This window comes from Aegilops tauschii, chromosome 1, assembly GCF_002575655.3.
Source record: "Aegilops tauschii subsp. strangulata cultivar AL8/78 chromosome 1, Aet v6.0, whole genome shotgun sequence".
Classification (NCBI taxonomy): domain Eukaryota; kingdom Viridiplantae; phylum Streptophyta; class Magnoliopsida; order Poales; family Poaceae; genus Aegilops; species Aegilops tauschii.
The window spans coordinates 344751937-344823305 of record NC_053035.3 but is presented as its reverse complement, the minus strand read 5'-3'; the positions used below and the strand labels follow the sequence as shown (position 1 = coordinate 344823305).

The 71369-nt window shown below is 47.8% G+C and overlaps 2 protein-coding genes and 1 long non-coding RNA gene across 4 annotated transcripts; 2 read left to right on the top strand and 1 right to left on the bottom strand.

Annotated features, from left to right (window-relative positions):
• Window positions 1-28139: 28139 nt before the first annotated feature.
• LOC109738227 (carbon catabolite repressor protein 4 homolog 4) lies at window positions 28140-41411 on the top strand. Of its 2 annotated transcripts, XM_020297330.4 has the most exons (10): window positions 28140-28372; window positions 28450-28529; window positions 28654-28703; window positions 28798-28847; window positions 32196-32265; window positions 32744-32865; window positions 39436-39545; window positions 39850-40000; window positions 40179-40326; window positions 40820-41411. In XM_020297330.4, exons 1-10 carry the CDS (start codon window positions 28254-28256, stop codon window positions 41108-41110), a joined length of 1191 nt encoding a protein of 396 aa, XP_020152919.3. In that variant the 5' UTR covers window positions 28140-28253; the 3' UTR covers window positions 41111-41411. The 2 variants fall into 2 exon arrangements, with proteins under 2 accessions (XP_020152919.3, XP_073353947.1); XM_073497846.1 differs by lacking the exons at window positions 32196-32265; window positions 32744-32865.
• Window positions 41412-41720: 309 nt separating this feature from the next.
• LOC141021978 (uncharacterized) lies at window positions 41721-42383 on the top strand. The gene is made up of 2 exons (XR_012182933.1): window positions 41721-41825; window positions 41959-42383. It is a non-coding gene; the product is annotated as an uncharacterized lncRNA (long non-coding RNA).
• A 1386-nt stretch (window positions 42384-43769) lies between these two features.
• LOC109738226 (probable folate-biopterin transporter 7) lies at window positions 43770-46909 on the bottom strand. Its single transcript, XM_020297329.4, has 2 exons — window positions 46433-46909; window positions 43770-45172 (listed from the first exon to the last, which is right to left on the bottom strand). The coding sequence occupies exons 1-2, from the start codon at window positions 46713-46715 to the stop codon at window positions 44133-44135; spliced, it is 1323 nt and encodes a 440-aa protein (XP_020152918.1). The 5' UTR covers window positions 46716-46909; the 3' UTR covers window positions 43770-44132.
• Window positions 46910-71369: the final 24460 nt, after the last annotated feature.

The window sequence follows — 71369 nt, the reverse complement described above, 5'->3', positions numbered from 1 at the left end:
TGGCCCGGGCCAAGGAGCAGGCCCGGACTGGTAATGCGGCTGCCGAGAAGGCATCTGCCGAGTTAAAGGCCGAACAGGCTGCTCGGCGCCAATGCGAGGAGAGAATATCCACGATGGCGCGTGAGCTAAAGGATGCCGCTAGCCGGTGTGAATTCCCCGGGAAGGATAATAAAGCAAAAACGGTTGATCTTGACAAGGCCTTACGAGAGGCGAAAGAAGCGTGGTCCGAATCTAGAGCGGCGCGGGAGGAGATCCGACAAGCTGGGAGATCGCGGCTAGTAAGCCCTTTTTATTGCAAACTAAGTTCGGCGATCCAAATTATGCTCCGCTTAATCAAGTGTGAAGTTCTCCAGACGCGTTATTGTACTTGCCGAAGAGTGCTTCCGATGCGGCGCAGTTTTACCAAGCGCAAGAAGGGTATGCAACGGAGAAGCTTTTCTAGTCACAATTCGGTGCGTCAAGGCGCCCACTGTTGCTGAACGAACAGATGACCCAATGGGCCGAGCTCCACAGACTATCCGGTTCTGCCATGAAGGACGCCGTGATCGGGCTGTGGCCGAACAAGCCAATTCCGAATAGTTATTTTGGTTTGGTGCGGCGAATTGCTGATGCGGTGCCGCGTATCGACGTCGTTAAGCGGTCAGCGTGCATTGAAGGTGCATGGATGGCCTTTGCCCGTGTCAGGACATACTGGGCAAAGATGAAGGCCACTGATGTTGCAGCGAAGGGTCCACCCGAGGGCAAGGACCATCACGCACCAGAGCATTATTTTGAGGATGTCCTGGAGGGTGCCCGCTTGATAGAGGGTCAATGCTCGAAAAACATGATATTCGAGTGAAATGTATGGAAATTTGTAAAAGACAATATTATGAGGCTATTTTTTGTAGTTTCGCCTAAAACTTTTGTTCCTCCTGTGCGGCCGTTTTTGTATTAATCTGAAAGTTTTGTGGTCGTTGGCTTCAGCCCCCTCGTATAAAGTACGGGGGTGTTCGGAAAAGCATTTGATCACTCTTAACCCAACGTCTTGGTCCATTAAGGAAGTGTCAATACGGTGAACTAGGCAATCGGACTATAGGGCATTAACACTTTCACTTAGCCATAGGAGTTTTATGGTGGGACTACGATATAGCCCCTGGTATGTACACGGCTTATTCCAATACGGTGCGTTACATATATGACCTGAAGAAAAAGGTCCTTCGTATAATACGGAGGGAATCGCGAAAGATTCTGATAAGTCATCGAGTGGTTGACCAGCTCTCGTCGCATCATGACAGTCAGTTTTCGGCTTTCTCTACTGAGGTGCTTGACCAGATGAACCGGAAGCACAATCGCAGTAGTTCTCCCTTTACTACCCTAGCCGATAGAGCGGAACGTAAGGTAGCAAGCACAGGAGCCGGTCAACCCAACTATTTACCCAAGACATGATTCGGAGCTGATGCATATAAGGCCAAACTCCCGATGCCGAAGTACGCTATAAAGCTGTTCGGACTTGTCGGCAACTCATTTGTTCCCATACCGAGCCCCTGGCAAGTTATGCCGAGGTGTGTGAAACAACCACAGGAGCCAGATTCAGTTCTTTTAGAAAAAAGCAAATGCTGGATGCGGATTATGTTTACTGGGACCTGAGTGATATGCCAATCGTTATTTTATAGATGACAAAGCCGCAACCCCGGCTATTTGACATGCGAGGGGTCGAAGGCGGAGGAAAAAAGGCACTTTACAGGCTCGAAATAGAGAGTGCGGTCTACAAAAAGTTATTTTGGACCTCCTGTCGCACGTCTGCGCCGCCTGTCCTCGGTGAAGGGACTCCTTGACGGAAATAGCCCTTAGGTGAGTGTACGAACCCGAACTCTGATAGAGTCCGCGGCCAGCCATTGGGCCACATGTGGAGAGGATAATGGAAAAAAAGTAGTTAGAAAAAAGGGAAGGTTATGGGAGTACTTGCAGGACCGTCCGTATTGTGCTTCCGCTGGTGCCTAGGGTATTTTAAGTGCATAATTATGTATGCGTGGTACAGACTTTGCAGGTATATTAGGCGAGCGGCGGAAGCCGAACTGCTAGTCCTGCATGGCCATTGAACGGTCATGTTGAATGGAGACCGGCGGCTTAATGGCCAACGAGGTATGCGGTGTGATAAGGCCGCTATGTAGTTCGGCTGAGGTAGCCGTAGTATGATCCTCTGTACGGAGGGGTGTTCCATGCGTTCCCCTGTAGGGGAGTGTGTCATGTATACCATGTTCACTATTTTTACTTCGGGGGGAAACAGTTTCTGACCCCCGGTGTTTGGTTGGCGAGTCTCTTCATTGTCACTGTCGCTGGGTGGCCTCTTTCCCTTGTGTTCGGCATTTAACTTGCCGGCCTGTTTGAAGACCCAACAACTTCTGTTGGTGTGATTAGTTGGTTTATTGGGGTTGCCATGAATCTGGCAGGGCCTATCCAATATCTTATCTAAATTGGATGGTCTGTCTCTATTTGCCGTAAATGGCTTTTTCTGTTGACCGGGTTTGGGGCCGCTAAATCCAGCGTTGACCGATGTGTCGTGCGTTCCCTCATTACTATTGCCACGTTTGTGTTTGTTGCATCGTGGTTCCTGTTGCCGTCTCGAACTTCAGAAGTGCCCGGGTCGCTGACGCTGTTGCTTCTACGAGCGAGCCAGCTGCCTTCTCCCGCGCAAAAGCGGGTCATCAGAGCGGTAAGGGCTGACATGGATCTTGGTTTTTCCTGACCGAGGTGGCGGGCGAGCCACTCGTCCCGGACACTGTGTTTGAAGGCCGCTAGGGCTTCCGCGTCCGGACAGTCTACAATTTGGTTCTTTTTAACTAAGAACCTAGTCCAGAGCTTCCTGGCTGACTCTTCGGGTTGCTGGACGATGTGACTTAAGTCATCGGCATCTGGTGGCCGGACATATGTACCTTGGAAGTTGTCGCAGAAGGCGTCTTCCAGATCCTCCCAGTTGCCGATAGAGTTTTCAGGCAGACTGTTTAACCAGTACCTTGCTGATCCTTTGAGTATTAGTGGGAGGTATTTGATGGCATGAAGGTCATCTCCACGAGCCATATGAATATGGAGAAGAAAATCCTCGATCCATACCGTGGGATCAGTTGTTCCATCATATGATTCGATATTCACGGGTTTAAACCCTTCTGGGAATTCATGCTCCATTACTTCGTCAGTGAAGCAGAGTGGGTGTGCGGCGCCTCTATATTGGGCCATGTCGCGACGTAGCTCAGATGGAGTCCGTCTGCGGTTTTTGGCCCGGGCGTGACTAGACTTGTCACGTCCGAATAGGTAGCCGACGTCGCGTGTCGAGGCATGTCCTCGCGATCCGTAGATCGATCTGGTATGTCCTGTTCTACTGTCCAGGTCCTGCCGAAGGTCGTATGTATATCCCCAAGCTGTTTTATCTCTGTTTTTACGTTGGGGTGGGGCGGGCTGCTGTTCGGCTTGAGCTGCCGCTTTACCCCGACCGCGTGGTGGTCGGTCAGCCGCATTGTCCCGTCCACATTGCGCAAGGGGGGTACAGGCTCCAGCGTCTCCTCATCGAACTGAGGTAGCAATTTGCGCTTCGGGTAACTCTTGGCTGGGCGCTTGAGGCTGTATTCTTCGGCTGCCAGGACATCAGTCCATCTATTGTTGAGCAGGTCTTGGTCAGCTTGAAGCTGCTGCTGCTAGGGGTGGGCATAAAAACCGATGAACCGAAGACCGAACCGATGCCGAAACCGAATAACCCGAAATTTTGGTTTTTTTGGTTAGTACAGAAAAAACGGTTTTCACACTTGCTAACCGAACTAAACTTTCTCGGTTCGGTAGTACCCAGGTTAACCGAATAAAAAACCGAGCGTATGTGAATGTGAAGGTGCTGAACGAATAGTCAAATCACCTTGCTCTCCCGCGCAACAGAAACGCATGCAACTTTTACTTTCGAGACAAGGAGCGCATGCAGCTGGATTGAATCAGTCCACGGGGATGATATTTTATTGTGGAAAAATAGTGCATACCTGGCCCAAGGAGAGAAGCCGTTGTGGGCTTCTTTTTCTCGTGTGATGAGGCCGTTGTATGGCCGTTGTGCTTGTACATGTGCGTACCTACAGAACCATGAGGCGCTGCCCGTTGTTGTTTAGTCCCACCTCGGCTGGCCACACACAAGCAGTTGGACAGATTGGCTATATAAGAGTGCACGAGGATGGGTGCCAAGCACGCGGCTCAAATTCTTTTAGCATATTCGGTAAATATGGTATAAACCGAATACCAAACTGAAAACTCGGTTAACCGAATTTTCGATTAGCTATTTTAAGATGTATTTTTCGGTTTTTAACTTTGGAAACCGAATTTACAAAAACACCGAACGGTAGAAACCGATATTTCGGTTTATACCGAATGCCCAGGCCTAGCTGCTGCTTCTTTTTCAGGTTCCTTGCAGTGGCTATTAGCCGGCGTTTAAAGCGCTCCTGCTCGAGAGGTTCCTCAGGCATGATGAAACCCTCGTTGCCGAGGCTCTCCTCATCCTCGGAGAGCAGAAGATAATTACTATCCCCCGAGTCTTCGTGTATGGCATGTTCATCACGGCTAACATGCCCGTCTTCCCGTTCATCCTATTCGGAGGTTGCCCCAATAGGGTCTTCATTGTCTTCGGCATCGTCCGGAGTATTGTTTTCTCCAGTGCTGGTATTGCTGTCTTTTGCACGATGTGACTTAGAGCGGCGCCGCTGATGCCGGCGTCTAGGCTGTGTCTTAGGAGGTTTATCCTCAACTGGGTCTTCTTTGTCATCGTCGTTAGTTTCTTTAGGTGTATCCACCATGTATACGTCGTACGAAGAAGTGGCCGTCCAGCGTCCGGTAAACGGCGGGTTTTGGCCCTACTTCTCATCGGCATCGTCGTCCATACCGTCGATTTCTTCGGAGCCGTAATCAAGCATGTCGGTTAAGTCCTCGACAGTGGCTATGAAGTGGGTGGCGGGTGGGAAGCGAAATTCCCCGTCATCAGCCTCCAGTTCAAACCGGATATAATTCGGCTGTGAGACCTCCGCTAAGGATAGATTTTTTAATGAGTTTAGCACATCGCCTAAAGGCGAGTGTCGGAAGATGTCCGTGGCGCTGAATTCGATGATCGATGACTGATCCAACTCGACGTGCGCGGACACACATGGTTCGAAACTTATGGCCGGAAACGATTCCAAGGTTCCGGAGACATAGATATCACCCGAGGTTAGGTCTGTGTGCGGCTCCAACACCGTGGAGTCTGCGGCTTCCGTGGCGGGGTTGATCTTCCCGTCCTCGAATGGCGTGATCTGCTTCGGATCTAAGGCCAGAGCGGTTACAGGTGCAATTTCCTGAGTATGGTCAGATGACAGATTTAAGTCATGTTCATCATAGGGATAGGGAGCGGCTGCCGTGGTCTCGAATCCGTCGAAGATCAAGTCTCCACGGATGTCCCGACATAGTTCAAGCTCCGAAATCTGACCTGATGGCCAGGGGCGTAGCTGTCGATCTGCTCCAGATGGCCAAGCGAGTTGGCCCGCAGTACGAAGCCGCCGAACACGAAGATTTGTCCGGGGAGGAAGGTTTCCCCTTGGACAGCATCGTTGTTGATGATTGAAGGAGCAAACCTTTTGGGGACGGAATAGTGGAACTCTCAATGAAAGCACCAATGTCGGTGTCAAAACCGGCGGATCTCGGGTAGGGGGTCCCCAACTGTGCGTCTAAGGTCGATGGTAACAGGAGACAGGGGACACAATGTTTACCCAGGTTCGGGCCCTCTCTATGGAGGTAATACCCTACTTCCTGCTTGATTGATCTTGATGAATATGAGTATTACAAGAGTTGATCTACCACGAGATTGTAATGGCTAAAAACCCTAGAAGTCTAGCCTGTATGACTATATATGTTTCCGGACTAAGCCCTCCGGTTTATATAGACACCGGAGGGAACTAGGGTTACACAGAGTCGGTTACAGAGAAGGGAATCTTCATATTTGGTCGCCAAGCTTGCCTTCCACGCCAAGGAGAGTCCCATCCGGACACGGGAGAGAGTCTTTGGTCTTGTATCTTCACAGCCCATTAGTCCGGCCCATGTCCAACAGGTCGGACGCCCGAGGACCCCTTAGTCCAGGACTCCCTCACTCATCGGACCGCATCAATGCCGATTCAGCAATTTTGATGTTGGAGAACAATTGTCATTTCATGCCCCTAAAGCAGAAATTAGGGTGGCTCAAACGCCACTGCAATGACATGGGGACACTCATGGCGGCTCTGGTTAAGTATGCTGACTCTGATGGTACCAAGGACCCCGAGTTTGATGACGAAAATCCGGGAAAGGGAAAGAAGAGCAGCAACACCAGAGGGCAGCAGCATAACCCGGCGAACCATGGAGGCAACTGTAAGCGCAAGGCTGATAATAGTTTGGACTTTGTGGCTAACACCAATGCGCAGAATAATGGTTAGTGTCGTAAAGGTAAACCGCCCCCACGAACCGGAGGATCCGGCTTCAATCTCGAACAGATGCTAAATTAGCCCTGCCCAAGACATGGTACGCGAGAAAGACCGTCCAGGCACCTCTGGAAGGATTGTTACATTATGAAGGAGTACAAGAATTCCAATCTTTTTCAAGACAGTCATGGGCCAGGTGGCGGCTCAGGATCTGGCTCTCATGGACCGGGTTACGGTGGTGGCGGCTCTAACTCTGGATTCCAAGGAAATCAAGGCAATCACGGCAACCGGGGTGGTTACAATCAGCAGAGTAATCAGGGGAGTCAACAGCAACAACAGTCTGGTTATCAGAGCAACCTGAAGCAGTTGAATAGTGGACAGTATCATGTCTTCACCACTACCTTATGTAAGCGTGACCAGAAGCTTCATAAGATGGCAGTCAATGCTGTTGAGCCGGCGGTTCCCCATTACTTGCGCTGGTCTGAGCAGCCCATTGTGTGGAGTCGGGAAGATCACCCGCCCCGGTTGATAATCCGGGTCACTTGGCTTTGGTGGTCGCACCTCAGGTCGGAGGGTATAAGTCCAGCAAGGTACTCATGGACGGAGGGAGCAGCATCAATATAATTTATTATGAAACTTTCCGTCACATGGGGTTGACTGATAAAAATCTTAAGCCGTCAAACACTGTTTTCCATGGCGTGGTACCAGGTAAGTCGGCCTACCCAGTTGGTAAGATAGCTCTGGCAGTTGCTTTTGGAGATGATCATGACTCTAGGTCGGAGACATTGACCTTTGAAGTGGTCAAGATCCACATCCCATATCATGCTCTGTTTGGACGACTGACTTATGCCAAGTTCATGGCGCGGCCTTGTTATGTCTATCTGCAGCTCAAGATGCCGGGTTACAAGAGAACCATCATGGTGCATGGAAGCCGGAAGATAGCCTTGGAGTGTGAGGAAGGAGATGCTTCTTATGCTGAGTCTGTTTGTGCAACTGAGGAGCTGAAGTTTTATAAGGATAATGTTGACCCGGCGGACATGACGTCTCTAAAGAAGCCAACCACAGAGCAGGACCCTTCACTCAAATTTAAGTCGGCAGATGACACTAAGATGGTTGATTTCGTCCTGACGATTCATCGAAGCAGTTCAATATCAGTGCCAATCTGGATCCGAAATAGGAAAGCGCGCTCATCGAGTTCATCCGTGAGAACCGGGACATCTTTGCATGGAAGCCTTCAGACATGCCGGGTGTACTGAGAGAACTCACTGAGCACACTCTTAATATTGATCCAAAATTTAAGCCGGTTAAGCAGTTTCTTCGCCGATTTAACGAGGAGAGGCGGAAGGCCATTGGAGAGGAAGGGGCCCGGCTCTTGGCAGTCGGGTTTATCGTCGAAGTTTTCCATCCTGAGTGGTTGGCTAACCCGGTGCTGGTACTCAAGAAGAATGGTACTTGGCAGATGTGTGTGGATTACACGGACTTGAACAAGGCTTGTCCGGCTGATCCGTTTGCTCTCCCTCGTATTGATCAAATCATTGATGTTACGGCGGGTTGTGAGCGCCTGAGTTTTTGGATGCTTATTCTGGTTATCATCAGATCAAGATGGCAGTTAAGGACCAGGAGAAGACAGCTTTCATTACTCCGTTTGGAGCCTTCTGCTATGTATCTATGCCTTTTGGGCTCAAAAGTGCCCAGGCGACTTATCAGCGGTGTGTGCAAAATTGCCTTCACAATCAAATTGGGCGCAATGTTCATGCTTATGTCGATGACATTGTGGTGAAATCAAGAAAGAAGGAGACCTTGATTGATGATGAAGGAGACGTTTGACAATCTCCGGGTTTACAAGATGATGCTTAATCCGGCTAAATGTGTCTTTGGTGTGCCCACAGGAAGCTCTTAGGTTTCTTGGTTTCTAACAGAGGCATTGAAGCTAACCCGGAGAAAATCAAAGCCATTACTTCGTTGGCTAAACCGGCGTGCGTTAATGATGTTCAGCGCCTGGCGGGTCGTATTGCGGCTCTGAGCCGGTTCATAAGCCGGCTGGGTGAGAAGTCTACCCCCTCTATCAAATGATGAAGAAGACAGATCATTTTGTTTAAAGTGACGCTGCTAACCAAGCATTTGAGGATCTGAAGAAACAATTGGCTGAGCCGCCCGTGCTTGCTGCCCCTGTTGATAAAGAGCCCCTGTTGTTATATGTGGCTGGTAATAGCCGGGCCGTCAGTGTGGCCATCGTGGTGGAAAGGAAGGAGGCAGGCAAGGAATATCCAGTTCAACGGCCGGTTTATTATATCAGTGAGGTGCTTATTGAGTCCAAGCAGAGATACCCACATTGGCAGAAGCTTGTGTGTGGGGTTTTCATGGCAAGCCGGAAGCTTAAGCAATATTTTCAGGGTCATCCTATCACCATGGTTAGCTCTGCTCCTTTGGGAGATATCATCCAAAATAGGGAAGCAAGTGGCCGGGTTGCTAAGTGGGCCATTGAGCTTGGACCTCACGGGTTAAAATATATGCCTCGTATGGCTATCAAGTCCCAAGCGCTTGTGGATTTCATCAATGATTGGACAGAGTTGCAGGCACCAAAGGGAAAGCCGGATAACACATATTGGACCATTCACATTGATGGATCTAGACAGCTGGAGGGCTCGGGGGCTGGAGTTGTCTTGACTTCCCCACGAGGTGATAAATTTTCTTATGTCCTTCGGTTAATGTTCCCTTGTACTAACAATGCAGCTGAGTATGAGGCCCTGCTCCATGGTCTTCGGATGGCTAAGGAGATGAATTTAAGCCGGGTGAGATGCTTTGGTGATTCAGATTTGGTGGCCCAACAGGTTTCTGGTACTTGGGATTCCAAGAATCCGCTTATGGCGGCTTATCATCGAGAGGTCGATGCCATTGCAGGTCATTTCAAAGGTTACCAAGTTGAACATATTGATCTAAGGAAGAATGAGGCGGCTGATAACCTAAGCCGGCTAGGCTCTCAGCGTAAGCCGGTGCCACTGAATACATTCCTGGATGTTCTACTCAATCCTTCGGTGAAGTTGCCTACGGAGGAGGACCTTGCTATTCCTGACCCGGAAGCACAATTGGTGGCGGCTCTTCATGCTATTCCTGATTGGACAGTTCCCTATTTGGCTTACATGACCCGGGGTGGGTTACTTGAGGATGAGACCTTGGCCAGGAAGATAACCTGACGGTCTAAGTCAATGACAATTGTCAATGGGGACCTGCACCATTGCAGTGTTACAGGGGCGTTTCAGCGTTGCGTTTCTCCTGAACAAGGGTGTGAGATTCTGTGTGAGATCCACGAAGGAGATTGTGGTCATCATGCCGGCTCTAAATCTCTGGTAGCCAAGGCTTTTCGTCATGGTTTCTATTGGCTGACAGCTCATGCTGATGCTGAGGACTTGGTCAGAAAATGTGACGGTTGTCAGAAGTTTTCACGTCGAGCTCATGTTCCGGCTCAGGAGCTGAGGATGATCCCAATCACTTGGCCGTTTGCAACTTGGGGGCTTGATATGGTTGGACCTTTTAAGAGGTCCAATGATAAGAAGACCCACCTTTTGGTGGCGGTTGATAAGTTCACTAAGTGGGTAGAAGCAGAGCCGGTTAGTAAGTGTGATGCAGCCACGGTGGTTCAATTCATGAAGAAGGTGATCTTTCGTTTTGGCTTTCCACACAGCATTATAACAGATAATGGCACTAATCTCTCCAAGGGTGCTATGAAAGAATTTTGTCAACGTGAGCATACCCGGCTTGATGTATCATCAGTGGCTCACCCCCAATCCAATGGCCAAGCTGAGAGAGCCAATCAAGAGATCCTAAGAGGCATCAAGCCCCGGCTTATGGTTCCCTTACAGAGGACGCCGGGTTGTTGGGTGGAGGAATTACCTTCCGTGTTATGGAGCATTAATACCACCCCCAACAGGTCTACGGGTTACACACCTTTCTTCATGGTTTACGGAGCAGAGGCGGTTCTCCCGAGTGACATCCGTTACGACTCACCTCGTGTGGCGGCTTATGTTGAAGCTGACAATGAAAAAGCATGTCAGGAAGCACTTGACCTGTTAGATGAGGAGCGTGACATCGCGGCGGCCCGTTCGGGGATTTACCAGCAAGATCTGCGCCGATACCACAGCCTACGGGTTAAAACCAGGACTTTTCAAGAAGGCGATCTGGTGCTCCGGCTCATCCAGGATCAGACTAATATGCACAAATTGTCCCCACCTTGGGAAGGACCCTTTGTGGTCAGTAAGAATCTCAACAATGGGTCATACTACCTTATCAATGTTCGAGAGCACAAAGACTCACGTAAGTCGGAGGAGGAGACCCACCGGCCGTGGAATATTGCTCATCTTCGGCCTTACTACACTTGAGCCAATGGCTCTTCTGATGTACATATTTTTGACAATGTATATATTATGATCAATATAATAAGCCGGCATCTCTGTTAAAGCAGGGCCTCTGTCGTTTTTTCCTTATTGAGTCTTTGGTTACTTGGGGGCTTCCGGCTTATGGGCGAAGTTATGATTACCCTTTGAACCGGCTTATAAGCCACTGAAAAAAAAACTTGGGGGCTTGCTACCCAGGTTAAAGGGACCAAAGAGAGTCTGTTGCAAAAGCACAACTCAAACATAGGTGCCCCTTGAGCACAGCTCAAAAATATTGCTTGGGGGCTCCTTGTTCTAAAGAACAAAGAGTTTTTATAACCCTTGTAATAGGCTTAAAATCCAGGCTTGGAAGCTAGGTGTATTCACCTAAAACCCCGGGTTATCCTGCCTTTTTAAGTAATCTACTCCGCCCAGGTAAACCTAGAATGACCCGCCGTACGTTTGACAAGTCAATCTTATACAGACCCTGAACTTGTCAAAGTTAAAACGACGATTGGTTATGTGAGGTCCATCTTATAAGGTTTGTATATAGATTTAACTCAGTGGCTGTGCGGCCCGTGAAAGCAGTCGATTTTCGGCCTGGCAGCCCATGAAAAGCCTCATTTTTCGTTTGTTTCTATTCGACGGATCTTTTGAGGTTTATTTGATGAGGCTTATAATGCTTTGTGATTATAATTCACCGGTGTTTATTAACCCGGCCTGGCTTTTGACTATAAGTCGCCAGTATGAGATAAGATAATATCCGGTGTTTATTAACCCGGCCTGGCTTTTGACTATAAGTCGCCAGTATGAGATACGATAATATCCGGAGTTTATTAACCCGGCCTGATTTTGTTCATAAACCAGCAATCTATGATAATCACCAGTGCTCAAATTTTGGGTTATCACCCTTATTACACTAGCTTGGTAAACCAACAGTGTGGTCAAATATCACAGGAACAAACTCAAAAGGCTGATATTATAAGCATCAGTGGATCAACAGTTTCATGCAAAGCAGAACGCGCACGATGGCACGACAGACTCAAAGTTTTACTACCCTATTACATGCCTCCATTGGCCGAATGAGATCAAAGTGTTTTTCAAACGATCAAGTGTTTAGAACCGCCCGGCGGTTCATTCTTCTTGACCTTGCTGCTCGGAGTGTTCTGCATCATCCTTTGCCGGCTCTTCATCTTCCTCCGCCGTCTGAAAAGTTGGTGATGACCAAACGATGCCAGATAAAGCTTCAAATTCAGCCTCATCATCTATAAGCTCAGACGGATCGACTTCTGGAGCAAAGGTGTGCTGACAAATTGGCGGGATTAAGTCCATCACTTTGTAAGCCGGGGTTGGCATCTTTTGATTCTCCTGGTTATAAGCCGGATGGTACTTGGAAAGGTCCCACTCATTAGCGATCAGAGTGGCCATTGGACGAATTTCCTTTACGCAAGCTAAGAAGTCTTTCTGATCAAAAGGTGTACCATCTTATTTCAAGCTTGGGTAACCAGTAGCTACCTTAGACGAGTCAAGCTCTGCTACCCATGCCTTGGCCCGGCTCAAAGCCGTCACAACGCCGACTCTTGCAGATGATCGCTTTATCTCATCAAATCTTACAGGAAGCACAGAGAGTTTCTTCAAAACATCTATCAGCATAGTTGGTGCTTGACCTATTGGCAAAATGGCGGCTAATGCACGTTGAGTCCTGGTGCACAGTTGCTCGACAAGTGTGTAGACAGCTTTAAGCTTCACAAGCATGTCTTGATTGAGCTTGCTGCTCCTGGGACCTAGATATATCGCAGAATGATTAAATGGCGGGTTATGTGATCAAAATAATGATTCATTTTTTATGATTGGCAAGGCGGCTCACCAAAGATAGCTGAAACCATCTAAGTTATACGGTGTTTTAAACCGGTGAGCTCAGTGGTCACCTCTTGAAGCGTTGCTTCTACCTTCTCAGCACGTTGCGTTAAAACCGTCTCTTCATCCGCCCAAGTCTTTTTCTCTGCCTCAAAGCTGGTCTTCAGTTTTTCGACTCAGCCATGCTAAACTGGAATTTTGACTCAGCCTTCCGGGTCTCAGTTTCCTGAGTCGCCAGCCGGGTCTTGGCATCATTCAATTGGGACTCCAGTTCAGCAGTGGCAGCCTGTATAAAGTATAGAGTTATGAACATTTATATCAAGATTACAAGAATACAAGTCCCAAGTCTTTTGCCAGCAACAACACTTGACACTTGGGGGATAATGTCTATCGAAGAAATTTTTCAAGACAACGGCTCTTATGAGTAAAATCCCAAGTACTTTGCAAGCAAGACTACTTGGCACTTGGGGGCTAATGCATATCGTTTGTATTTTCTTCATCATGAGCCGGAAGTGATTTAACAGTCCCAGCCGACTCATGGGGGCTATGCAGTCAAGCTCTCTTTTCTTATGCAAAGACAAATAGGACCGGCTCATTCCTACAGATTAAACCGGCCCTTGGGGGCTACGGATGCAAAACTCAACTTGTGCAAACATCCGGTTTACATTTAAACCGGACAAGGAGGGATTCTAGGACAGAAGTTTATGGATTCTTATAAAAGTCTACAACCTATTCAATCTTGTCATAACCAGTAGACTTGGGGGCTGGCAGGATGTGTATATACATTATTTAATGCTGGAAGTCATACCTCATATTTTTGGTGCATCTGTTTCACCATATCAATTTCAAGGTCGCGGCTGGAATGGACCTGGCTGAGGTAGCCGGAGAGGATCTCATTGCTGCTCAATTGCACATAATGGGAGATGTCAAACTTCAGTTTCCGTCTCTCAATAACCTCTTGCTTGGTAGTGTGTTTGGCTAAAGCTATTGGATTTCCCGGTTCAACAAAGCCGATGCCAGTAATCAACACCTCATCATTATGAGTCTCTGACGGCTTAGGTGAGCCCGAGGGGGCAGGAGTTGAAGGATTAATAGCTATGCCATCAACACTGAGATCCGGAATCTCAGGCGGAGTGACAGTAACGGTTTCATCCGACTGTTTGTCAGAAGCTTCAGGAACGGAGACTTGTGGCTCTGGCTCAGCAGTTTTCGGTGCTTCAGTTGGTTTGTTCACCTTCGCCTTCTTGTTGGCTTTGCTTGTCCACTACGCGGATTATGACAAGTTAGTATAAATATAAGGGTATGAAGAATTACAGAGTAAAATCAATTGCTATTACCCAGGGGCAGTTTTGAAAGCCGGCAACTCAGTTTGTGATGAGTCACCAGAGGAAGAACGGGCAAGTTCCTGATTAAGGGTTATCAACAGAGTTAGAAGGTAAACAGATAAGATCCGCCAAACAGATAAAAAGAGTAATTAGAAAAAGAACCTCATTTCGATGTTTTTGAGGGGCAGGAGTGTTCGGTAAGCCAGAAGATAACTCGTCACCTCCACTGGTCCGAGTCTGGCGGTGGTTCTCGTGTTGCTGTTGCTTCAAAAGAAAGTGAGGATCCAAATAAGCCAAGGGGTGTGAAAACCTTACTTTCCGGGTTACTTGTCGAAGTTTCTGTTTTGGCAAAGGGTCTGAGCCGGAGGAAATAATAGTTACCTCTTCTTCAGCTGCTTGGCTGGCTCCCGTGTCAGCCTGATAATAATCAGTGTCAATAAGATGATTGAAAAATGAGCTAAGGGAGTCAAGGGCTACCTCCGACTCAGAGGTGTCATCCAGTTTGAGCAGGTTAGAGGCGCTCGGTTTTTCTTCTTCTTGGTGGTCTTCTTGGCGGCTTTCCTAGCGGCCTTTTTGGCAGCCCTGGCCTTCTTAACAGCCTCGTGACCATACTCCACTTTCCAAAAATCAGATTTAGCCTACAAAGGTTATTAAGGGTTGAGTTAATAAAGTATTCAAATGATGAGATGAAGATAAGTAAAGTTCAGAGGCTTACATCTGGTGGTGGATTGAGCTTGCAGAAAGGGGCCAGACCCACTTTAACACAATCTTCCGGGTCTTCATTCAGAAGAGACTTAACCATTTCATTTGTTGCTTCATCAGTTAATGGTGCGGAGCTGTGGCGCAATGAATCTTTTTCGTCACCAGTGTAAGTACACATTAAGCCGGTCCGGCGGCTTAACGGAATGATCCGCCAAGAAACCCAGCACCTGACTAAATCAACGCCAGTTAGCCCATTTCCTAGCAGAGCTTTGACCTTCACAATGGTAGGTGCAATCTTCTTCCGTTCAGCAGCGGTAAGCTTTTCAGGAAGGTTATGTTTTGGATCCGGGCGCTCAACACGATAACCCGGCAGTGGATTCTCGTCAGCCGGAGAAGTATCTTTACAGTAAAACCATGTCTTATTCCAATCCTTTGGGTGACTCGGCAAGCAGGCATAAGGAAAGACGGCATCTCTTTTGCGTTGAATTGATATTCCGCCGAGCTCCAAGCTAGGACCATTTGTGAACTCAGTCTGGCGATTTAACTAAAAATACTCTCTAAAGAGGTCAACACTAGGCTCCTCTTGAAGGTATACTTCACAGAAGACTTGAAAGTTGTAGATATTTGACACGGAATTGGGTCCAATGTCTTGAGGGTGCAGCTGAAAAAAGTGTAGAACTTCTCGGAAGAATTTTGAGCCGGGCGGTGAAAAGCCCCGGTTCATGTGGTCCGTAAAAATGATGACTTCGACGTCTTTCGGCTGAGGTCTTTCTTCACCTGGTTAGGAGCATGGTAATGCATCACACTCTTGGCGGGCAGATACCCGACTTTGAAAAAGTCTTTAAAATTGCCCTCGGTGACGATGGAGGGGACCCAGTTGCATGTGTAGACTGTTTTCGGCGGCATGGTGAAAGAAAGAAAGCCTAAAGGAAATAAAATTTGTTGATTCAAGTTAATTGGTGAAATCACAGGTTAAGCGCTGATAGTATACATTCAGAATGGTGGCTTAAGTGAGGACTAATGGTATATGAGTAATTGTAAGCCGGACGTGTAAGCCGCCATGAAAGGTACATGTGTTCAAAATCTGACAAAGAGCAAAATTCTACTAAGTGTTGGACAAACAGGTTTCACAGATTAAAGTTATAGTTTTGGATATGAAAATGTTCAGAAGAAGGGAATAAATTCGAAACCTATAGAGGCGACAATGGAAAAGCAGAGGTGCTCTAGAGGGGATCTGTAGCGATGAGGGTATATTCTAGTATCAAAAACAGGTGCTAAAACTACTACCGCGCAAGATTTATGTGGTTTTTGGATCTAATCCATGGATCTAAACAAGGATAAAGAAGGGCGGCGACGAACACCGATGAACACTGATGAACACCGAAACCCTAATGCGAGATCTATGGCGAAAGAAAGGAGGGCTTACTGATGCTGATGGGATGGCGGAGAGGCGCCGCGGTTCTCTGGTCCATTCAGGGTGATGCAGCGGCCGGAGTTGAGGTCGGAGACGAAGGTTGACGGCGGCGAAGCTCGTGCGGGTTGGTGTGTCGCGAGGAGGAAGAAGAAAGTGAGAAGGAAAGGGGGGAGAATGAGAGGAGAGTCCGGGGTCTTATTTATAAGACTGGAAGGACGAACGACAAGTGTGAGAATCGAGGAGGCAGAAAATGGATAAGCGACGATGCGGGCGCCTCGATTTTCGGAGGGTCGGTAAAGAAAGAGATTCATTAAGATTTGGATTTTGTGTAGCATTAATCACAGGTGACGTCATGGCGGGTTATCACAATTTTTGGAGATGACGTCATGGCGGGTTACAATATTTCATAGTAAGAGGAGGAGGATTTTTCTAAGTATTGAAGATTGACATGAACAAGTTCAAATCAACCTGGGGCCTAATGTTGGGGATATGACTATCAGGTATGACCCGCCCAGGAGGGGCCGGGTCATCCCTGTGGCGGTTCATCTCAATGAATCCCAAGAGTATAATAACAATGGTGGTTCATAAATAGGCTTAGTAGAGGGCCCAGACCTGAAGGCGACTCAAGGCCCACGAATATAAACCGCCATGTATATGTAGACTTGTATTGTAAGGCATGTAAGAAAGGTCACCGAGACGGACACGTTGTATGAGCCGGCCGGGACTCTTTAGGCCGCAGGGCGTCAACCCGTGTATATAAGGGGACGACCCAGCGGCGGCTTAGGACAAGAAACAACAGATCGAGAGCCAGGTTAAGCATATTCGCTCCCTGGTCATCGAAACCCTAGCAATACCACCTCAAACTGGATTAGGCTTTTACCTTCACCGCAAGGGGCCGAACCAGTATAACTCCCTGTGTCCTTTGTCCGGTTTAACCCCTTTAAGCTAACCTCGTTCCGATGGCTCCACGGCTAAGTCCTCATACTAGGACATCTGCCGTGACAAACCCACGACACCTACGTTCCGATTTGGCCCTTCGTTACGACTCACATCATGGATTAACAACGGGCTGGACTGGGGATCAATTGATGAAGTGCAGACGCTACAAAGCCGTATCCGGAGCCTCCTTGAAAAGGACACCGGACTCATCGACGTGATTCAGGTAATGCTAGTCCGCCGGGTCCTACCGTGCCAGCGACGGCCTCTCCGCCTGTGGGAGTTCAATCCGGAAGGACCACGGACCCTTCAGCACTTCTTCGGCACAACACACAGAGGGATGTGGAAGTTATTCTTTGGGACCCGAAAACAGTGGCCGGATACAACCGAGAACATCGGCCTCGACTGCAACCATCCGGATACCTCGGTAAGCACTCGACTCCTGAACACAACTTAGCTAATTATCCCGTAACAATATACTGAGAAACCTGTCTCCGATCAGGGCTGGATAAAGAAGGCGGAACGAATTAGGTGTTCGGCTCCACTCCCTGAAGACTTAGCTGATCCTGTGTTGACAAGGATGTTGGCCCTGGCACCGTATCAAGTGCCGGTGAAGGAGGTCAAGGAGAGCAGAAAGGCCAACAGTGGCCTCCACTTGAAAGGTACGCCAGACGTTATGTCCCGGGAGACCGGAACTCCCTCTTCTGAAGACGAAGGGGAAGAAGAAGCTAATATCTCTTCTCCTCATGGGAAGAAAAGGACTGCCTCCGAAGATTTGGAGGTGGAGGATCCCAAGAGAGGGAAGGTGTCCCTGTCAGCCGGTTCGGAAGACAATGCTGCACAGTTCCTCCGTAAGGACAAGCCCTTACCCGAATCGTAAGTGAACAAGGGTGTTTTAGACATATCCCGTTCTTTTCAGGTCACAAGGGTAACATCTTAAATATATGTTTGCAGTCCGGCCCGCAGTCTTCCTCAACAGTCCTCCTCCTTGGGTCACCTGCTTCCGAAGATGATGGAAAGCGAGACGCCTCCGCATGCTTCCTCGCCCCTTAGGGCGGACGACTTCGAGGTGTCATCCCGGAGGGTCTCCCCCGATCACCAAGTGGCGCGGGGGGCAATAAAGGCAGTGCCCGAAGGTGAGACTTCGGTCTTCAAGGGTCCGGGGTGTGCAGCCCCTACGGGGAACAACAATAAAGGCCCCGGACTATCCGGTTTATAGCCGGAGGCGACTCTAGGGTCGAGTAAACATATCCCTTTCAAGGGAGCTCATACTCCTGCAGCCGCTTCCAGGAGTCCAGCGGCGCCGGATACATTAATGGGCATGTTACAGAATGTGTCCATCTCGGAGGAACATCGTACCTTAATGGGTATGGTAGTTGAGAGGATTCTCTCTGCAAGAAGCGGATTGAATGAAGCCTTCACGGGCCTACTAAGAGGCTTTGAGGTAGGCAATGTAAAATCTTGAATACTCTTTACATGCAAAATGTTCCTGTGTATAGATAGTAGCCCCTGAGACTCTGGCCGGCTTCCACAGGGAGGCGATCAGGGGATCCAAAGATATGCTCAGGAAATAACATGAATAATTAAAAAAATAGGCTGTTACGTCAATGGCGACTGCCCCTGCTGCGGAAGTTGCAGATTTAAAGCAAAAACTTGAGTCAGCGGATGAGGACAATACTCTTATTAACAGCCGGCTCGACGAGGCACAAGGTATGTTTTGGGGCAGTCAGCTTATGCATGTATAATAATATGAGCACGAAGCTGAGAATTATATACTGGAACATGCATAATTGCAGATGGTTCTGCTGCGGTTGAGACCCTTTGTGCTGAACTTGCCCGGGCCAAGGAGCAAGCCAGAGTGAGCAATGCGGCTTTCAAGAAGGCAACTGCTGATTTAAAGGCCGAACAGGCCACTCGGCGCCAGCGCAAGGAGAGAATATCTACCATGGCGCGAGAGCTAAAGGATGCCAATGCCCAATGCAAATCACTCGAAAAGGATAACAAAGCCAAGACGGCCGATCTCGACAAGGCCTTACAAGAGGCGCGAGAGGCACGATCCGAGTCAAGACTGCTCGAGAAGAGATTCGGCAAGCTGGGGAGATAGCAGCTGGTAAGCCCTTTCTTTTACAGACTAAATTCGGCGATCCGAAGTATGCCCCGCTTAACCAAATGTGGAGTTCTCCAGACTCATTCTTGGACCTGCCGAAGAGTGTCGCCGATGCGGCGCAGTTTTACCAAGTGCAAGATAGACGTGCAGTGGAGAAGCTTTTCTGGTCACAGTTCGACGGGCCAAAGCGTCCGTCGTTGCTGAACAAACAAATGGCCCAGTGGGTCGAGCTCCATAAGGTACCCGGAGCTGCCATGGAGGAAGTCGTGGTCTGGCTGTGGCCAACTGAGCCAATTCCGAACAGTTATTTCGGTTTGGTGCAGCGGCTTGTTGATGCAGTGCCGCGTATCGACGCTGTTAAGTGGTCGGCGTGCATTGAAGGTGCACGGATGGCCTTTGCCCGCGTCAAAACGTACTGGGCAAAAATGAAGGCCATCGATGTTGCAGAAAACAGTCCACCCGAGGGCAAGGACCATCGCACGCCGGAGCAATATTTTGAGGATGTCCTAGAGGGCGCCCGCTTGATAGAGTGTCAATGCTCGAAAGATATTATGTTCGAGTGAATGTATCAGCAGTGTGATAACAATATTATGAAATATTAAGGCTGTGCTATATTTATGCCTGTTGCCTGAAAGACATTTCCTCCTGTGCGGCCATTTTTTTATAATCTGAAAGTTTGCCAGTCGTCGGCTTCAGCCCCCTCGCATATAATGCGGGGGTGTTCGGAATGGCAACTTACCACACTTGACCCAACGTCTTGGTCCGTGAAGGAGGTGTCAGTGCGGCGAACCAGTCAATCGGACTATAGGGCTTTAACACCTTCACTTAGCCATAGGAGTTTGACGGTGGGTCTACGATATAGCCCCTTGTATGTATGCGGTTATCCGAATACGGCTACGCTACATAAGTGACCGGAAGAACGGTCCTTCGTGTAATACGGAAGAAATCGCAAAAGATTCTGATAAGCCAACGAGTGGTTGACCAGCTCTCGCCGCATCATGACAGTCAGTTTTCGGCTTTCTCTACTGAGGTGCTTGACCAGGTGAATCGAAAACACAATCACAGTAGTTCTCCCTTTACTACCCTAGCCGATAGGATGGAACGTAAGGTAGTAAGCACAGGAGCCGGCAACCCAACTATTGACCAAAGACATGATTCGGAGCTGATGCATATAAGGCCAAACTCGTGACGCCGAATTATGCTATAAAGCTGTTCGGACTTTTCCGCAACACATATGTTGCCGTATCGAGGCCCTGGCGATTTGAGCCGAGGTGCGCGTGTGAAACAACCGAAGAAGCAAAATTCAGTTCTGGAAAAAGCAAATACTGAATACGGATTTATGTTCACTGGAATCTGATTTATATGTCAAACGCAATTATACAGATTACACCACCCCTACCTAGGCTATTTGACATGCCAGGGGTCGAAGGTTGGGGAAAAAGGCACTTTACAGGTTTGAAATAAAGTGTGCGGTCTGTGAAAAATTATTTGGACCTCCTGTCGCACATCTGCGCTGCCTTTGCCTCAGCGAAAAAGCTTCCTTAACAGGAATAGTCGTTTGTTATTTATACGAAGCCGAACTCAGAAAGAGTCCTGGTAAGTCCGTAGGATGAACATGTTTTGATTTACCTGTAGTAAAAGATAAAAAATAGTTAGAAAAAAAAGAAGGCTATAGGAGTGTGAACCGCATTGTAAGCCTGTATTGTGCCTCCACCGATGACCAAGGTATTTTGTAGTAGAGGCCGAACTGCTAATCCAGCTATGAAATTGACCGGTCCTTTGTAGTAGAGGCCGGCGGCTTAATGGCCGATGAGATACGAGGCTTAATGGGGCCGCTTTCTTGTACTTTGGCTGCCATAGCCGCATTATGCTCCTCTGTACGGGGGGAGTGTTCCGTATTTCCGTCTATCCTGATGACGCCTCGTAGACCGGGCATCTTAAGCCTTAGAGAAGCGTAGTGTGGGACCGCATGAAAACGAGCGAAAGCGGTCCGTCCGAGTAGTGCATGGTAGCCACTGCGGAATGGGGCAATATCGAAGATCAAGTCTTCGCTTCAAAAGTTGTTCGGTGAGCCGAAGACTACTTCCAATGTATTTGAGCCTGTGTAGTGGGCTTCTACGCCAAGTACTACTCCCTTGAAGGTAGTTGTGGTAGGCTTGATTATCGAAGGATCAATGCCCATCTTGCGGACAGTGTCTTGGTAGAGTAGATTAAGGCTACTGCCGCCGTCCATAAGGACTCTCGTAAGATGGAACCCGTCGATAATTGGGTCAAGGACCAGAGCTATCGAACCTCCGTGACAGATACTGGTTGGGTGGTCCCTGCGATCAAAAGTGATTGGGCAGGCCGCCCATGGGTTAAATTTTGGGGTGACCAGCTCTATAGGATAGACGTCTCGTAGTGCGCGCTGGCGCTCCCTTTTAGGGATGTGTGTCACATATATCATGTTTACTGTTTTGACTTCGGGGGGAAATTGCTTCTGTCCCCCGGTGTTCGGTTGGCGAGTCTCTTCGTCATCGCTGTCACTGGGCGGCCCCTTCCTCTTTTGCTCGGTATTGAGCTTGCCTGCCTGTTTGAAGACCCAACAGCTTCTGTTGGTATGATTGGCTGGTTTATCGGGGGTGACATGGATCTGGCAGGGTCGGTCCAGTATCTTGTCTAGACTGGATGGTCCGTCTCTGTTTGCCTTGAACGGCTTCTTCTGTTGACCGGATTTGGAGCCGCTGAATCCGACGTTGACCGCCGTGTCCTGTGTTCCTTCATTATTGTCTTGACGCTTGTGTTTACTGCGTCGTGGCTTGCCGTTGCCATCCGGGCTTCGGAAGTGCCCGGATCGCTGGTGCTATTGCTTCTACGAGCCAGCCAGCTATCCTCTCCCGCACAAAAGTGGGTCATTAGCGCGGTGAGGGCTGCCATGGATTTCGGTTTTTCCTGGCCAAGGTGGCGGGAGAGCCACTCATCTCGGACGCTATGCTTAAAGGCCGCCAGGGCTTTGGCGTCCGGACAATCGACAATTTGGTTCTTTTTGATTAAGAACCTAGTCTAGAGCTTCCTGGCTGACTCTCCGGGCTGTTGAACTATGTGACTCAAGTCATCGGCATCCGGAGGTCGGACATATGTACCTTGGAAGTTGTCGCGGAAGGCGTCTTCCAAGTCCTCCCAGCTACCAATGGAGTTTTCGGGCAGACTGTTCAACCAGTGCCGAGCTGGTCCCTTGAGTTTTAGCGGGAGGTATTTGATGGCATGAAGATCATCACCGCGGGTCATATGAATATGGAGAAGAAAATCTTCAATTCATACCACGGGGTCTGTTGTCCCATCATATGATTCGATGTTCACGGGTTTAAACCCTTCTGGGAATTCGTGCTCCATTACTTCATCAGTGAAGCAAAGGGGGTGTGCGGCGCCTCTATATCGGGCCAAGTCGCGGCGCAGCTCGGATGGAGTCTGTCTGTGGTTTTCGGCCCGGGCGTGATTATGCTTGTCGCGTCCGGCTAGATAGCCGTCATCGCGTGTCGGGGCACACCCCCGCGATCCGTAGATCGATCTGGTCTGTCCTACTTTACTGTCCAGGTCCTGCCGCAGGTCATATGTATATCCCCGAGCTGTTTTATCTCTGTCTTTACGGCGAGGTAGTACGGGCTGGTGTTCGACTTGAGTTGCCGCTTTGTCCCGGCCATGTGGTGGTCGGTCAGCCGCATTACGCGCTGATGGTACGGGCTCAAGTGCCTCGTCATCGAATTGAGGTAGCAATTTGCGCTTCGGGTAACTTTTGGTTGGGCGCTCGAGGCCGTATTCCTCGGCTGCCAGGACATTAGTCCATCTATCGTTGAGAAGATCTTGATCAGCTTGAAGTTGCTGCTGCTTCTTTTTCAGGCTCCTTGCAGTGGCAATTAGCCGGCGCTTAAAGCGCTCCTGCTCGAGAGGTTCCTCAGGCATGATAAAGTCTTCGTCACTGAGGCTCGCCTCATCCTCGGAGAGTGGGAGATAATTACTGTCCTCCAAGTCTTCGTTTACGACCTGTTCATCAGGGCTAGCACACCCATCTTCCCGATTGTCCTGCTCGGAGGTTGGCTCGATGGGGTCTTCTTGGTCTTCGGCACCGTTCGGAGTGTTGTTGCCTCCTGTGCCGGTATTGCTGTCTTTTCCGCGGTGTGATTTAGAGCGGCGCCGCTGACGTCAGCGCTTTGGATGTATCTCGGGAGGTTTATCCTTGACTGGATCTTCTTTGTCATCGCCGTTAGCTTCTTTGGGTGTATCCACCATGTACACGTCATACGAAAAGGTGGCTGTCCAGCATCCGATAAACGGCGGGTTTTGGGCCTGCTCTTCTCCGGCATTGTCGTCCATCCCGTCGATGTCTTCGGAGTCGTAATCGAGCATGTCGGTTAAGTTGTAGACAGTGGCTATAAAGTGGGTGGTGGGTGGGACGTAAAATTCCCTGCTCTCAGCCCCTAGTCCGGGCTGGGCATAGTTCGGACGTTGCTCCTCTGTAATGACAAGGGATCGCATTAAGTCCAGAGTCTCGCTTAAAGGCGAGGTTTGGCCCGAGAGAAGAGAGCCCGTGGAGTATGGCGAGAGGGAGACTCCTTGGCCGAGCTCACATGATGCTGACTCCGAGGGTTCGGAGCCAGTGTCCGGAGAAGGGTCCGACTTCATGATGGTTGCTAGCGACACTACTTCCTTCGGCTCTCCTGTAATGGGCTTAGTGGCCGCAGATAGTCCGGCGGGCTCAGGAAGCCCGTCTTCGGACCTGGCCATACGCTCCGGATCTAAGGCCAGAGCGGAAGTTGGGGTCGCAAATCCTTGGAAGATCAAGTCTCCTCGGATATTAGCGATATAGTCCAGATTTCCAAAACTAACCTGGTGGCCTGGAGCGTAGCTATCGATCTGCTCTAGATGGCCAAGCGAGTTGGCCTGCAGTGCAAAGCCGCCGAACACAAAGATCTGACCGGGGAGGAAAACCTCCCCCAGGGCAGCATTGTTGTAGATGATTGACGGAGCCGTCGAACCTTCTAGCAATGTCACAGAGGAACTCTCAATGAAAGCACCAATGTCGGTGTCAAAACCGGCGGATCTTGGGTAGGGGTCCCGAACTGTGCGTCTAAGGTCGATGGTAACAGGAGACGGGGGACACGATGTTTACCCAGGTTCGGGCCCTCTTGATGGAGGTAATACCCTACTTCCTGCTTGATTGATCTTGATGAATATGAGGATTACAAGAGTTGATCTACCACGAGATCGTAATGGCTAAACCCTAGAAGTCTAGCCTGCATGATTGTGTTTTTTCCCTACGAACTAAACCCTCCGGTTTATATAGACACCGGAGGGGACTAGGGTTGTACAAAGTCGGTTACATAGAAATGAATCTTCATATCCGAACGCCAAGCTTGCCATCCACGCAAAGGAGAGTCCTATCCGGACACAGGAGAGAGTCTTCTGTCTTGTATCTTCACGGCCCATCAGTCCGGCCCACGTCACATAGGCCGGACGCCCGAGGACCCCTTAATCCAGGACTCCTTCAATAACCACCGGGCGCGCCTGGGCCTCCTGGCGCGCCCTGGTGGGTTGTCACCTCCTCGGGACTCTCCCCAGGTGCAACCAGGGCCCAATATCTTCCTTCTGATCCATAAAAAATCTTCGTGAAGTTTCGTTGCATTTGGACTCCGTCTGATATTGATTTCCTGTGATGTAAAAAACATGCAAAAAATAGCAACTGGCACTTGGCACTATGTCAATAGGTTAGTACCAAAAAATGATATAAAATGATTATAAAACATCCAAGATTGATAATAAAACAGCATGGAACAATAAAAAATTATAGATACGCTGGAGACGTATCACACCTTGCCCACCACCTGGATCTTCAAATTCTTGCCCTTCTCCCTCGCTGAGATCCGGATCTTCACTCCCTTCCTTTCTTCCTCCGAGAGCTTGAGCCCCTTCATCATGCCAGCAACTCCCTCCATGGACCTCCTTACCGCCGCCCGCCCCTTACTCCTCCTAGGGTTTAGGTGTATTACGACGGCGCACCCTAGGGAACACGTCGAAGGCTATGATGGTGGGCGAAACCAAGGCTAGGATCAGATCGTAGTCAGATCCCGATCTCGGAGTTGGTGGTGGACAGTCAACAAGGAAGGGTAGACCGAGGAACCCTAATCGCCTCCGGAAACGCCGAAGCGAACCCTAACCGTCACTAGAAGGGACGGACGCGAGGACAACGTTCCATAGGAGGATAATTAGCATGTTCATCACCGCTCATCGGCCTCACATCCTAAAATGGCATTTCTCCCTTCATAAACTCTTCTGTGTTGAATCCGCGAACCAACTTCAAGGAGCGCATATAGCTTTGCAAATACTCTACCGACACCACTCGTGACGGACCCTCCTTCCCGTGAACAACATCTGATCGAATGGACCAGATTCTCCATAGGAGGATAATTAGCATGTCCATCACCGCCTCATCACAAATGGCAAGCAAATTTAGTACCCATTCCTGCCCAGAATTGATGAGCATCAAACGCCCTGGTAAAGGCCACACTGTTCGCATCAAGTCCCATGGCTGCACTGCATGAACACATGTGACCAGCGCGTGGAAACTACTCTTGGCTTCTTTACTGCAATAGAACATGTATCTCTCTTGGGCAAATGTGTGTGCTTCTTACACTGGTTAGTGGCTAGCGCACCCGTCGTCGCTTTCCATACTATGATTTTCATCTTCTGCGGCACTCGAGCACCCCATAAACAACGCCAAATCGGCTGGTCAGCCATTGGAATGCTGCTAGACTCGCCTGCTCCACCCATTGTTTCTTGCATGCTTGCATCTAGGTGGTAGGCGCTCCTGACTATAAACCGGCCACTCTTCTCAGGGAACCAGTCAAAGAAGTCTTGCTGGTTCCATGGTGAAGTATGTATTTTCAAAATCTCATGGATGTCCATCTCCCAAAAGGGCCCATGCAATCTTTGTTGGTTCCACGCCCCATGTTCATCTAGAAAGTCCGCAGCCCAATTGAACCGACAACTCGGCTCTGGCGCGATAGGGCGGAAATCATTGCCACGATGGATCCAGGGGCCTCTCCAAGTTCAAATTAAAGAACTGTAACCGACAGCCAAATTATACCTTTTTTAGCCAGTTCTAGTCCATATACAATACCCTTCCACACCGTTGATGAATTGCCTGAAAATACTATGTCCAGAAGGTTTCCATTTTGATAATACTTAGCACGCAGGAGACCCTCACAAAGCTATCAGGGGTATCCCGTAACCATCAAGCTTGTTTAGTTAATAAAGCCTGGTTAAAAGCTCTCATATCTCGGAACCCCGTACCTCCTTTCGCTTTAGGGAGTCTCATCTTCTCCCAACCGAGACATGCCATCTTCCTTTTTCCCTTCTCAACTCCCCACCGGTATTGTTTCATTAGTCGTGCCAGGTCATCATAAAAAGATACCGGTAATTTGAAGATGCTCATAACATAGGTAGGGATTGCTTGGGCGATAGATTTAATTAATATCTCTTTTTACCGGAAGATAGATATTGCTTACTCCACTCCTCTAACTTTGATTTGCGAGAGTTGGATGGAGATAGGCGAAGACCCCGTGAAAGGTGTTGAGCAAAAAGGATTCGCCTTTTGGACGCGAGTTCATAAAAACTTTCATGAGCGAAGGAAGTTTGCGCTCTACAAGTTTGCGAGCACCCGAGGTATCAACTCAATCCAAAAGAGATTGGGGTTCATTCAACAAGAATGCAACAAGTATCGTGCCACGCTTGAGAGCGTCGAAGCCCGTCCCGTGAGTGGCCTAGGCGTGGGTGACTTGGTATGACCTCCTCTTTTTCAAGGTCATGATCATGTCTGTTTACATCTTGCCATGTTCATGTTTATTTACATCTTGTTTCCTTCGATATTATATTTGTGGCCTCCTCTTTGATTGTGTAGGCGTTCAAATCTTTGGAAGACAACAAGGCCCGGCATAAGAACAAGCATTTCACTCTCACTCATTGTTGGACGCCCATCAAAGATTGTCCCAAGTTCAAAGATCAATATGCCGCTCTTAAGAAGAAAGAAGGCAAGGCTGGCTAGTGTGCCGACGTAAAAAAACTTGTTCATTTTGAAGGATGGCATGAACCACGGTCGCTGGCATGGAGCTACATCTTTATTGCTTTGCCAAAGTTTGCATGCAGCCGAACACGACGCGGCCGAGATGCGCCCGCGCGTTGGGAGCACGGCCGACGCATCCAAAAAAAGACCGGAAGCCGCCCCATTGGCATCCCCAGACGGACGAAATCCGGACAAAACGGACGCCCGTTTAGGATCGTGCGTTGGAGTTGGCCTTACTTCGTGTCACATGTGTGGCATTTATCATTGGGGTGCTTTTTACTCTCGGCAACATGCCATTTTGTTCTGCTGTCAAAGGCGGACAGAATCGAACCGGCGAGTCCAGATAAAAAAAGAATCGAACCAGCAAGGGTGAGTGGAGCACCCATGGGCAGCGTCGCGCGTTGTTGCTCCAACGGCAGAATCCAACTCCAGCTCGAGGCGCAGCCACGCACGCCGGTTTACAGGCTAACCGCACCAGGGAAAATATCAGGTGCTCCCATCCTTGGGGTGCTTCCCATACTCCAACTTCAAAAAATCAATTTTAAATGTTTCAAAGAATTCTGAAAAAAATATGAATGTTCACAAGAAATGTAACTACAAGTCCAAAATTTTTTTAGATCCAAACTCTAAAGGAAAATTAAGAAACGAAAATGTGAAATCTAGCATTAATAGTGCCATAAAAAGACAAAATCAACATTTGACACTATTTAAACCTGAATTTATCTTTTTTTGTTTCTCAATGTACATTTCGATCTTGGACCTGAAATTTTTAGGGGTCGTAGTCACATTACTTGTGAACATTTTCGATTTTTTTGAAATTTTTGGTACATTTAAAATTAATGTTTTGAAGTTGGAGCACGGCGAGCACGTGATATTTTCCCAACCGCACCACCGTGGACACCGAAAAAAAAAACAGAGTTCACAAGGCGGAGTCCGACCCGGACACAGGGAAGCAGAGGTCGCCTTCCGCACACACCATCTTTTCCTTTTCGGTTGCGCGCAAGCAAGCACAGCGGCCGCCGATGCTCCTAAAACCCCAGGCAATCTGGGCGGCTTCCCTCCCTCTCTTCCTCGGCCGCCGCCTCCTCCCCAAATCCAGCCCCTCTCCTCCTCCCTCCGGCCGCCGCCTCCCCTTCCGCCCGTAAGCAGCTCATCCTCCCCCTTCCCCCCCTTCTGACCTTCTCCATCTTCTCTTCTCATGCTCTGACGATGGTTCAGGATTTGCAAGCGGCGGATGAGCGCGCAGGCGGACCCCAGATTCGCCCCTCTCCCCACAGCGCAGTCCGAGGCTGATGCCGGTAAAATTTATGCTCCCTACGCTGTTGAAACGGGGTCATCGTTACCCGTGATTACTCTGACTGCTCCTGTATCCGGGCAGCTCCGATGTGGTTAGTATTGACATCTTTTTGGGTTGGCTTCCAGGGGCAGACGGGTACCAGTTCCGGCTGGTTTCCTACAACATACTCGCCCAGGTATGTCGGCTGCTGCGTTTTACTCTGTGATTGTACTTATTATCATTCAGCCGTATGGACAGTGATGGATTGAAGAATTTGCTCAACATTGCAGGTTTATGTGAAGAGCGCATTTTTTCCCCATTCTCCATCCGCGTCTCTTAAGTAAGCTCATAATTATTAAAGGGAGTGTCTATTTCCATGTCCATCGAGAAATTTGTATTTCTAAGTCGATTATGTTGAACGTTGATTTTTCTATCCAACCAAATAACAAGTATAGCACATTTTAGAATTGTGTGTAACTCGGTCGACTTAGAAATAGAAATAACAAATCTCGAAGAGTGGATTGTGAAATCCTTACTTCTAAGTTGATCCCCGGTGTTAATTATTCTATCCAATGAACATCTGGTAGATTTGTGTGTAACTTCGCTGGCTTGGAAGTAACTGTTCTCAATCGACTTAGAAACAACAATTCCCATTGTCAAACTATTCATATCATTCTGCTGGAATTTTAAATAATTGATTCTGATTGAAATCATGGGATGCGCTAAGTAACCTCTTGTTGCTTGAGCATTGTGCACTGAAGATCACAGACCAATCCCTTTTTTCTTAGCACTTACATCTAAGAATTTGTAATTCCGTGAGCAACGTGCTCATTTTTATCATATGCGCATTTTGTATAGTATCCAAAAGGTTACAAGCTAAATGTATGCTGTGTGAATCGTAATCAAGCTCGCATTGCCACTTGAGGCTCTCTCGAAACAGGCTCTCCCCCTGCTTTATAGATAAAGCACAAATCAAAGTACACGGCCAAACAATACAAGTTAGTGAGGAAGCCCTCTTACAAAGCAGATACTAGGATAACCAGACAACACAAACGCACGCGACTACGTTGCCAGGAAATAACACAGCTAGGCCTGAAAACAACGCCACGGCAGCACCCTCAGGAGGGGAGACAACGCTAAGCATCGCCACTGCGGAGTCCGAGACAGACAAGGGTCTTCACCCAGAACCCCGGCACGGAGAGGAGATTCACAACGATATCCTCGTGAGGAGAGCGGCAACCACGGGCACTGCCATCGTTGGCGCCAAAGCGCTGAGCTTTCGCTTGGCAACTCACCCATGCCTCCATGAGGCGCCCAGGACAACCGCGATGAGCACCGGCTAATAACGGAGAGCGAGCCTGAGCCACCCGCCGCTACACCTCTTGCCGCCCACATGCCCAAGAGGCATAGCGACCATGATCGCCATGGTGCTCGCCGGAGAGCCAACCATGAGGTTCGCCATCTGGGGCCGCCGCCACGGTGTCCATGAACCGAGACACCGCCGACCGTCCACATCACAACACACCAACCCCGACAGGAAGAGTAGAAGGCACCTCTTTCCACACCTTGCCCGACATCAGCCCCCGGGTTTGGGTCCACACCTCGCCTGCATCCCCAACCAGTCCAGGTGGATTGGGTGGGGGTGGGGGGGGTGGGTGGGTGGGAGACCCTGAGACTGCCAACGGCCATTGTCGAGCAGGCCCTGCCCAAAGCCCTCTGGCTTGGCCTAGGCAAGCACAAGCTCACACGACGCCAAGTCCGTGGCCATCGGCGCCGATCAGTTCAACGGCGTCACGACGACGACCACCACCCACCACGCCCGCGAGGACATCGCTCGCGGGCATAACCCGGAGCGAGCCCAACCACACCTACCTAGGGCGACAACCCAAAACCGCCTCAGACCCAGATCTGGCCCGCCCGAGCATAAACCCTAGTTCAGAGCCACCGCTGCCGCACATGCAGCCGGCACGACCGGCACCTGCCCAGCCCCGTGCACCGCCGGCTCGGGCCCAACAGAAGGGAGGTCACTGCCGCCACCCTGCGCCTCCTGTAGGACCACAACCACCGAGCCGTCGCGGCCACCATACACCTGCCCCATCGCCCCGACTCACCTCGGCCCAGCGCAGCCGTTCGAACTCGGGCCCAGCAATGACCACCGCCGGGAGGCATGGCAGCAGCTTCAGGCCCATGCCACCCACCGACCAGATCTGGCCGTCGCTGCCCAGGCACGCCCTGCCAGTCACCATCATCGCACCTGGAACCGTGCCTTGCTGGGGGGGGGGGGGGGGTTGGGGTGCTTCGCCCCTGCTGTGTGAGAAGCCGCCAGAGCCCCGCCACCGCCAAGCGGGCTTCGCTCGACCACAGCGGTGAGGGAGATTCTGGGAGCCCAGTGTTTTTTTTTTCGTTTTTCAACCACCCCGTAGGGCGCCACTCGAGGCTTCCTCGTACATTTATTTAGGATATTCCATACAGTTGTCTCAGTTGGCAAAACCCACCCTAACATTATTTTCTGTAAGCATGAAATCCTAAAAAAAAGTAATGTAGAATGGTCAAAAAGTGCTGTTAGAAAAAGTGATTAATTAGCATCCAGATGAAATTCATGTCCCCAAAAGATACCAACTTTCGTAGCACACATATATTTATTCAACAGGTATAATATGATATTCAAATTTAGCCCTTGGTTCAAAACATAGAGGGATCGCATGCTCTGGATCTGCCAAACTCATGCTTTTCTTATCAGTATTTGCATTTTAATAATTTCCTACTATCTCCTTGCGCTCACTTTCCGTCCTCCTTCCTTGCACAGTCTCTTGTATGATATTGTGTTAACATAGAGATGATACATGAGAGAGATGCATGTCAACTACCATTACTCTAGTGTTTACTTGTTATTTTACAATGCAACTGAAATGAACACCGAGAGAATACGCAAATAGAGAAATCTTATAGGTAAAAAATGCCACATGATAAGTTTTAGTTTTATTTTTCAAACTCAAAGCGACAACTACGACTTTCGAAATTTCCCGATTTACTAACAGACTATAGTATGTATATTTGTGCCAAATTTTATGAGGTATTATTTTCATCTAAATTTACAGACATCTGTTAAAATGCTCATGGTGGTGGGATAAGCAAGGCTAGGCTCTAAACTAGAGGTCATGAGTGAATCACCATCTTGCGATGGATCTCATCACTTTTTGGCCATTACTCCCCAGCCATCCTTTGCCAAAGTCTCATTTCACTCCCCACCGGCTCTAACCACCACCGTTCTGAAGTTAGATCTGGCGCAACAGGCCTGTATCGGATATTCAGATTGAAGCGGGTGTGAGATCTGCGACGGTAACTCGCAGTGATAGCAAAGAGGTTGCTAAATGTCAGATCCATTGTCCCCAAACCAGGATTGACGATCCATTCGCACTGATTTCCTTTTCCCTTGCTTCTTCCACCTCTCTCATGTAAAGTATAACACTAGCACCACGACTGCCATGTATACACCTCCATTGCTTTCTTATGCTTAGCAATAGTAACCATAAACCATCTTCCACAATTGAACTGGCACATGGTTGCTATTTGGTGCACTTGTTTTATTTCAGGATTAAAGAACACAGTTCTTTCTTTCCTTTCAGTTCTTGCCCTAATTCTATCATCGGCTTTGGAATTCATGTTTACTTTTATGTTTGGAAAATAGGTGGAAAGCTCGTTCAAAAGCCGTTCTAACAGAACTTAAGAGTTTTAATGCTGACCTCATGTGCATACAGGTTGGGTCTCATTTCTGATGTTTTAATAAATTTCTGTAGTGTGATCATATCTAGTTTTGTTTGTTAGAGCTATGCACAACATGATTTTGTTAGTCATTTTTACACGTAGGCTTCAGTAACATGCCCATCCTTTTTTTATGTGGATATCCCTATATTTATTTGCAAACGGATAGATAAAATAGCCAGATATGGAACATTCTTCTGAAGATACTACTTGAAGCTATCATGCAATGGAGTTGCTCTTAGTGTACACTTTTGAATAAAGGATAGACCCAGTGCATAGAAGCTCCTACACAAGGTCTGGGGAGGGATTATAGGAACCTAGTCTTACCCCTGAGAAATGCAATGCAGAGAGGCTGGTTCGAACCCAGGACCTCTTGGCTCAAGTGGGGAGGACTTCACCACTGCGCCAGGCCTGCCCTCTTAGTGTTCACTTTAGAATATTCCTTATTTTTTTACTGGTTTCTGCCTCTGACAGGAGTTGGATGAATATGAGACATTCTATAGGAAAAACATGGAAAGTACTGGATATTCAAGTATTTATGTCCAGCGATCTGGGGACAAACGGGATGGATGTGGTATATTTTATAAACCAAAAAGGTAAACATGTGCTCTTAACTGATGTACATGGTGCATTAGTTACTGATTTCAGGACAGCTCCTTATTGAACCTCTCCCTGCAACTATATTTGTTATTGTGCTCTAATCTATATTCAGCTTGCGAATACATTCCCTGTAAAATAAGCAGCTAATAATGGACAAAGCTCGGCACGAGAAAAATAGTTACTTTTTTTTTGAAATGTTCACCGGGGGGGAAAGGCTCCCCACCTGAATATATATTTCAAAACCTGCCAGGTGTTACAGAGTTAAGAGTGTTGCGAGGATAGGAACTCACGCCACAGACCGGCGTGGCCCTTTAAAGTTACAGATTTTAGTCTATGAGACCAAACAATCAAATCATCCAGGATAGCTCTCAAGGAGTTTGAGGCCACAACCTCTAGTCCTTGGAAAACTTTCTTGTTGCGTGCGTCCCAGATTTTCCAAAGAATCAAAAGGAGCATGAAGGGGCGGACCGTGGTAGGCAGCGGATCCGGAAGCGTCGTGCTGAAGAGACTTGTGATAGGAGTGTAAAGAGGGCAGATGCCGGCTGCTCTCCAGATCCTGCGAGCTGCTGGACAAGTAAAAAAAAGGTGTTGTCGATCCTCAACCGAGTGAGTACATCTAGGACAAGCTGAAGAGTCCAGAATGTTCTTCTTATGCAGATTCTTCCTTGTGTTTAGGCGATCAAGGTAGAATAGCCAACCGAAGATCATAACCTTCTTGGGAACCATTGAGTCCCAAATATCATTAAGCATGGGGTCCGAGAGGTGATCCGTAGGGCCGCATATGCGCCCTTTGTGGAAAAGGCAGCGCCGTTAATCAGGCGACGATCGTCCGGTACCTGAGAGAGTGCACAGTCCTGCAACAAGGAATTAAGAGAAGCAAGTTCTGCAATCGCAGTAGAGGTTAGTCGATTACGAAGAGCAAGTTCGATCCCATCCTGCAAAATAGTGACTACCAGGCCATGTTGGTTTGTGTGGTGAGAAAAAAGAGCTGGGTACACTAAAGCCAGGGGTTCCGGCTTTAGCCAACGATCTAACCAAAAAAAAGTAGAGCAACCATCTCCAATAGTGCACTGGGAAATCTCTCTCAAACTCTGAAGATGCTTGAAAATGGTTTTAGCTAGGAAGGAGCTGTTTTTGCCATGTCCAATGTGAAGAGGCGAATGGTGTAAGACCCAATCCTTCCAGGGAAGGTTTGAGGAGTGTAAAAATTTATAAGCAAATTTCAGCAGTAGACAAAAGTTTTGTGCGCGAAGGTTTTTTACACCTAGACCACCAGCTTCTCTAGGGGTACAAACTTTATCCCAAGCAACCAGGCATTTTGCCCCAGAGCAAGTGTCATCGTTAGACCAGAAAAAGGTACGTCGTCTCTTGTCGATAGCTTCAATAACCTGGACAGGAAGAGCGAAACAGAGCATAAAATAGGTAGGGAGGCTGTCAAGAACGGCGGAGAGGAGAACAAGCTTGCCACCATGAGAGAGAAGTAGCGCGCACCACCCAGCTAGGTAGATATCACACCGATCGATGACTGGTTGGAAGGCTGAGGGGGGGAGTTTGTAGGGAGAGAGAGGAAGGCCGAGATAAGTTTGCGGGAAGGAGGAGATATAGTGGCAAGGTCAGCTGCCATAAGAGCTGCGTCAGTGGGATCAACATTAAGAGGGATAAAGGTGGTCTTGTCAAAATTAATCTGGAGACCAGTGGCCGCAGCGAAGCTATCTAGAATACTCTTAAGGTGTTTTGCGGCCCCGGGCGTAGCTTTTGTTAGAGTTATAATATAAGTCATGTATACCCCTTTGTATTTATCCCGTAGTATAAGGGGTTTCCTGCATATGTACCACACCTGTACATGTATATATATCGGCCTATGGCCTCATGGGAATACAAGTTGCATATTCCTAACATGGTATCAGAGCCTTAAGTTTTTTTTTTCCGCACGCGCAACTCGTGCTCTCGATCCAATCTCTGGTCCACGCAGCCGCCGTCCTTCTCTCCGAGCGGTGCTGCTGTCCGGCGCCTTCACCAACTGCAGGTTCATCCTGCTCCGGCGCTGCTCTCTCGTGCCCCCAATCCCCACCCCGCCCACCGATTCCTCAATCTTCGCCGCGGCGGGACCTCCACGCCGGGACGCCTCCTTCCCGGTTAATGGTCGAGGCATTCTTAGCACCTCATCTTTTCATGTTCCTGATGTTGCTCATGTTCCTCGACTTACCATGCAGCTCCTTTCTGGTGGTCAGATTGTTGACTCCGGTTGTCGGGTGATTCTAGACTTTGACTCTTGTTCTGTTCTGGACCGTCACACTGGTGCTCTCCTTGGTGCTGGCCCCCGACACCGTGACTCTCAGGGTCTCTGGGAGCTTGACTGGCTTCACCTTCCCTCCGCTGCTACCGCCGCCAGTCTTTCCCCCTCTGTTGCCTTGTCTACCAGCTCTTTTCAGCAGTGGCATCATCGCCTTGGTCACTTGTGTGGCTCTCGTCTCTCATCCTTAGTTCGACGTGGTCTTCTTGGATCTGTCTCCGGCGGTGTGTCTTTAGACTGTCAGGGTTGTCGGCTTGGTAAACAGGTCCAGTTACCTTATCCTCATAGTGACACTATGTCTCAGCGTCCTTTTGACCTGGTTCACTCTGATGTCTGGGGTCCAGCTCCCTTTGCCTCGAAAGGAGGTCATCGCTACTATATTATTTTTATAGATGATTTCTCTCGATACACCTGGATATATTTTATGTCTTCTCGTAGTGAGGTGTTATCTATCTATAAGCGTTTTGCTGCCATGGTTCACACTCAGTTCTCTACTCCTATTCGTGTTTTCCGTGCTGACTCTGCTGGAGAGTATATCTCCAAGATGTTGCGTGGAGTCCTTGCTGAGCAGGGTACTCTTGCCCAGTTCTCTTGTCCTGGTGCTCATGCTCAGAATGGCGTGTCTGAGCGCAAGCATCGTCACCTTCTTGAGACGGCTCGTGCGATGATGATCGCCGCCTCTCTTCCGCCTCATTTTTGGGCCGAGGCTATCTCCACTTCCGCCTATCTCATCAACCTTCAGCCGTCCGCTGCTTTGCAGGGTGGTGTTCCTTTTGAGCGTCTTTTTGATCGTTCTCCCGATTATTCGATGCTTCGCTTGTTTGGTTGTGTTTGCTATGTTCTTCTTGCCCCTCGCGAACGCACCAAACTGACCGCTCAGTCTGTTGAGTGTGTCTTCTTAGGCTACAGTGATGAGCATAAGGGCTATCGTTGTTGGGATCCTATCGGCCGTCGGATGCGTATCTCTCGCGACGTGACTTTTGATGAGTCTCGTCCTTTCTACCCACGCCCATCTTCCTCGATTTTTTCAGTGGAGGATATCTCTTTTCTCGCTTTTCCTGACTCACCTATCACCCCCGTCGCGCCTGTGCCTATTCGTTCCACCTCCTCTGCTTCTCCACCTCTAGTCGATTTGCAGCAACAACCATCTTCTCCGGTCTCCTCGCCTAGCATGTCACTAGATTCTACACCTTCATCTCCGGTGACTTCTTCGTCGTCACCCCCCGATTCTACCTTGGCCATTCCTCCTTCTATTGTTCCATCTTTTCCTCAGCATTACACTCGTCGTTCACGACCTGTGGATGCCTCCTTGGATGAGTCGTCCTCTTCCCCTCAGCCTCCTTATGGCTTGCGTTCTCGTCCTCGTCCGCCTGTTGATCGCTTTGGATTTCCCAATGCTGGTGCTGCTGTTCTTGAGCCGACTTCTTATCGTCAGGCTGTCGTTCATCCTGAATGGCAGTTTGCGATGGCAGAGGAGATTGCGGCTCTTGAACGCACTGGTACCTGGGATCTTGTTTCTCTTCCTCCCGGAGTCCGTCCCATCACTTGTAAGTGGGTCTACAAGGTTAAGACTCGCTCCGATGGTTCTCTTGAGCATCACAAAGCTCGTCTTGTGGCTCGTGGTTTTCAGCAGGAGCATGGTCGTGATTATGATGAGACTTTTGCTCCTGTGGCCCATATGACCACTGTTCGTACACTTCTTGCTGTTGCCTCTGCACGCCACTGGTCTATATCTCAGCTTGATGTTAAGAATGCCTTTCTTAATGGTGAGCTGCGTGAGGAGGTGTACATGCAGCCACCACCTGGGTATTATGTTCCTGATGGCATGGTCTGTCGTCTTCGTCGCTCTCTCTATGGCCTTAAGCAAGCCCCTCGCGCCTGGTTTGCGCGTTTTGCCTCTGTGGTCACTACTGCTGGTTTTTCAGCAAGTGCTCATGATCCAGCATTGTTTATTCACCTTTCTCCTCGTGGTCGGACTCTTCTTCTTCTCTATGTTGATGACATGATCATCACTGGGGATGACCCCGAGTATATTGCCTTTGTAAAGGCCCGTCTTAGTGAGCAGTTTCTTATGTCTGATCTTGGACCTCTTCGCTACTTTCTTGGGATTGAAGTCTCTTCTACCTCTGATGGCTTTTTTATATCCCAGGAAAAGTATATCCAGGATCTTCTTGCTCGTGCTGCTCTTACTGACGAGCGCACTGTTGAGACTCCTATGGAGCTCAATGTTCACCTTCGTGCTACTGATGGTGTTCCTCTCCCTGACCCGACGCGTTATCGTCATCTCGTTGGCAGTCTTGTCTATCTAGCTGTCACTCGTCCGGACATCTCTTATCCGGTTCATATTCTGAGTCAGTTTGTCTCTGCTCCCACATCGGTTCACTATAGTCATCTCCTTCGTGTTCTCCGATATCTTCGGGGCACGATCTCTCACCGTCTATTCTTTCCTAGCTCCAGTTCTTTACAGCTTCAGGCCTATTCGGATGCTACGTGGGCTAGTGATCCTTCTGATCGCCGTTCACTTTCTGCTTACTGTGTTTTTCTTGGTGGTTCTCTCATTGCCTGGAAGACGAAGAAACAGATTGCAGTTTCCCGTTCGAGTGCTGAGGCTGAGTTGCGAGCCATGGCTCTTTTGACGGCAGAGGTGACTTGGTTACGATGGTTACTTCAGGATTTTGGTGTTTCTGTCACTACACCGACTCTGCTCTTATCTGACAGTACAGGTGCTATTAGCATTGCGCGCGATCCTGTGAAGCATGAGCTCACCAAGCATATTGGTGTTGATGCTTTCTATGTGCGCGCTGCTGTGCAGGATCAGGTCGTTGCTCTTCAGTATGTGCCTTCCGAGTTACAGTTGGCGGATTTCCTGACGAAGGCCCAGACTAGAGCACAACATGGCTTTTATCTCTCCAAACTCAGTGTTGTTCCTCCACCATGAGTTTGAGGGGGGGTGTTAGAGTTATAATATAAGTCATGTATACCCCTTTGTATTTATCCCGTAGTATAAGGGGTTTCCTGCATATGTACCACACCTGTACATGTATATATATCGGCCTATGGCCTCATGGGAATACAAGTTGCATATTCCTAACAGCTTTAACTATGATAAGCGTGTCATCGGCGTATTGAAGGATGGGACAGGGAAGGCGAGGGCTTAGGGGGTGCAACAACTTACCTTCACTGTTGGCTTTGATGATCATTTGTTGGAGGATATCGGCGACAATAATGAAAAGGTAAGGGGAGAGAGGGTCGCCCTGCCGGAGGCCATTTTTGCATTGAATCCACCTCCCCGGGATGCCATTTAGCATAACGGCAGTGGATCCAGTGTTAAGGAGAGAGTTAATCCAGTCGCACCACCGAGGGGGGAAACCTCTAACCTGAAGGGTATGGAGGAGGGTCTTCCAGCAAACAGAGTCAAAAGCTTTCCGAAAGTCTAGTTTGATTATGAGGGAGGGGGTTTTCCTTTTTGCACAACAGTGAAGGATATCTGCAGCGTAGAGGAAGTTCTCAGAGATGTTACGATCAGACAGGAAACCGGTCTGGTCAGCATGCACCAAGAGGGGGATAAGGGGTTTTAGCCTGTTGGTTAGAAGTTTTGCGACTCCTTTGATAGGACAGTTTTGAAGAGAGATGGGGCGGAAGTCAGCGGGGGAGCGAGCATCGGAATGCTTTGGAAGGAGGATTATGAGGGCCCGGTTAAGGCAAGAGATATCGCTATTTTGGGCGTGAAAGTCTGAAAGGAAATGAGTTATCTTCTCTTTGAGGATGTGCCAAAATTTGCGGTAGAACCCTGGGCCGAAGCCGTCCGGTCCAGGACTAGCATTCTTGTTCATGGAGAGGAAGGCATTGGTGATTTCGGCGTCTGTGAAGGGGGCATCCAGAGAGCAGAGTTGTGGAACGGGTTCTGGGTATAAATCCGTGAGAGCGAAGGACCAGGTTGGCTGAAAGGCCGTGCCGAGAAGGGAGGCGTAGAAGTCAGAAAGAATGTTGGATTTAGCATCGTGGGAGAAGAACTCCGAGCCATTTGAGGCAGACGCGTGAAAGAAGCGAGAGTTTTCATCTCCTTCTAAGGTGGTGCGAATTTTTCCACGCTGGATCCAATATAGGGCTTTCTCACGAAGCGTGCATTGGAGAACTTTAATAATGACACGACGGAGAGCCAGTTCAGGAGACGAGAGGAAACGAGATTCTTCGACGAGGAACTGTTACAAGAGTATTAGTTACTTTTTACATCATCCAATTATTTTTCCTGACCATTTTCTTATTTTTGCAGTGTGGAACTGTTACAGAAGGAAGTAATACATTACAATGACTTGGTGGAAACATGTCATCTTAATGATAATGTAATTAGTGCTCCCTCGAATAATTCTTCACCATCAGAAGGTAATATGAAACGGATCACATAATGGACACACTTGCATGGAATGTGGACATTTGAAGTTGTGAACTGGGCACTTAATAAGTAAATAAAAATACTTATCTAAATCTTTGAAATAATAAAAAAAAAATATCCAAGCTCAACAGCTGAAGCTGAACGTCCGTCATTGCCTAATTACTATATTTCTTGGAAGATGTGTTGTCTGTCATCATTATCTAGTGCTACTTTTTTTCTCCCTGTACTTTGGCTGGATATGTTCTTTGTTCTGATGATGTGCTTAAGATTATTTTGTATGATGTTTTCTGACAGAATCTAGTGGAAAGGAAGATAATAAGAAACGTGGAGATCCAAATGATCCACGTGTGAGATTGAAGCGTGACTGTGTTGGTTTACTTGCTGCTTTCAAGCTTGGCGATCCTTGTGAGCATATTCTAATTGTGGCGAACACACATATTTATTGGCAAGTAAAATAGCTCATGTTCTCTACTGTTCTGTGATTTAAAGATGTTTTCGTCATTCGACTCATTCGACTCATACTTTTGCCTATTTCATTTTACTATATGTATTTGATGGAAGCTAGTTTTCAGCACGTGTTTGGGTTTCTTATACATGTTAACCTGTAAAACCTGATTTTACAGGGATCCAGAATGGATTGATGTGAAGTTGGCTCAAGCAAAGTATCTTCTTTCAAAAGTCTCTGAGTTTGAGAAAATTATCGCAAATAAGTTCACCTGTAAACCTTCTGTGATCATTGCTGGTGATTTTAACTCTACCCCTGGTGATAAGGTATTTCTGGCATCTGCTGTATTGCTTTCTCAAGCTTTTGCAACTATTGTTACAATTATTATTATAGATTGCAGAGTTTAGTTACACAGAAATTATTATCAAATACTACCTCCGTCCGGAATTACTTGTCGCTCAAATGGATCAACCTTATCCAGACGACGTGACTTGTACATAAATGACCTGGTCAAAATGACATTGTTTTAGCTCCATGGCTTTACTGAAAGATATCGGGAACATTGTCCATGTGCTAACATCTATTCCAGTTATGTGTGTGGCATATTGTTATCATGATGAAACATATTTGTGTAGGGACTGGTAATGCGCGGTCCAATAGCTGCTTTATGCTTTTGAGCTCTTGTTTATGCCAAAAACAAAGCATTCTATCCTTTTGTCTCATGTGTGGATAATCTAACCCAGATTCAGTTTCGTGTGCCACCTCATTTCAATTTGGTTCTCTTTGTCACCTCAGCTAATTTGTTACTATCACTTCCAGGTATACAATTACCTTGTATCAGCTAGCTCCGAATCTACGGACGAAGCCCTGATCAAATTGCACAGCCTGTATGCTGAGAACGGAGGGGAGCCGGAGTTCACAAATTGCACTCCAGGTTTTACTGGAACATTGGACTACATATTCCTGTCGGAAGGCGGTTCAGTAAAACCTACTAGCCTACTTCGGATCCCACGAGGGGGTTCCCCGGATGTGGAAGGAGGCCTGCCCAACTTCCACCATCCTAGTGATCACTTGCCAATCGGTGCCGATTTCCAGGTACTTAGCAGCTAGCTAGCTAGTGCCTAGGGCGGCCGGTTGCATTTTTCGACTGTGGCGGCAAATGGCCCTCGAACTGTTGGCCATGGTCTGCGTGCAGTCTAGGTTAATCATAAGGCTGGGGTGCATGCAATGACATCTCACAGCCACATTTTCTGGTCGTTCTTCAGAAGCAATTTGTCAATTGATAATGGTGTACTTTGTTTCCTTTTGTGCGTGCGTGATGGTATGAATGTGAAGAAACATGCGCCTTTTGGTATTCGGCCAAAGAGGTATGTGCGGTATGTGCATTTATCAGTGTATGCATTTCCCAGAACACTGGACTAGAATTTCTTAGGCCCTCCTTTTTGATTTTGAGGGAAGGCCTTCATGGCTAACTTTATTGATAATTAAACAGCGTTTACACACAAGATTTGCAAGTAAGCAGCTGTACTAAATCAGCGACACACAAGATTTGCAAGTAAGCAGCTGTGCTAAATCAGCGACAGATTTAGTAGTCTGTATTAAATCAGCGACAACTAATATGGAACGGAGGGAACGAGTACAAGACAAATTATTAAGAAAACTATGGTTAGCTAGCTCAAAAGCCACACCGTTAGCCTCACAGCATGATTTTTCTTTTTGAAGGTAAAGCAAAGCTTTATAACTTAACGGTGTCCGGGCATATCACCCGTGACACAAACAGCCAGTTGGGGTGGTACAATTGAGTTCCAACTCATACAGTCATTTGGTAAGCACATACGACCGATTTTTAATAGTTCATGTGCTATTGAATTTGCCTCACGCTTACAGTATGAAACACTTTGTTTGGAGAACCACATTTTTCAGTTGGAACTTGATGTCTTCAATGGCACTTTGCATAGGGTGAGGAGTCAACCTTCCGCAGATCAAGTGCTTCAACTAGGAGCTGTGAATCAGTTTCAAAGGCCACTCGAATAGCTCCCAACTCAGCTGCTATGGCCACTGCTGCGGACATAGCACACACCTCCGCACCAAATGCATCATGTACGTGATCCTGACGCCCTGCATGGGTGGCAACTACATCTCCTTCCGAGTCTCTGACCGCCACACCCCAACCACTGAATGACTGACCTGGAATGATGGATCCATCAATGTTTATTTTGAGAATATCAACTTCATGTGGTTGCCACTTTGCTATGCTGCTCTTCGATTTGTTCGGTGCAAAGAACTCAACAGCCTATTTGGTAAACACTCGGACAGGGTAATGGGAGTTTGTACAATGATGTTTATGAAGGGATTAGGCATGAAAAATAGATTTTTACTCCCATTCTCTTGTTTGGTGTATGATGAAAATTGACGTGGGATAAAACTCTGCTCATGAATTAACAGGGTATCCTCTTGAAAGAAATCGGTGGGAATTGGCTTCTCCAACTTCCATTCCTCTTCCCACTTGAACTCCCACTCCCTCTAATCAAATAGTGGATTTTTAATCTCCTCCCCCCTCAACTCCCATCCCCATCTCTAATTCCCCTGAATCAAACACATTATTCCAGCCAATTAGCTTGCGTCCGGCGAACTAGTTCCATTGTGGGGACGGCCATCTCCCCTTCGCGTACTTTATTTCTATTATTCCACTAATGCCACCAGAAGGTAATGATTAGTATTCTCTTCTTCTCATCCAGCCCCCACAAACGCTCTAGTATTGCATATACGTCTGAAAATTGCTCCAGCTCTCTTCTTTCCATCTCAAGAGACAGCTCACGTCAAATTTCCTTCACAGCTTTACATTTGATGAACAAATGGCCCCCATCTTCTGTAGCTCTCCCACAAAAGAAGCATTTATCACACTCCAGTTGCATACCTCGATTCACCAGGTTTGTACACAGGGCCAACGATTCATGTTTCATCCTCCAAACAAACATTTGCAGGTTCCTTGGGCACGGCATTTTCCAAATGCGTCTCCAAGAACTGTCGCCTGAGTTTTCGAGCTGACCAGCAGCCTCTGAGCTATTCCCTGGTGCCCCATTTCGTTCTTGCTTGGACAATTGGACCTGAAGGCGGTATGCACTTCTTACTGAATGTCTGCCCTTACTGTCAAAGTGCCAAGCCATGAAATCTTCTGCTCCTTCCCGAAGTGGAATCTGTAAAATGTGTCGTGCATCCTCCGCCCAAAAGGTGTCCCGAACGAGTTGTTCATCCCACTGTCCAGTTATTGGGCAGATTAGTTCATTAACCCGGGATAGGAGATTTGCACCCTTTGGTGTGATGACCTGTCGTCACAGCATGAAATTGACCTTCACTATTGACAATTTATGTGTGTCCTACAGCTTTTGAAGAGTGTTTAACCAGTATAAAGATTTATGTGTTCTTTGGCTCCCTACAAGTAACCGTTTTCACCCAAAAGTAAAACATCAAACTTTAGAAGGTCACCGAATACACATCTATCCTTGGGGTTTCTCATGGCTGCATAGAGAAACATTGGGTGCAGCGTCTGAAAAATGTAGGATCGCAAATCGTATAAATGTAGATTCTACTAACCAAAATTGTATCCTAGAACCAGAGGAGTTAGTTTGGATCATAAAGTCGTAGAACCGTATAACTTGTGCTCACCTAAATTGCTGAATTAGTCATTCGGAAACAGGTACAATCAGTTCGTTACATGAAAGATGGACATAGACTTTTCCACACACAAAGAATGAAAAGAAATGCAAACTGGCAGACCAAAGACAATGAAAGTAAATACACAATATGCAGGGTTCAGCTAGTTACATAACTCAGAAAAAACTAGTTACAGTCTTACAGAAATTAAAAAGAAAAGCTACTTACACCCCCAAAAATTATCATATACTCCTCAAAGACGAAAAGAATGATGGCACATGTATATCTGCTCTTGCCTCTTAAGACGATTCCTGAAAGGCCACAGAGCACTCGGAACTGAAGAACCTAATCCTCTCTTGGGTTGTTTCACATATGATGAAACTGGAATTTAGGCAGCCCCATACTCAAGCACCGACAAAAGTTCGAAGGAAAGCCTCGCAGGCACCAATACAACCTCTTTGGATCCTACAGATGGATTCTACTCTTCCTTCTTCTCCTTCCCTTTCCTCTCTTTAATCCATGATGAGCAAAATAGCGGCAACATTGTGCATGCAGCCTCAATCAACAAGCAAACCGGCAGCGCTGAGAAATCATCTCCAGATACCCCCATGAATTCAGCAAGCGCAACCCCAAGATATCCGCTGATGATAATAGACAGGGCAAGTGCAGACATGACAAAGGCCATAACCGATCCCTCGCACCCAGAGGGGCAAAGGCTTGCGATAAGAACACTGAAGGGTAGCACCTTGAAGAACATGAGGCCCTCTAGCAGCCCTGAGAACACAATGGTGTATAAGGAGTCTGATATTCCCACCTTCCTGTACACTCCCTGGACAAATAACACGTCTGACAACATTACGACTGCTGTGATGAACTGCAGAGCTGATAAGACCTTGCGTGCAGAAGTTGTCTTGAAGCACTTGTTGTATGCCATGCTCCAAGCCAAGAGAGCCACTTGCCCAAAAACCTTGGATAAACCGATGATGGATGAGTCAAGTCTTAACACTTCAGTCTGGTAGAAGAACATGGTCCCGAGTAGAAACGGTATGGCAGCATAGGACACTGAAAACCATATGACTGACCAGAATATTTCCGGCATACAGAGCGCGTACGACAGCTCTTTGGTTTGTTTACGGATGCTGGAAATCACTGATGTATTAGTAGTCGCCTTTGGGAGTTTGAGGGAGCTCTCAGGTATAGCCACAGTAGTGAAGAACTGGAGCACGAGAACGATTGCGAAAAATAGGAACATGAGTTTGGGGGAAAAGTAGCTGAGAGCAATGCCACCTAGGAGGTTTCCTAACGCGCCAGCAGAAGCGCCAAACATACAAGCAAAGGATTGAAGCTGACCCCCTGAGGAAGAGGTTGCCTGCTTCCCGGCCTCCGCTACAATGGCATCATTGGCAACCTCACATATGGATGCACCAAAGTTGCTCAAGAGGAGAAAAATTGTAAGAACCGGAAGAGAAAGAGACGGCCAGAGGGCAATTCCTAACCATGAAACTGCCTGCAAGAGAGCTGCAACCACAGCAATAAGAGGTTATGTTAGAGTAGTCAACTATATTAGGAGAAACAGTTGTGGTGTTGTGTAGCACACAGTGCGCATCTTCAGAAGCATCAGTTATGGCGTTTCACAGGGTGATAAATATGAGTAAATCACACTAATTTTCCTTATGCATCTGATTGTGCTAATTATATATTAACAAAATATCAGTGGACTTCCAACAATTGGCCTGTCAAGCTCGAAATCACTTGGTTGGGCTTTTTTTATGCCAATGTGTTCATGAAGTGATCGAGAAAGACAAGATATCATAGTCACTAAAATCGCCATAGCTCCCTGAGTTTACTTAACTGCTCAGATATCTAAACCAAGGGGGTCAATGGATTGAGCTAACTTCTAAATGATGTGAACTAAAAAAGAGAATCAAAGACCAAAGTGATTCTAGTCAATTAAAATTTGATGGTATTGCACAAATTATGAATTCAGCATGGAATCTGAGGATGTGCAATCTTAAGTTTTGTGATGCTGGGATATGACAGCACACCATTCGTCCATCTTTCGAATTTCATCATAACACTTGTGCACGGCAAGGGCCACATCCAAGGCTGAGAAAAGATACACGATGACACCCTGGTTGCTGCTCCAAAAGGCTACTCCGCCGAAAGATGGAGAATGATGGTAATCAGAAGAAAAAACGAAAAGGGAAAGTGAAAGTGAAAGAAGACAAAACGCATGTGAACAATCAAGAGGACAATTGTGTTCAAGTATATTCTTTGCAGCGTTGTCATTCGCCACATGACACCGATGTACAAACAAGTGAACAGCACGCAAGAAAGGAATGTGGAAAGCTCTAGCGTGGTTCGTATCATTTTTCTTCCTTTCTCCAAAGACAGCGCAAAAGAGTAAAATATCCAGCTGCACGTTCCTACACTGCTCAGAATTCCTACACCTCGTCTAATCAGTGATCAAGTGCAGTGAAAAGGCGAAATTGTGCGCGCAACATGGACAGTGCAGGGAAAGTGAAAATCTCGGGGAATTATGATTCTGTATCGCGAGCGTGGTTCCGATCATTCCAGGTTAACCGGTAAAGGGAGGTACGGAATCGAGCGTGGTTCCGAGCATTCCACGTTATTATCCGTTAAAGTAAGGTGGGTATGGAATCACGACGAGGATCATGGCGTCGGTCGCAGATTACGGAAACGGGCGTTGTCGGTAGATCTGAAAAGAAAGGCAATGCGATAACGTGGGGGGTAAAGGGAGGGAGGGAGGGGACGTACCGCCGATGGCGACGTATGGCAGGCGGCGGCAGCCGCGGATGGGGACGGCGTCGGAGAGGAGGCCGAGGAGCGGCTTGGCGACCATGGGCAGGGTGGCGGAGGCCTGGAGGATCTGCAGCGAGGAGGAGGGGACGCCCATGGCGTCCTTGAGGAAGAAGTTGACGCCCAGCCAGGGGAAGAGCCGGAAGCCCTGCACCCAGAACCCCACCCCGATCACCCACCGCTGCGTGGCCGCCGCGGCCGCCGCGGCCCTCTCGCCCTCCACCTTCTGCTCCTTCTCCATGGCCTCCCTCCTCCCGCAAATCCGACGGCACGGAGTCCCGGCTGATCCGCGCGTCGCCGGACCTTCTGTGGTCTGCTCTGCTCCCGATCCAAGGGAAGGGAATGAGGAGAGACTGAGAGCTCGTGGTGGCTCTTGTGTTGTACACTACCACCGGGGGTGGAAGGACACGTGGGATGGTTAGGTGTTATTTGGCCGAACTGAGAAGTGATGATGCATTGCAGGGGAATGGTTGGCACGAGAAGAACCAACACGTTGCCACGGCCACGCGGGCCCGGAGCCACGTGGGCCAGTACCAATCGTCCATGTGTGCATGGTGGGTCATCGCGTTCCAGGATGTCGGCATGCCTTCTCGGTCGGCCTCCGGGCCTTTTTCCTATAAAAAGAATATGTAGCTTCATCAGATTTGGATATTTGAGGTTCACAAATTGCGGGAGTCCCAAAATAGGCAAGAGTGGCGTTTTGGGAAGCATATGCTCCTGGTTTTGAAATGTGTTTTAAACGTCACAATTTTTGATAGAAAGTTTCGCGCGTACAACTCAACATTCTACATGTTCATACAGTCTTTTTTTTGAAAACCCACATCTTTTGTGTCGCGTGTGAAAAAGACAAAATTCGATGTTAATAAGGGATTTTTGTTAGATATTTTTTTTTTGCCTTTTTACACATGCCATAAAAAATGTTGGCTTTCCGCAAAACTTGACGTGCGCACATAGAATGTCGGATGTACATGCCATTTTTTTGCCCAGAATTTTTTGACATTTTGAAATGTTTAATACCCGTGGCAGGAGCATATACTCCCGTGTGCCAAAGTGAATATTCGGCAATTGGTTTCATTTTCTTATAGATTCTCCGCATTACAAAATCATCGGGTTCAACAATCATTGGCCCATAAATTTATGGTTGATATGAGAAAAAAATGGATTGGGCAGGGTATATCTGGTGGTTGCGCTTGCTGCCCTTGCAAATTGTAACCTCCCGTGAGGGCAAGGACAATGGCAGGGAGGCACGCGCTGGCAGTGGGGGCGGCAACAATGACGATACACGCTGACAACACGGTGAGTTGTGGCGGCGATGTTGTGATATTTAATGGTGGCTCGATAACATCGTGTGTATAGGGTAGGTTGCATCTCCCTCTCTCTATATAGAGTGAATTGGGGTGAACTGAGGGTGTGATAGTGACTCCATATAGTGAAATCTCTACAAATTCGTAAGTGGCACTTGGGCTTTGAAAAACTTGTTCATGTATATCCTGACGTCGAGCATACCATATGGCCCAAAGGGTGACCAACATCCGGGTGAACTGAGAGTGTGACATCGACTCCATCAATGAAAAGATCCGTGTTTAGCGTCAGGTTCTCTCATTGGATGCATGGCGTACACTAGTTCCACATCAGCCAGAGCCCAAACGCAGCGAGAGACTATGCAATCCATGAGTGAGTGCCTCCTTGAATCCTCCACACGCAGAGAGTGCAGTTGTTGCAAGTGGCCATGTCGCGATGATGGAGAAGATCCGCTGATAAGCTATGTATCTTTTTTAACTGATAAGCTATCTATTTAGTTAAGCTTCAACTAATCGTTTTTTCTGTTTCTTCTCCCATGTTGTTTGTCTCCCCGTCCAAAACGAATCCGACAACTATTGTGGGATGAACGAATCGGCAGGTATTTAGAGCGCACATTACGGCTACCCAGGGCGGCCGCCCATACTCGCCCCTATGGTGGCGCCGCTACGGTGTTATTAATGTCAAAAAATACAATTTCGTCAAATTATTCTGGTGCCACATACTTGTTTAAATTTTGTTTCCAACAACCTTGTGTGAACTTGGTTGCTTATTTTATAGAATATAGTCCGGCCAGTGTAAAATACGTTTTTCTGTGTATTAGAAATAAAAGAAACTATATTGGTGTCTTGTCCATCTAAACATACATCTATACAATTGGCAACAATTTATAGGGGCTATAGCAGTGCAACAACAAAACTACATAAGCAATCAGTGCTCCTCAAGTTAGTTAGTCAACATATCCGTTAAACTGTTTGAATTTATTTGAATAGTCAAGCTTGTCTTGCTTTCATGTCCAAGTTCATAGTATATTAACTACGTAGACATATTTGTGATTTTTTTTACTAAATTACTACGCAGGAAGATATGTTAACATCGACAGGTCCACGTAGAGGATTAATAGTGTTTGATCATATATATATTGAGTTCAGTCTAAAGGTGAAGGGTGATCTTGATGAAGATTTTAGCAAAGGTGTAAATGTGAATGTTGGAGCGGGGTGGCTATTATAGCCGCAACCATCCCGGACGGAACAAGTAAAACTGACTCCTCTATAGGGACCGAGAGTATATCGACCAGAGGGGGGGGGGGGGGGGGGGGTGAATGGGAGATTCAAAAATTCTTTCGAATGTTTTGCATCAAGCTCAAACACAACAGTGGAATAAACTTGAACAAAATGAAACTTAGGCACGTATCCTACTGAGAACAAATCTTTCGATATAGAAGACAATGATGCCTCGAGCATAGTATACTATGAGCTTGACTATCACGACGGTAATACAATGCGCAAGCAATAGCAATAGCATGAGGAGAGACAAAGTGCAAATAGTGAGGTAAATACTGGCAGAGATGAAAGTACTGAAATAGAATGATATGCAGCAGTGTACATGCGAAAGATAAAAGATCAATGAGTGAAAAAAAATACATGATCAACACAGAGCACGAAACATAATTCCTAAATGAGATAGAGAGTAAATAGAATGAACCAGAGGTGCTCGAGGGCGACAAGTGTATTTGGTAGACTAGTTCATCCTTCTGCCAAAGGACTACATCTGGTTGGAGAGACTTGTGATTGAACACAAGAGCAAACCTCTCTCCATCATATTCTCCTTCAACTAGGAGCTGATCAGACTTTAGTTGTTTTCACTCGTGGTAGATGCTTGTCGGCGATCTCCAAACCTTTGACAGACTTCCTTCGCAAACCATAATTACTCTTGGTTGCTAAAGATCTTGCTCGGCGAAGACAACGACTCTTCAATTACTCGAGCCAACACCGATCCGTCTAGAGAGTACGCAGCTCGCAAGAGTAATAGGTACAAGAACTCTGACTCAGAACTACTGTGATGCTCAATGTCAGTGTCAAAACCAGCCGATCTCGGGTAGGAGGGGTCCCAAACTGTGCGTCTGAGGATCGAAGGTAACAGGAGACAAGGGACGTGATGTTTACCCAGGTTCGGGCCCTCTTAGTGGAGGTAATACCCTACTTCCTGCTTGATTGACTTTGATGAGTATAGGGGTTACAAGAGTTGATCTACCTCGAGATCGTAATGGATAAACCCTAGATGCCTAGCCTGTATGATTGTGTTCGTCTCGGCGGACTAAACCCTCCGGTTTATATAGACACCGGAGGGGACCAGGGTTGTACAAAGTCGGTTTACAGAGAAAGAAAACTATACGACTAGCCGCCAAGCTTGCCATCCACGCCAAAGAGAGTCCCATCCGGACACGGGGAAATGCCTTCTATCTTATCTTCATGGCCCATTAGTCCAACCCATGTCACATAGCCCGACCATCAAAGGACCCCTTAATCCAGGACTCCCTCAGTAGCCCCCGAACTTGCCTTCAATGACGATGTAGTATCCGGCTTTGCAAGGCGGGTTCTCCATTGTACTTCGGATTGACGATAGTTCGGCTGCACAGTAAATACCATTTTCTATCGTTTCTTCGCTGCCGTCGCCTCGGCTTCCACGTGTCAAACGAATGTGAACAGTCTAGTTTTTTTTACAAATAACCCCTTGATCGTGCGGGAAAGGCGCCTATTTAAAGAGATTAATTAGATCTCAGAGACCATTCCCCACCCCGCGGAAATCCTTAGAACTCTCCATAGGAAATCACCCAAAAATGGCTAGTGCTCCTAGCTCTTCCTCGCGCCCAATGGCCCTCAAAAAGGCGACTGGGAAGTTGTTCAGTATCCCACGCCCATCTGAGCAAACTTCAGACGCAGGGATATCTTCCGCCCGTGGATCTAGTCTCGGTTCGGGCTGGATTAACTTTCATCGACGGTGAAGCCCTGGCGGAGAATTTCCCCAATCCTTCTAAAGAGGAGCGGGTGTGCTTCGTCTCCTTCCTCTTGAGAGGCATAGGATTTCCTATTCATCCTTTCCTCAGAGGTCTACTGGAGTATTATGGCCTTCAACTGCACAATCTGATGCCGGGCTCCATCCTGCATATCGCGGGCTTCATTGCTCTTTGCGAGTTGTTCCTAGGCTGCGAGGCTCATTTCGAGCTATGGCGGAAATTTTTCTGCCTCGTCCCCCGCTCCCAAAAGGGATCTATATTCGAGGTGGGCGGCGCTGAAGTATGGCGCATAGCCGGGACTGGATGCCGTCCGGCACTCCGAAGAAGGCATCCGAGGAGTGTCCCTCAGAGTGGTTTTATATTGAAGATGTCATTCTTCCGGACCCAATCCCACGTGGTCTTCCCGAATTCTCCAGCGCTCCTTTAAAGAAGCGCGCCAGCTGGCGCCCCCGAAGCCTCGAAGAAGAAGATAGTGTGGAGGTTTCGAGACTAGCAAGTAAGATCAGAGTACTTGCCAACTCCGGGCTATCAATAATTGAGGTAATGGCAATTTCAATAACCCGATGCGTTCAGCCGCTCCAATGTAGAGGTCTTCCCATGTGGAATTATAATGGGGAGGACGATGCGTCCCGTTGTCTGCGCAAAGGTCCAGACAATTTTGCCGCCCTGGCCACCATCTTAGCTCACCTGTACAAAGTGGAGAAGGAAGACTTCGCTCGTTTGACATGCCGGGAAGGCTTTTCCATGTACAACCCCATCCCCTGGTTGAGTTTTTTGATTATTAGCCTTATTCAACCTTTTTCCAGAGTTTATGCTAATCGAACTTAATCCGGCTACTTTTAATAGGAATGGAGAAAGGTTGTCGAGGGGATCTACGGCCGCGCTCCGTAGCCAGAGGACCATGTTCGAGAACTGGATCCCGGATATATTCATAGAACTTAAGGAGGGAGTCTTTTATCAGACAAGCTATGATGGCACAAAAGTGGCTATTATAGCCGACTACCCCGGCCTTCTCCCCTCCTCTCATGTAAGTACCCAGGAGACGTCTCCTCCAAAAGAGTTTTCCGATTGCGCCTCACCCACCGCACCGTCTCATGCTCCGAAGGGGTGGCGCTCGTCTCGCCGAGCTGTATCAAAAGTGTCTTCTAAGAAGGCGAAACCTGCGCAGGGCGAGTCTTTGAAAAGAAGGGCGAACAGTGACAATACCGGGCCCCCGCCTTCACCAAAGAGGTATAGTTTTTGACATGCACTTGGTGGATAGACTGAGTTGTGACGTTTTCCGCTGGACCATTTTTCAGGAAGAGCATATGCCGGACTATATTCGGGGACCTCGCCGGCCATGTATCGACCAATCCGGCTCCGGACCCTGCCGTAAGGACTAGGGTTGATACGGGCAAAATGTCGAACTGTCATCTCCAAGAGGATTCAGATGATGTATCCGTCACCAATTCTGAAGTGGAGAGTGCAATGAATCATTATCGGCGGAAAGAGGCCATGCGCGATCCCAGTTTTACCGTAGAGGCATTCCATGCCCTCAACTCTGCGGATGCATATATCCGAGCTGCTCGGGATGGGCTTGCCGGAGCCACACACTAGCTTTCAAAGGATATGCAGGTAAGAGCTTTTTGTAGATTCAATACTCATGTGCCAGTAGCCCCCGAGACTTGAAGCAGTTTGGCCCAACTGATTTAAGGGTCGTTGTATTATCAGGTACTCACGGAGAAAAACAACATGCTATCCAAGGAGCTTGAAGAATGTCGGACCAAGCTAACTGCTGTCACCGCCGAACTGGAGAAGTCCAAGGAGGCACCACATGGTAAGGTTAATCACTGTCCGAAAAATACGATTCTGCGCCAACAATGATTTTTAAATATGCACTGTTTTGTTTATGGCGGCAGGATCGCCGAATCAGCTGGAGGATAGACTGAAGGCTGCGCAGGCGGATAAATAGCATGTCGAAAGGCAAGAAGCCGCTGGTCAACGTATATTGACATGGACCAGGGATGAGAAGAACAAACTACAGGATGCCAACATCAAGCAAGCCGAGGAGCTAAAGGACGTAAGAGCCCAACTGTTGGATGCCTTGAAGGAAAATCGGAAGCTAAAAGGCGGCATATTTAGTATGTCCCTGAACCTAACTTTCATAAGATCCCCTGATGGAAATTCTTTACGAGATTTGTTCCTGTAGTTTGTTAATTGGGCTACCCGAAGGGGAAGTGTCCGGATTGCAAGCCGACTTGCTGCAAGAGCTATCCAAAGTGCACGAGCGAGCTTGGAAAGCAACGAGGAATATGGTAAGGCTTTATGGCCATCCGATTCTCCTCTAGGAATGATGGGGGAGCTCGTGGAGTTATTCAAGGGAGCTCGTCTTCGTTTTGAGCTGTGGAAGGCACGGTATACCGGACTTGATCCGAACCATATGGCCCGGGTCAGACCTCGGGGACCAGACGGACAAGAAATTCCGGTTAGCTTGGTGTACGACCAAGTAAAGATAGCCGCCAAATTTTCACAGCAGGACTGTAAACTAGACAACCTGATAGATGGCATAGATAAAGAGTAGGCACGTGATTTTATGTGACAATACACTTTATCATCAAACTTATCTCCGACCCAATTGTAAAAGATTGTCATGGCAGACTTTCCGCTTCAACCTCTGAAACCCCAAGGGTGGAGTGTTTCCGAATACTATATCTGTGGGAAACACCAAGTATGTTCGGAAACCAGGCGATCCGGTCATAATGCTTGAACAGACAAACTATATTCGGGGAGTTATGTTATATTACTTTTTAACGTAAGAAACATCTTCCAGAAAGAATAGTTCCGTTAAGGGTTCCTCTCCCTGGGTCAGCATGCGTTTATGCATGACTAAGCTGTGATGCGAAAGAATCACATGAGTCTTTGTATTTTGGTAGTTTATATTGCTACGAAGGCAGTTTGTCGTTTGTCCACCGACCAATTATTCCCTTAAGAACGCTAGCTTTCGGCTTCACCCATCTGAGGTACATATCCGGATGACCCGGTTGTAACAATCGCAGAGGTGCTCCCTTTATGCCCTAGCCGAACAAGTGGGAACATAGGACATAAGCACAGGAGCCAGGCAACCCAGCTTGGCAAAAACTTAAGTCATAGAGGTGCATATGATGGCGAAGACAGGATGTATATGAGCAAACAACACACATATATATGGTGAGCTTTATGCTCGAAATGATAATAAGCTTCTATTGAAGAAAGCCCCCAGTTATGGTGGGGTGTGTACATTTAAGGATGTATACCCCTCAAGTGTGCGGCTTACCCGAACACACGCTAGAAGTCGTAAAAGAAACGAAAAGAAAAAAGGAAAAAAGTGAAAAAGGAGAAAAAGGTAACGAACAATGTGTCCGGACTTAGGCGTAGAATCTTCGGAGTCTGGCAGCGTTCCATGGGTTCGGCTCTAAGGGATTTTCCGATGCATTGCGAAGGCTATAGGCTCCTCCAGTGAGAACTTCATCTATAATGAAGGGACCCTCCCATTTGGGCTTGAGCTTGTCCTTTTTCTTCTCTAGTAGGCGTAGAACGAGTTCACCGACATTATAAGTCTTAGCCCGCACTTCTCTGCTTTGGTATCTTCGAGCTTGTTGTTGGTAGAATGCGGAACGGGCTTTTGCGACAACGCGCTCCTCCTCCAGACCATCTAAGTCATCTTGCCTATCGATCTCGGCCTCTCTCTCCTCGTACATGCGCACTCGGGGTGAGTCATGAATAATATCGCAGGGCAGGACAACCTCTATGCCATACACCATGAAGAACGGTGTGTATCCGGTCGTGCGATTGGGTGTGGTCCGCAGCCCCCAGAGTACAGAGTCAAGCTCCTCGACCCACTGTTTATCCAACTCCTTTAAGGATCGCACTAGTCTGGGTTTGATGCCGCTCATTACTAGGCCATTGGCCCGTTCAACCTGAACGTTTGTTTGGGGGTGATACACGGAGGCATAATCGAGTTTAATACCTAGATTAGCACACCAATTTTTCACCTCATCGGCTGTGATATTAGAGCCATTGTCCGTAATAATGCTATGTGGGACACCGTAACGATGTACGACACCGGAGATAAAATCTATCACCGGTCCGGCTTCAGCCATTTTTACTGGTTTGGCCTCTATCCAATTAGTGAATTTATCAACCATAGCCAGTAAGAATTTCTTCTTGTGGCTTCCCCCCTTTAAGGGGTCCGACCATGTCTAGCCCCCAGACCGCAAAAGGCCAGGTAATGGGGATTGTTCTTAGGGTTGTGGGCGGCATATTGCTTTGGTTGGCAAAGAGCTGGCACCTGACACAGCGCTGCACAAGGGCCTGTGCATCTGCTCGGGCTGTGGGCCAGAAAAAACCTGTGTGAAAGGCCTTGCTTACGAGGGCCCAAGCTGCGGCGTGATGGCCACCAAGGCCAGCATGTATTTCGGCCAAGAGTTGCCGCCCCTCCTCTTCGGAGATACATCTTTGAAGGACTCCAGTAGTGCTTTTCTTGTAGAGCTCTCCTTCATGAACCTTGTAGGCTTTCGAGCGTCGAACGATGCAACGAGCCTCATTCTGGTCCTCAGGGAGCTCTCACCTATTAAGGTAGGCCAGGAAGGGTTCAGTCCATGGAGCGATTACCGCCATGATTACATGGGCGGAAGGCGTTGGTTCTGTGACTGAGCCCCCGATGATGTCCGAATCGCGTTCGGCATCCGGGGGTGTGATCGACGCCGGACTGGTATTTCCGCTCTCGTCCTGCCATACCACAGATGGCTTAAAGGGCCTTTCCACGAAGGTGTTAGGCGGGACGGGGTCGCGTTTAGCGCCCATTCGAGCAAGGATGTCCGCTGCTTGGTTACTGTCTCGGGCCACATGATGAAACTCGAGCCCCTCGAACCGAGCTAATATTTTGAGCACGTCATTGCGGTAAGCTGCCATCTTTGGATCTTTTGCATCGAATTCTCCGTTTATTTGGGATATTGCGAGGTTTGAATCCCCGCGCACCTCGAGGCATTGTATGCCCATAGAAACAGCCATCCGGAGACCATGCAGTAGTGCCTCATATTCGGCTGCGTTATTGGAGTCTGTATACATGATTTGCAATACGTAAAAGACTGTGTCCCCTGTAGGGGATGTTAGGATGACACCGACCCCCAATCCGGCTAACATTTTAGAGCCGTCGAAGTACATCACCCAGTTGGAGTATGTGCCGTACTCTTTAGGGAGTTCGGCTTCTGTTCATTCGGCAACAAAGTCGGCCAACACCTGAGATTTAATAGCTCAGCGTGGTTTGTATGTTATTTCAAATGGTAGGAGCTCGATGGCCCATTTTGCAATGCGTCCGGTGGCATCTCGATTGTTTATGATGTCATTGAGTGGTACCTTGGAGGCCACCATGATCGAGCACTCTTGAAAGTAGTGTCGCAGCTTCCGAGATGCCATGAAAACTGCATATGCTATCTTTTGATAGTGCGGGTACCGGGATTTGCATGGTGTGAGAACCGCCGATACGTAGTATACGGGTTTTTGGAGTGGGAATTTATGTCCCTCTTCCTCTCGTTCAACGACGAGTACTGCGCTCACCACCTGGTGAGTTGCAGATATGTACAGTAGCATAGGTTCGCCGATGTTAGGTGCGGCAAGGATTGGGTTGTTTGCTAGTAGAGTTTTTATTTCTTCCAACCCGGCTGTTGCCGCGTCCGTCCACTCAAAGTGGTCGGTACGTCGAAGCAGGCAATATAGCGGCAGCACCTTCTCTCCCAATCTGGAGATAAAGCGGCTCAAGGCTGCCACGCACCCAGCTAGTTTTTGGACCTGCTTTAGGTCTGTTCGTATTGCCAACTGTGACAAGGCTCGGATTTTGGCCGGGTTTGCTTCGATTCCTCTATTGGAAACAATGAACCCGAGCAGCTTTCCGGCCGGAACGCCAAAAACGCATTTTTCCGGATTGAGCCGTATGTCATACGTTCGAAGGTTGTCGAATGTAAGACGCAAGTCGTCTACCAATGATTTGACATGTTTAGTTTTGATGACTACATCATCTACATATGCCTCCACCGTCTTGCCAATTTGTTTTTCCAGGCATGTTTGAATCATGCGTTGGTAGGTGGCGCCGACGTTTTTTAGTCCGAAAGGCATAGTGTTAAAGCAGAAAGGCCTGCACGGAGTGATAAATGCCGTTGCGGCCTGATCGGATTCCTTCATCTTAATCTGATAGTATCCGGAGTATGCGTCAAGGAAACACAGTGAACCGTGTCCTGCAGTTGCATCAATGATTTGGTCAATGCGGGGCAGTGGGAAGGGGTCCTTAGGGCAAGCTTTATTGAGGTCTTTAAAATCGACACAAAGGCGCCAGGATTTGTCCTTCTTTGGCACCATGACCAGGTTTGCTAGCAAATCCGGGTGTTTTATCTCTCGAATAAACCCGGCTTCAAGTAGTTTGGCTAGCTCCTCCCCCATAGCTTGTCGCTTGGATTCGAAAAATCGTCGTAGCATTTGCTTAACTGGCTTGAACCCCTTTATTATGTTGAGGCTGTGTTCGGCCAGTCTGCGTGGGATTCCTGGCATATCCGAAGGCTGCCAGGCAAAGATGTCCCAATTCTCGCACAGGAATGCTCTTAGAGCGGCGTCGACCGCCGGATTCAGCTGTGCTCCAATGGCTGCTGTTTTATTAGGATCCGTCGGGTGAACTTGGAATTTGACTATTTCGTCTGCTGGCTTGAAAGAATTTGACTATTTCTGACATCGTCTCTATCCACTGTGGAACGTAGAGCGGTGAGCTCCTCGGCCGCAAGGGCCTCGGATAGTGCCTCGAGGGCCAGGGATGCAGTTTTGTTTTCGGCGCGGAGTGCTATGTCCGGATCACTGGCGATAGTGATAACTCTGTTGGGCCCGGGCATTTTGAGCTTCATGTACCCGTAATGAGGTATGGCTTGAAAGCGTGTGAATGCATCTCGCCCCAACAGGGCATGATATCTGCTGTTGAAAGGTGCCACCTGGAAGATTAACTCTTCGGACCTGTAGTTCTCAGGCGTGCCAAATACCACATCAAGTTTGATTTTTCCCGAACACCGCACTTCTCGACTGGGGATAATGCCTCGAAAGGTTGTACTGCTCTGCTCGATGCGGCTCTTATCCATTTGCATTTTGTCGAGCGTGTCCTCATAGATGAGGTTCAATCCGCTGCCCCCGTCCATGAGCACTTTAGTGAGCCGAAAGCCATCCACAATTGGGTTTAGAACTAAAGCGGCTGGTGCTCGGACTGATCGGGCCCATGGTTCGTTAGTAGCGTTTAAGGTTATCGCCATGTTGTTCCAAGGATTGATTGCGGCTACTTGGTTGACTTCGGCGAGGTCGCGGAGCACCCTTTTACACCGATTATTTGAGGAAAAGGTCTCAAAGACCGTAAGTACATTGAGATCGTTATCCTCCGGGGAGTACGTCTCTGGGGTAGAGTTGGTGAGGATGGCCTCACCACTCTTAGCCACCTGCCGGAGTATCCAACATGCCCGAAGGCTATGTGTTGGTTCTGAATTCGGCATCGTGTGTATCTGACAAGGCTTGTCGAGCCATTCATCAAGGACAGTTCTGTGTCCCGTTAAGGGATTAATTTTCTTGTCCGTGGAGTGATGATCAGGTGCTCCATGAGGGTGCATCCTTTTTGCCCGACCGGTGGGTGGCTTAAAGGCCGGTGGTTCCCACCGAGCTGTCTGGGCTTTCCAGGCGCTTTCCATTGCCCAGTACTTATGTACTATGTGTGCCTGATCTGCAAAGTGTAGTATGCGGTGTCGGTTGAGGGCATTGAGGATCCCCTCGTTTGTACAGTTGCGGCAAGAGACTGATACCGCTTTGTCATCGCATCAATCTTTGATCTTGTTTTTAACAAGTAGGAATTTGGCCCAAAAGTGATGGACTGTTTCCTGAGGTTGCTTCCGCACATACATTAAGTCGCATATGTCCGGGGGACCGGAATTGCTTGGAGAGTATTGCTTGTGGTGGGTGGGTTTAAATGCGAGCCCTGACCCACTGTGGAATCCGGAATTTGAAGGATTTCTGAGGTTACCGGCCGAGGATCCGGAGTGTCCTGGGAATTTTTAGGCTCAACGCTTGGTTTTGTGTTTGGAGGACGAAAGGTCTCTTCTCGAAGATGGGTGTCCGACTCGCAGGGCTCGAAGATCCGAACATAGTTTGTTCTTAGCATAGGAGGAGAGGTATCCTCAACTTCCTCCTCCACAACTGTCACCAGGTGGGTGACAGGTGGAGACCTGATTTCCCTCTGATCGGGTTTAAGCCCAATCAGATCATAATCTGTTACGACCCCTAGGGCGGCGATGCGATCTAGCAGTTCATTCAAAGACAAGATATCTACTGGATCCATCTTATCGACGTTTTCGGGGTTGATGCGGAGATGATTTTTGGCAATCTGGGGGACCGCCTTGGGCTTAATGGCTGGGCGGGCGCCCATAGTGAAACTGCCGAGCTGGAGGATCTACCCAGGAACTAGGGCCCTTCCAGAGGTGATTTTGTCGTTGATGACAAGGCGAGCCATCGATCCTTCTATCGACAACATAGAGGAACTCTCGGTGAAAGCACCAATGTCGGTGTCAAAACCGGCCAATCTCGGGTAGGAGGTCCCGAACTGTGCGTCTGAGGATCAAAGGTAACAGGAGACAAGGGATGCGATGTTTACCCAGGTTCGGGCCCTCTTAATGGAGGTAATACCCTACTTCCTGCTTGATTGACTTTGATGAGTATAGGGGTTACAAGAGTTGATCTACCTCAAGATCGTAATGGCTAAACCCTAGATGCCTAGCCTGTATGATTGTGTTCGTCTCGACGGACTAAACCCTCCGGTTTATATAGACACCGAAGGGGCCAGGGTTGTACAAAGTTGTTTTACAGAGAAAGGAAACTATACGACTAGCCGCCAAGCTTGCCATCCACGCCAAGGAGAGTCCCATCCGGACACGGGGAAAGGCCTTCTATCTTGTACCTTCACGACCTAGTAGTCCGTCCCACGTCACATAGCCCAACCATCCGAGGACCCCTTAATCCAGGACTCCCTCACTCAACCACTGTCTAAGTTTTAGTTCTTGATTTTCTTCCAGTGGATTTTAAACTCAAATCTCTCAGAGAGGGGATGCTCAATCAATCTTCTCAGAAATCTTAAGCGGAGCAGCCAATGGACAATGTTGGAGTCGGGTGGCTATTTATAGCTGCAGCCTTCCCAGATGGGAAATGACCATAATGGACATGCGGGTCAACCAATGGCCGAACGACATGAGTCCAGTGGTCGTAAATTTGAGCACAAGGGTAACATTCCTTGTGAAGGAAGAAATGCTAACTCCTTAGTCCAAAAGATATCTCCTGCACCACCGAAGAACTATGTCTTCTGCGGATAGGTAATCATTCATAGCATAAAGAGATTTCTGTCAGTCTTGCATAGGTTTGGGCTAAGCATCATAGCGGATCTAAGCTTCGGGAACCTATACCCCTCTTAATAGTAAGGAGGTCCTATGACTCAAGAAAGATAAAGAGAGGAAGAACAATGAAATGAATGCTATGTCTTTGTTTCACCTCCGGTCTTCTCAGTCAATTCTCTTCAGACGAACACCGAACCAATTGCTTCACATCAGCAATAGATTTTAAGGGGTCAACTTCTTCACATCAATCTTCTCGCCTGAACGGCCTCGAGAGATATGACTGAATCTTCTATGAATCTCAAATATCCTTCGGTGAAGTTCCTCGAACTTGGCACCAAAGATGGTATTCTCTTTGGTTCTGTATGGACTATTTCTCTCTGTGTGCACTAGCAAACAAATCAGTCCCCGCCTAGTTCTGTCAACGGTCTCCAAAACACAAGAGGGCAATAATGGCACCAACAATCTCCCCCTTTTTGGACGATTGTTGACAAAACATAATACATCAAAAGTAGATGAAGTGAAATGATGTAGTGTGTGAATTAACCAAGAGACGAAAGAAAATTTACGAAGATGTACACGCTCCCCCTGGGTGTAAGCATTATACTGAAGATGTTTCATTGAGGCCATGCTTGAGAGATAAACTGGAAGGTAGCGATGTGAATCTTCGTGCGAGAAGCCTTGTTGTATGTTAGCATCAGTACCATTGATCAATGGTCTCATTCCTGTCTGAGATGTTTCCTGTGACACACAACCTTTGAAAAAGATTTGTTAATGATTATGAATACTTTCAAATGATTTGTCACAGAAATAAGCCATGAATATTTACTCAGAACAGAGTTTGAATCCACACGAGGCATAGTAAGTCCTTGCAGATTAGATATGCAAAATGTATCACGGCATGGGATGCTACAGCTCGAAGTGAATGAGCTCCATATGGAGTTTTCCTTCACCGAGGATGAAGAGATAACAACTAGCAAAGGGAAAACATCACATCAGAAGGACTGAATTGGTATTTAGTTCGAGAAACGACTAAGTTCATCCTGAAGACAATTTTATTCTCCTGTATTGTTAGATAATACAACATAGTGAAGCAGGAAAAGAACGATACAGATATATCTCTTTTCAGAGAAATAAGCTGGTCAATCTCCTTCGAAGTATTATTACTTCACTTGCAACATAGATAAATATCGAACATAATCATTGCAAGGAAGTAAATATCGATAACACCTGCAACCAAATAACTGAAAGCAAATAGCATTGCAGGGGTTATTAACGGTACATGACGACAAAGTTCGCCAACATCACATGCGATGCTATAAAGTTTCATGACCAAAAAACAACAAATAGTTCAACGACGGATACCAAACTGTTTGAAGGAAAAGCAAATGGCGAAAGAAATACCCCAGCAAATATCCCGCTCATCTATCCTCCCGATGTTCTTCTCCCCCTTTTTTATCAACAAGTGTCAAAAAGGAAAGATAATCCATGTGAGGAACTACTCGTCCAAAGAACCCTCAGAGCTGGAGCTATTTGGAGAAATAGAGTGAGCAATAGTTGAGGCCGAAGTAGGAGCTGGAAAAAAAATCCTACGATCACGCAAGATCTATCTAGGAGATGCATAGCAACAAGAGGGGGAGAGTGTGTCCACGTACCTGAAGGAAATATGCCCTAGAGGCAATAATAAAGTTATTATTTTATTTCCTTATATCATGATAATGTTTATTATTCATGCTAGAATTGTATTAACCGGAAACTTGATACATGTGTGAATACATAGACAAAACAAAGTGTCCCTAGTATGCCTCTACTAGACTAGCTCATTAATCAAAGATGGTTAAGTTTCCTGACCATAGACATGTGTTGTCATTTGATGAATGGGATCACATCATTAGAGAATGATGTGATGGACAAGACCCATCCGTTATCTTAGCATTATGATCGTTGAGTTTTATTGCTATTGCTTTCTTCATGCCTTATACATGTTCCTCTGACTATGAGATTATGCAACTCCCGAATACCGGAGGAACACCTTGTGTGCTATCAAATGTCACAACGTAACTAGGCGATTATAAAGATGCTCTACATGTGTCTCCGAAGGTGTTTGTTGGGTTGGTATAGATCAAGATTAGGATTTGTCACTCCGTGTATCGGAGAGGTATCTCTGGGCCCTCTCGGTAATGCACATCACTATAAGCCTTGCAAGCAATGTGACTAATGAGTTAGTTGCGGGATGATGCATTACGGAACGAGTAAAGAGACTTGCCGGTAACGAGATTGAACTAGGTATGAGGATACCGACGATCGAATCTCAGGCAAGTAACATACCGATGACAAAGGGAACAACGTATGTTGTTATGCGGTTTGACCGATAAATATCTTCGTAGAATATGTAGGAGCCAATATGAGCATCTAGGTTCCGGTATTGGTTATTGACCGGAGATATGTCTTGGTCATGTCTACATAGTTCTCGAACCCGTAGGGTCCGCACGCTTAATGTTCGATGACGATTTGTATTATGAGTTATGTGATTTGATGACCGAAGTTTGTTTGGAGTATCGGATGAGATCACGGACATGAAGAGGAGTCTCGAAATGGTCGAGAGGTAAAGATTCTTATATTGGAAGGCTATATTCGGACATCGGAAAGGTTCTGAGTGATTCGGGTGTTTTTCGGAGTACCGGGCAGTTACGGGAATTCACCGGGAGAAGTAATGGGCCTTATTGGGCCATACGGGAAAAGAGGAGGCATGCCAAGGGGAGGTGGCGTGCACCCCCCATGGGTCCGAATTGGACTAGGGGAAGGGGGCGGCTCCCCCCTTGCCTTTTCCTACCCTCTCTCTCTCTCTCTCTCTCTCCCTCTTTCTTTCTCTCCTACTCCGAAAAGGGAAAGGGATTCCTACTAGGACTTGGAAGTCCTAGTAGGACTCCATACTCTTGGCACGCCCCTAGGGGGACGGCCTCTCTCCCTCCCTCCTTTATATACGTGGGAGGGGGCCACCCAAAAGACACACCGAGTCTTCTCTTAGCCGTGTGCGGTGCCCCCCTCCACAGTTAGACATCTCGGTCATATCGTCATAGTGCTTAGGCGAAGCCCTGCGCCGGTAACATCATCATCACCGTCGCCACGCCGTCGTGCTAACGGAACTCTCCCTCATCCTCAACTGGATCAAGAGTTCGAGGGACATCATCGTGCTGAACGTGTGCTGAACACGGAGGTGCCGTACGTTCGGTGCTTGGATCGGTTGGATCACGAAGACGTTCGACTACATCAACCACGTTACTAAACGCTTCCGCTTTCGGTCTACGAGGGTACGTGGACACACTCTCCCCGCTCGTTTCTATGCTTATCCTTGGTAGATCTTGCGTGATCGTAGGATTTTTTTTGAAATACTACGTTCCCCAACAGTGGCATCCGAGTCAGGTCTATGCGTAGATGTTATATGCACGAGTAGAACACAAAGAGTTGTGGGCGATAATAGTCATACTACTTACCAGCAATGTCTTACTTTGATTCGGCGGTATTGTTGGATGAAGCGGCCCGGACCGACATTACATGACCGCGTTCATGAGACTGGTTCTACCGACGTGCTTTGCACACAGGTGGCTGGCGGGTGCCTGTTTTTCCAACTTTAGTTGAATCGAGTTTGACTATGCCCGGTCCTTGTTGAAGGTTAAAACAACACACTTGACGAAAAATCGTTGTGGTTTTGATGCGTAGGTAAGAACAGTTCTAGCTAGAAGCCCGTAGCAGCCACGTAAAACTTGCAACAACAAAGTAGAGGACGCCTAACTTGTTTTTGCAGGGCTTGTTGTGATGTGATATGGTCAAGACGTGATGAGATATAAATTGTTGTATGAGATTATCATGTTTTGTAAAAGTTATCGGCAACTGGTAGGAGCCTTATGGTTGTCGCTTTATTGTATGAAATGCAATTGCCATGTAATTGCTTTACTTTATCACTAAGCGGTAGCGATAGTCGTAGAAGCAATAGTTGGTGAGACGACAACGATGCTACGATGGAGATCAAGGTGTCAAGCCGGTGATGATGGTGATCATGACGGTGCTTTGGAGATGGAGATCAAAAGCACAAGATGATGATGGCCATATCATATCACTTATTTTGATTGCATGTGATGTTTATCCTTTATGCATCTTATTTTGCTTAGTACGGCGGTAGCATTGTAAGATGATCCCTCACTAAATTTCAAGGTACAAGTGTTCTCCCTGAGTATGCACCGTTGCTACAATTCGTCGTGCCAAGACACCACATGATGATCGGGTGTGATAAGCTCTACGTTCACATACAACGGGTGCAAGGCAGTTTTTGCACACGCAGAATACTCGGGTTAAACTTGACGAGCCTAGCATATGCAGATATGGCCTCGGAACACTGAGACCGAAAGGTCGAACGTGAATCATATAGTAGATATGATCAACATAGTGATGTTCACCATTGAAAAGTACTCCATCTCATGCGATGATCGGACATGGTTTAGTTGATTTGGATCACGTGATCATTTCGATGACTAGAGGGATGTCTATCTAAGTGGGAGTTCTTAAGTAATATGATTAATTGAACTTTAATTTATGATGAACTTAGTCCTGATAGTTTTTGCATATCTATGTTGTAGATCAATAGCTCGTGTATAGCTCTCCTGTTTTATTTTTGATATGTTTCTAGAGAAAAATAAGTTGAAAAATGATAGTAGCAATGATGCGGACTGGGTCCGTGATCTGAGGATTATCCTCATGGCTGCACAAGAATTATGTCCTTGATGTACCGCTAGGTGATGGACCTATTGCAGGAGCAGATGCAGACGTTATGAACGTTTGGCAAGCTCGGTATGATGACTACTTGATAGTTTCATGCGCCATGCTTTACGGCTTAGAACCGGGACTTCAAAACATTTTGAACGACAAGGAGCATATAAGATGTTCCAAGAGCTGAAATTGGTATTTCGGACTCATGCCCGAGTCAAGAGGTATGAGACCTCTGACAAGCATTTTGCCTACAAGATGGAGGAGAATAGCTCAACCAGTGAGCATGTGCTCAGAAAGTCTGAGTACTATAATCGCTTGAATCAAGTGGGAGTTAATCTTCCAGGTAAGATAGTGATTGGCAGAGTTCTCTAGTCACTATCACCAAGTTACTGGAATGTCGTGATGAACTATAATATGCAAGGGATGATGAAAACGATTCCTCAAGCTCTTCGCGATGCTAAAATCGGCGAAGGTAGAAATCAAGAAAGCATCAAGTGTTGATGGTTGACAAGACCACTAGTTTCAAGTAAAAGGGCAAGGGAAAGAAAGGGAACTTCAAGAAGAATGGCAAGCAAGTTGCAACTCACATGAAGAAGCCCAAAGCTAGACCCAAGCCTGAAACTGAGTGCTTCTACTGCAAAGGAAATGGTCACTGGAAGCGGAACTGCCCCAAATACTTGGCGGATAAGAAGGATGGCAAAGTGAACAAAAGTATATATGATATACATGTTATTGATGTGTACTTTACTAGTGTTCATAGTAGCCCCTGGGTATTTGATACTGGTTCAGTTGCTATGATTAGTAACTTGAAACATGAGTTACAAAATGAACAAAGACTAGTTGATGGCGAGGTGACGATGTGTGTTGGAAGTGATTCCAAGGTTGATAAGATCACCATCGCACACTCCCTTTACCTTCGGGATTAGTGTTGAACCTAAAATAAATGTTATTTGGTGTTTGCGTTGAGCATAATATGATTGGATCATGTTTATTGCAATATGGTTATTCATTTAAGTCAAAGAATAATTGTTATTCTGTTTACATGAATAAAGCCCTCTGTGGTCATACGCCCAAGGTGAATGGTTTATTGTATCTTGGTCGTAGTGATACACATATTCATAATATTGAAGCCAAAAGATGCAAAGTTAATAATGATAGTGCAACTCATTTGTGGCACTGCCGTTTAGGTCATATTGGTGTAAAGCGCATGAAGAAACTCCATGCTGATGGGCTTTTGGAATCACTTGATGCTTGCGAACCATGCCTCATGGGCAAGATGGCTAATACTCCATTCTCCGGAACAATGGAGCAAGCCACCGACTTATTGGAAATAATACATACTGATGTATGCGGTCCGATGAGTGTTGAGGCTCGTGGCAGGTATCGTTATTTTCTGACCTTCACAGATGATTCGAGCAGATATGGGTATATCTACTTGACGAAGCATAAGTCTGAAACATTTGAAAAGTTCAAAGAATTTCAGAGTGAAGTGGAAAATCATCGTAACAAGAAAATAAAGTTTCTACGATCTGATCGTGGAGGTGAATATTTGAGTTATGAGTTTGGCCTTCATCTAAAACAATGTGGAATAAGTTCCACAACTCACGCCACCTGGAACACCACAACATAATGGTGTGTCTGAATGTCGTAACCATAGTTTATTGGATATGGTGCGATCTATGATGTCTCTTACCGGTTTACCACTATCGTTTTGGGGTTATGCATTAGAGACAGCTGCATTCATGTTAAATAGGACACCATCTAAATCCATTGAGACGACCCCATATGAACTGTGGTTTAGCAAGAAACCTAAGCTATCGTTTCTTAAAGTTTGGGGCTGCGATGCTTATGTGAAAAAGCTTCAACCTGATAAGCTCAAACCCAAATCGGAGAAATGTGTCTTCATAGGATACCCAAAGGAAACTGTTGGTTACACTTTCTATCACGGATCTGAAGGCAAGATATTCGTTGCTAAGAATGGATCCTTTCTGGAGAAGAAGTTTCTCTCGAAAGAAGCGAGTGGGAGGAATGTAGAACTTGATGAGCTAATACCTTCTCCCAAATTGGAAAGTAGTTCATCACAGAAATCAGTTCCAATGATTCCTACACCAATAAGTGAGGAAGCTAATGATGATGATCATGAAACTTCAGATCAAGTTAATACCGAGCCTCATACGTCAACCAGAGTACGGTCCGCACCATAGTGGTACAGTAATCCTGTTCTAGAAGTCATGTTACTAGACCATGACGAACCTACGAACTATGAGGAAGCGATGATGAGCCCAGATTCCGTGAAATGGCTTGAGGCCATGAAATCTGAGATGGGATCCATGTATGAGAACAAAGTATGGACTTTGATTGACTTGCCCGATGATTGGCGAGCCATTGAGAATAAATGGATCTTCAAGAGGAAGACGGACGCTGATAGTAGTGTTACTATCTACAAAGCTCGAATTGTCGCAAAAGGTTTTCGACAAGTTCAAGGTGTTGATTACGATAAGATTTTCTCACTCATAGCGATGATTAAGTCTGTCCGAATCATGTTAGCAATTGCCACATTTTATGAAATCTGGCAAATGGATGTCAAAACTACATTCCTTAATGGATTTCTTAAAGAAGAGTTGTATATGATGCAACAAGAAGGTTTTGTCAATCCTAAAGGTGCTAACAAAGTGTGCAAGCTCCAGCGATCCATCTATGGACTGGTGCAAGTATCTCGGAGTTGGAATATACTCTTTGATAAGGTGATCAAAGCATATGGTTTTATACAGACTTTTGGTGAAGCCTGTATTTACAAGAAAGTGAGTGGGATTGCTACAGCCTTTCTGATAAGTATATGTAAATGATATATTGTTGATCAGAAATGATGTAGAATTTTCTGGAAAGCATAAAGGAGTGTTTGAAAAGAGTTTTTCAAAGAAAGACCTCGGTGAAGCTGCTTACATATTGAGCATCAAGATATAGATCAAGACGCTTGATAAGTTTTTTCAATGAGTACATACCTTTGGAACAGTCAAACAAGGAGTTCTTGCCTGTGTTACAAGGTGTGAAGTTGAGTAAAGACTCAAAACCCGACCACGACAAAAAATAGAAAGAGAATAAAAAGTCATTCCCTATGCCTTAGCCATTGGTTCTATAAAGTATGCTATGCTGTGTACCAGACCTATTGTATACCTTAGCATGATTTTGGCAAGGGAGTACAATAGTGATCTAGGAGTAGATCACTGGACAACGGTCAAAATTATCCTTAGAGGACTAAGGAAATTTTTCTCGGTTATGGAGGTGATAAAAGAGTTCGTCGTAAAGAGTTACATTGATGCAAGCTTTGACACCAATCTGAATGTAGGAGCAATTAGCTAGAGTAGCTCCGTGCAGAGCATTGCAGACATAGAAATTTGCAAAATAAATACGGATCTGAATGTGGCAGACCCGTAGACTAAAACTTCTCTCACAAGCAAAACATGATCACACCTTATTACTCTTGGGTGTTAATCACATAGCAATGTGAACTAGATTATTGACTCTACTAGAACCCTTTGAGTATTGGTCACATGGCGATGTGAACTATGGGTAAAGATGTGAACTATTGGTGTTAAATCACATGGCGATGTGAACTAGATTATTGACTCTAGTGCAAGTGGGAGACTGAAGGAAATATGCCCTAGAGGCAATAATAAAGTTATTATTTTATTTCCTTATATAATGATAAATGTTTATTATTCATGCTAGAATTGTATTAACCGGAAACTTGATACATGTGTGAGAATACATAGACAAAACAAAGTGTCCATAGTATGCCTCTACTAGACTAGCTCGTTAATCAAAGATGGTTAAGTTTCCTGACCATAGACATGTGTTGTCATTTGATGAACGGGATCACATCATTAGAGAATGATGTGATGGACAAGACCCATCCGTTAGCTTAGCATTATGATCATTGAGTTTTATTGCTATTGCTTTCTTCATGACTTATACATGTGTCGGATCTTGGGTTCCAGCAAAACCCTCAAGGTTCGAACACTAGGGTGCGCACGAAGATCTCCTCCTACCGAATCACGCCCTCAGCCTCGCTGGGATCTCTAAGCTTAGCTCGACGAACTCGCAACACAAGGAACACATGATTTATACTGGTTCGGGCCACCGTTATGGTGTAATACCCTACTCCAGTGTGGTGTGGTGGATTGCCTCTTGGGCTGAGGATGAACAGTACAAAGGGAAGAACAACCTCCTGATGTGAGGTGTTCTTGTGCTTGGTGGGTGTGAGGATGGGTTGGATCTAGTCCAAGATGAGATGGCTGAGGCTCAGCTGTGATGAGCTAGTTACCTCCTACAGTGGTGGCTAATCCTATTTGTAGAGGCCCTGGTCCTCTCCCCAAATATTGAGCGGGAGGGAGCCAACAACGGCCAATTTGAAAGGGGACAGCTAGTACAAGCTATCCTGACTAAAGGTGGTCTTCGCCTGCAAAAGGCTCTGGTGGTGACGCCACCTTGGGCTCCATGGCGACCTTCGTCTTGCCGTCCTGCTGGTCTTGGTCTCGTTGCACCGATATGGAAACCTTTGCTTGACGCCTCGGTACTCCTCACATGCGCTTGCCTCCTTAGAACCAAAGAGGAAACAAGGACACTGTGCGCACTGGTGCCCGCCTGGTCTCGATCGTCATGGCTCACGTCATGAGAACCTCGTGAGGTTTGCCTTGCCTTGATCTCTCCGCCCCCCGCGAGCCAGCCTGGTGAGGCCGCTCCCGAGGAGGTCTTGCATCGTCCGCCTCGCGAGGCTTGGCCCCTCGCGAGGGTCTTGAAAGCTTGTTGGTGAAGATGGGTTGTATGGGCCTACTCGCAGAGCCACGCCGTGGGCTGCAGGCAAGCAAGTCTGGGGACCCCCGTTCCCAGAACACCGACAGTAGCCCCCGGGCCCAAGGCGCGCTCAGACTTGGCTTCGAGGCGAAGCGAAAGGGCAAGTGCAGAGCGCCGCGGGCACCAACAGCCTGCGGCCTTGGTCGATGCGTTGCGGTTGATTGGACGTGGGCGTCTCCGCTTCCCCACGCTGCCTCGGCAACTGCCCGACATGACGAGTCCCTGCTGCATGCAAGGAAAAACCATCATTACCTGTGATCATGGGGGCCACTGGTTGGCCTTCTCCTGCTATAAATGGGGAGGGGGAAGAGCCCCCATCGCCCATCTCTTCCCATTCCACTCGCTTCTCGCCCTTTGCTCCATTGCCAGTAGCGACACCAATGGCGCCCATCCGAAGGTTTTCTGCCGCGGAGAAAGGGAAGACTCCCCGCGATGAGCCAGGGCCGCTTCCACCGAAGAAGAGGCCGGTCCACCGTCGTGACGTGGTGGTGGTGCAAGAGGTGACCAGGCCTTGGTGCGAGCGGCCTCCTCCTGGGTATCCGTTACCCCTGTACGCCCAAGCCGAGGGCTCTGGAGGGAGAGGCAGCGAGCGGCAGCGCGCATGTTGCGGCCATGGTCGCCGTACCGCGGCGGCGCGCGTCGCTGCCCCTGGAGTCCACGCCGCGGACTCCTCGCGCGAACTTGTGCTGTGGGCGGCGATGCCCCCGAGCACTTGGATCCGCTTCCCTTCCTTCTTCTCTGCCGAAATGCCGCCGAGGGGGCCCCTCGAGCTTTGGCTGCAACACGCCGACTGTGACGCGCCGTCGACTGGAGCGGAAGTCGAGGCCGTCTCCTCGGGCAAGATCTTCATGACCCGAGGCTGGGGTGAGGTCGCTCGAGTGTGCCGTGCGGAGGGCGCCCTCGCGATCCACTTCGAGTACAACGGCGCCTCCACGCTGTCCTTCAAGGTCTTCAATGCAGAAGGCCACCGCCTGGAGTGCTGCTCCGGAAGGGGCCGTCAGGATGGCGCCGCCGCAGGGGTAGGGCCTGCTGTTCGCGTTGCCAGCGACTCCTCTGGAAGTAGCAGCGACGCCCGGGAGTCTAGCGATTCTCCCGAGCTCTACGAGACTCTGGAGACGAGCGACGACAGCTACGTGCCCCCAAGCTCTCGCCGCGCCCGGAGCAGGGCTGTAGCGTCCGGCCGTCGCAACCGCTGATCTGGATGAGGTTGGCGCCAGCCTCCCATGGCCCACTGTTGATGATGGCGTCGGCCACTGGGCGCGTGTAGATAGGGCTCCTAGAAGTTCTTTCCTTTTGTTCCCTGCGAGGAATCGAGAAGTACCCCGTGGGGGCGTATAAAGGGTCCGCAATGTCCTTTGTTGATATTATCCATATTATGAAGTTGTGCGTGTGTGTGCCCCGTTTTGGCTCGGTTTCCCCTTTCCAACCTCGCGACGGCTTGGTGCTCTACGCCGATAGGTCCCGGTCCCCAGGCAGGCTTCAGCCGTCGCTGGTATGCCAGGCCGTGATGCCGTGGTCAAGGCCAGGAGGTGAGCGGCCCGAGGTCCAGTAA

Bases quoted from the DNA above. Each gene is read 5' to 3' on its own strand.
- LOC109738226 (XM_020297329.4), bottom strand. From the start codon at position 46,715: ATGGAGAAGGAGCAGAAGGTGGAGGGCGAGAGGGCCGCGGCGGCCGCG. The intron at 45,173-46,432 runs GTACGTCCCCTC...CTGTGGTTGCAG, and splicing joins GCCATACGTCGCCATCGGCG to CTCTCTTGCAGGCAGTTTCA.
- LOC109738227 (XM_020297330.4), top strand. From the start codon at position 28,254: ATGCTCCTAAAACCCCAGGCAATCTGGGCGGCTTCCCTCCCTCTCTTC. The intron at 28,848-32,195 runs GTAAGCTCATAA...TTTGGAAAATAG, and splicing joins TCTCCATCCGCGTCTCTTAA to GTGGAAAGCTCGTTCAAAAG. The intron at 32,866-39,435 runs GTAAACATGTGC...TTATTTTTGCAG, and splicing joins ATATTTTATAAACCAAAAAG to TGTGGAACTGTTACAGAAGG.